This window comes from Cherax quadricarinatus, chromosome 53, assembly GCF_038502225.1.
Source record: "Cherax quadricarinatus isolate ZL_2023a chromosome 53, ASM3850222v1, whole genome shotgun sequence".
NCBI classification, from domain to species: Eukaryota; Metazoa; Arthropoda; class Malacostraca; order Decapoda; family Parastacidae; genus Cherax; species Cherax quadricarinatus.
Genome location: NC_091344.1, coordinates 2,100,541 through 2,172,629, shown reverse-complemented (window position 1 = coordinate 2,172,629; position 72,089 = coordinate 2,100,541). Strand labels below are relative to the sequence as shown.

The following is a 72,089-nucleotide window of genomic DNA, read 5'->3' as shown; positions in this document are numbered from 1 at the left end:
CTTCCTTGTTTACGAAAGTTCCTGTTGATGATTTATTAAGTTTCTTATCTGAAGAACTCGTTAACTATGATTTACCATTGCCAGTTCCTACTATCATTAAACTTATTAAACTTTGCATTGTTGATGCAAAATTTGTATTTAATGATAAGTTTTACACTCAGAAGTTTGGTATGGCAATGGGAAATCCTCTTTCACCTGTTCTTAGTAACCTATACATGGAATTTTTTGAAACAAGGTTGCTTAACACAATCCTCCCTAATAGAGCTAAATGGTTCAGATATGTTGATGATATTTTGTGTGTTATGCCCAAAAATGTAGATATACACCATTTCCTTGGAAAATTAAATAGCTTAGCCCATTCTATAAACTTTACTGTTGAGTTTGAAGAAAATAACTCATTGCCTTTTCTAGACGTTTTAATTATTAAGGGTAATAATGAATTCAAATTTAAAATTTACAGAAAACCTACAAATAACTGTTCCTATGTCCACTATTATTCCTCGCATCAAGATAGAGTCAAACTGTCTGTTTTCTCATCAATGTTTTTGAGAGCTTTACGAATTTGTAGTCCTGAGTTCATAGATGAGGAAATATCCAAAATTTATGAAATAGGTAATGATTTAAAATACCCAAGAAATGTAATTGATAAATCTTTTAAAGTTGCTAGAAACACTTTTTACAATCCAAAAAGGGACAACCAGCCTTATTCAACTAAAAATATGTTAGTTCTCCCTTACCATGAAAACTTGGTTGATATGCCTTCTCTTCTTAAGACTTTTAATATTAAAGTTGTATTCAAAAATCTTGATACAGTAAAAAAACTTTTGATAAAGAATTCCCCCCCAAAATGCTGATGGATGTGTCTATAAGATTCCTTGTAAAATTTGCGATAAAGTTTATTACGGTCAAACTGGTAAAAATCTCGAACTAAGATTAAAACAACATAAATATAGCATTAGAACTGGACAAGATTCCAATGCTCTATTTATTCATGTAAGAGATTTTAACCATCCAATTGATTTTCAAAAAGTTGAGAAAGTAGTATCAAGCAAGTCCATGGTCGACAGGAATATAATTGAATCTTGTTTCATAAAAAGCAGTTTTGACAATAATACGAATATTTCCTTTGGTTTATATAAATTAGATCCATTTATAATTAATAGAATTTGGGAAGAATTTAATAATACCCTGGACAAATAATAATTTTTAAATTTTCTTGGGTAGAAAAGTTTGTGGGTGAGTTGTGCAAAGGACCTATCCAAGTTGGATCGGCGCGCGTCAGGTCTTTAACCGTTGTGGGATCTGATAGTGAGGTGCTGGTCAGACCCCTTATATAGCTTCCTTGGATGCTTTACTTTCATAGTTCCTTGATAATGTGAGTAGCCACGAAAGCGCTTGGAATTTCTCTATTCTTTCAGAGTGGTTGTTTTGCATATATATATATATATATATATATATATATATATATATATATATATATATATATATATATATATATATATATATATCTTATATATATATATGCAATAAGATCACAGTAAACAGGTGATTTCAAAATATGCAAAACAACCACTCTTTTGTTTCACAGTTTTCTTCTGCACTGATCAAGTCCCACAAGTTAAAAATTCGACTTAATTTTTTAAAAAATTGTTTAAATGAACAAGTTCTGCCCAAGTCTCTTTTACCCAATAGACTCCTTGACATGAGAGATCGTCCTTTTGATGATTTTATGAGAATTATTCTTCAGAAACATATTGAAATAACTAAAATACAGGAGAAGGAAGCATTCAAAATATTGAGAAACAAAAAATACTCTTTTAATCAGGCCATTCCATCAGAATGGAAACACAGTATGTTGGATCATTGCTATAATAAACTCAGAAGAATTTGTAATGAACTCAAGAGCAAACTACAAAGAAAATTAGACATTTTAATTGAAAATAGTGATTGGACAAAGCATGCTAATAACAATTTTGTAATTAACTTATCAGATGAAATTTTAGACAAACATACAACTGCTGCTCTAGGTTTTGGCCTAAGTTTTGCAACTTCAAAAAAACTTAATAATGTTGAAATTGCAAAAGCCTTTTGTAACTTTGAAAAATTTTCTGATTTATCCTCTGATGAAATTAATATTAGTAAAGGAATGGTATATAGCTCTATGTTAAAACCAAACATTCCCAATTGCCCTCAAAGATTCTTTAAGTCTTATGATACACTTAATAACAATAAAAATTTGCGCCTTACTAAAGCAGACAAAATAAATGCAATAGTAATTATGAAAGAAAATGATTACCAAGAAAAAATGAATAATCTCTTAGATGATACTGAAACCTATTCTAAACTTAGGAAAAATCCCCTAGAAACCGTTAACAGCAATTTCAATAAAACAATAAAACTTCTACTGAAAGGCAAAGATGAATTAGTCAAACAATTTACTTCCACTAATCCATCTTTACCTTACATGTATGGACTAATAAAAACACACAAACCAGGGAATCCAGTCAGACCAATTATTAGCTCCATAGGGTCAGTTTCATATAAATTATCCAAATGGCTTGTTGATATTTTGAGCCCTATTGTTGGCAAAATTTCTAACTTTAATGTTAAAAACAACATAGACTTGGTTGATAAATTAAGCTCCTTGACTGACTTAAATGATTTTAACATGGTTAGTTTTGATGTTACTTCCTTGTTTACGAAAGTTCCTGTTGATGATTTATTAAGTTTCTTATCTGAAGAACTCGTTAACTATGATTTACCATTGCCAGTTCCTACTATCATTAAACTTATTAAACTTTGCATTGTTGATGCAAAATTTGTATTTAATGATAAGTTTTACACTCAGAAGTTTGGTATGGCAATGGGAAATCCTCTTTCACCTGTTCTTAGTAACCTATACATGGAATTTTTTGAAACAAGGTTGCTTAACACAATCCTCCCTAATAGAGCTAAATGGTTCAGATATGTTGATGATATTTTGTGTCTTATGCCCAAAAATGTAGATATACACCATTTCCTTGGAAAATTAAATAGCTTAGCCCATTCTATAAACTTTACTGTTGAGTTTGAAGAAAATAACTCATTGCCTTTTCTAGATGTTTTAATTATTAAGGGTAATAATGAATTCAAATTTAAAATTTACAGAAAACCTACAAATAACTGTTCCTATGTCCACTATTATTCCTCGCATCAAGATAGAGTCAAACTGTCTGTTTTCTCATCAATGTTTTTGAGAGCTTTACGAATTTGTAGTCCTGAGTTCATAGATGAGGAAATATCCAAAATTTATGAAATAGGTAATGATTTAAAATACCCAAGAAATGTAATTGATAAATCTTTTAAAGTTGCTAGAAACACTTTTTACAATCCAAAAAGGGACAACCAGCCTTATTCAACTAAAAATATGTTGGTTCTCCCTTACCATGAAAACTTGGTTGATATGCCTTCTCTTCTTAAGACTTTTAATATTAAAGTTGTATTCAAAAATCTTGATACAGTAAAAAAACTTTTGATAAAGAATTCCCCCCAAAATGCTGATGGATGTGTCTATAAGATTCCTTGTAAAATTTGCGATAAAGTTTATTACGGTCAAACTGGTAAAAATCTCGAACTAAGATTAAAACAACATAAATAAAGCATTAGAACTGGACAAGATCCCAATGCTCTATTTATTCATGTAAGAGATTTTAACCATCCAAATGATTTTCAAAAAGTTGAGAAAGTATTATCAAGCAAGTCCATGGTCGACAGGAATATAATTGAATCTTGTTTCATAAAAAGCAGTTTTGACAATAATATGAATATTTCCTTTGATTTATATAAATTAGATCCATTTATAATTAATAGAATTTGGGAAGAATTTAAAATTATACTGGACAAATAATAATTTTTAAATTTTCTTGGGTAGAATAGTTTGTGGGTGAGTTGTGCAAAGGACCTATCCAAGTTGGGTCGGCGCGCGTCATGTGTTTAACCGTTGTGGGATCTGATAGTGAGGTCCTGGCCAGACCCCTTATATAGCTTCCTTGGATGCTTTACTTTCATAGTTCCTTGATAATGTGAGTAGTAAGGAAAGCGCTTGGAATTTCTCTATTCTTTCAGAGTGGTTGTTTTGCATATTTTGAAATCACCTGTTTACTGTTATCTTATTGCATATATATATATATATATATATATATATATATATATATATATATATATATATATATATATATATATATATATATATATATATATATATATATATATATATATATATATATATATATATATATATATATATATATATATATATATATATATATGTATATATATACATATATATGTATATATGTATATATATATATATATATATATATATATATATATATATATACATATATATATATATATATATATATATATATATATATATATATATATATATATATATACATATATATATATATATATATATATATATATATATATATATATATATATATATATATATATATATATATATGTACGTATGTATATGAAAAAAATCGTGAACCAGAGATACAAGATGCAAAATAATCACAGGGGTATTGAATATCTCCAGGCCTTTTGTGTTGCAATCAGCACGTCATCAAGAGCTTGCACTATTGCAGAGATGAGTATGAGTGCCCAGCAGATTCGTTCAGAAGGAATGGTCTTGCTGAGAATGTGGTAGCGAGGCAGGAGACGCTTAATGCCCCCAGGCATACCATTGCGAAGTGCCAGAAAGATTTAATATTATAGAAAGAGAAGATAATCAGCCCACAAAGACTGGTAATGGAGTGAGTACCTAGCAATCTTAACATTAGTGATGACAATTATCAAAAATTCGGTTAGACTTCGTTACGATATAACGGGTTAACGGTAGACTCAAAAATAAAGAGACTTCTATAGTTTATCCAAGGGCAGACAACCATAGCCTGGTAGGATCTAAAGGCTGTCAGTGACGGCCTGATTAGTCCTTTCTTGCTGTCAACGATTATAAAGAAACTCTCTCGAGAATTAGCCGAGGTTTATTTCTATTTGGGCAATGAAAAAAAAATACGCCAAATTAACGTGATTCGGTGGTGAAATGGGACGATGGGCGGAGTTTGGAGCGACGTAACTGATACAAACAAAGGTTTATTAAAGACCTCTGAAAATTGCCTGGATTTTGTTCTGCTTGAGTACTGGAAGTACTTCAAAATAGGCATCAAACTGACAAGAAAGTAATATTTTTACCTGCATTCTCTCGGCCGCCTACCCTCCATCAACAGAATTCTAGGCTTGTGTAGGCCTGACAACCCTCACTGGGCACCGATCAAATGTTTACCTCACAAAATCGAAAAAATGTTTAAGGGAGAATTAGAGTAAAAACAACGTTCGATTGCTTACCCAACACTAAATGATGAACAGCGCAACTAATTATTCAAATGTGTATGTTCCTGCATATTTTCTATGCTCATTAGAAATCGAACAAAAAAGTGAAATATCTCATTACTAAAGTTCGCTGACAATGCCTATAAAAGGCCGATAAAATTTTATTTTTTCGAAATATATACGTGGTAGAGAAAACTGTCTCTCTCACCTTCAAGCTGTTAGTAGGAAAGAAGGAGGAGACTGAAAGGGTAGTGGTTAGCAGGGGAGAGGAGAATGAAGAATTAGGGAGAAGAGAAAAATGTTGATGAATAGAGAAAAGAGGCATGGATAGTAGATCTTTGAATTCACGTATAGTATTTTCTTTGAGCATATGTGACGCAGCTACCGTCTGATTACTGACATTGGTCTGAGATACACTCTTGGCATCTGAATGTGAGTGACAATAACCACCTTTCCGCTTGAAAAAATTCACGTAAGCATCACTTAAAACATTAAGGAGATACCCGGGATTGAACCAAGGACCTCTCGATCTGCAGTCGAATGCTGAGCTACATCCCCGTCTGATTCATTTATCCTACTAAGAGACAGTCACACAGCCAAAGTCACTGTATGGAAATTGTCGAGTGTGTTGCTAAATAAAGAAAAATGATGCCCAGACCCGGGATCGAACCGGGGACCTTTAGATCTTCAGTCTAACGCTCTCCCAGCTGAGCTATCTAGGCGATATTAGGTATAGACATAAGCTCTCTTATAAATATCACCTTTTCTGTATTTGCATATATTTTAGCATAATATATTTAGTATTGTTTTGCATGACATATCAGGGTCGGGATAGTTTTAATAAGCCAAGAGAGAATTATTCACGTGGTCACTTGCCAAATTATAGTACAATAATCATTGACTGATAACAAAGACAACACAGCAAATTAGAAAAGTTTAAGAAAACTACGTTTCACATGGCGATCAAACTTTTTATTAATTCAATCTTAGATATGAAAGAGCTGGGAACCTTAGAGAAACGTTGTCTCAAAAAATGTTTTCTGTTCTGCCATTCTTTCTTCTTTTTTTTTTTAACTTAAAGGTTTTGTGGAAAATACTGTATATATTTTCCGTTAATACGGTAATTTATAGGTAAATAGATGGCCTATTTTGTATTTAATGAAAATTATATTATGGAAAATGGGAAACTGAGCCTGCGCCTGCGCAGAAGAGTAGTCGCCATTTTGGTTTTTGAATCGGGTACAACGTTAGTGTAATGGGAAGGAATTTTCGTTCTCTAGAGGTTAAAATTGGGCTGACACCTCTCAAATAGGAGGCGAAATTGTAGGATGTGCATTCCTGCAAAGCTTGAGATATCAGGCGACAGGACAGGACAACTCCAGGAACCTCAGATAAGCTGTCTAATTTATGTTTAATTTCTGGCCAGTAAAATTTTCATAAATGTAGGCAAAAGGGGGTCTCCTGTACATGACACATTAATCTCCAGTCAAATTGGTGAGTGTTATGATTAAGATATATTCTCCTTCTGTTATATAAATGTGTGTATATATAATCCTTTTTTAATTTTAATATACAGTCCACAAATTTATATATTTACCAGCATCCCTGGTGATGTATCTTTTATTTATAATTAATAGGTCCAGAGCAACTTGTGGATATGACAGTGGTAGGTATCGAAGGGGGACATTTTTTGCGACCTAGGTGTCCCAAATTCCTACTTGTCTAACTGATAAATAATAATTATCTTTTTTCATTTACTGTTATGTACATAATGATACATTCAGATAAATGCAATTTTCCACATTTAATTTGCTCGTTGGCCCTTCTTGAACCGGAGGTAATTAGTGAAGTCATTAATTAGTTAATTACTTAATAATTATATGTGAAATCACAGAAGGAGGTGGATGTTAAGTTCACAAATTTACTTAATATGTAGTGGATTATAATTATTACAATATTAATTTGGATAAGTCAAGTGTGGCTAAAGATTATATTAATGTGTATAAGTGTATGTGTAATTCATAAGCCAAGAGTAGCTAATTAATGTGTATATTAATTTTGCAAAGCCAAAGTGGCTAGGATTTATATTAATGTATTTGTATAATATTAATTTGATAAGATAATTCTGGCCAAGATTTATATCAGTGTATGTGTAATTGATAAGCCAAGTGTAACTAATATTAATGTGTATAATATTAATTTGTTATGCCAAATTCTGGGAAGGGTTTATTAATTTGTATAATATTAAATTTGATGAGCCAAGTTTGTATTAATGTACATTTAAAATTTATATTATACATGTAATTGCTAAGCTCAAGTAGCTAGGATTTATTCAAAGGTAAGTTGTACAAGTGTTGTAAGTTGTAATCAGTGTTATTGATTGGGTTGAATTTAATACATTGCATCATGGCTGAAATTGAGGAAATTGATGTAGAAGACAAACATATGGAATACAGAGTAAAGAAAGCATCACTACAGGTTAGAAAACTTCATGTAACCAAGGCATATAATAAGTGCTTGGAATTAATGAATCAAGAAACTGTGAATACTGATGATTTAAAATTGTATTTAGATGCTTTACGGAATAGATATGATTCATACAAATTATTACAACAAATATGAAGGAGATTTATTAGTAAACTGTGTAGATGAGATTGAAATAGATCTCATGATTAATCAGTATTATGAATTAGAGGAAAAGATTCTTTCTTGTAAAAGTCAGGCCTTGAATAAACTAAAATGTGTAAACCAGGCAGTTAATCAGTCTGCTCCAACAAATAATATGTCTTTGCCAAAACTCCCAGAACTATGTTTACCTGTATGTAATCCTGGTGAAAATTGGGAGGAATTTTGGTCAATTTTTAAAGCAGCTGTGCATGACAGGAGTGACCTAGCCTGTGTAACTAAATTAGTTTACCTGAAAGGACAGGTAAGAGGAGATGCTCACATACTGATACAAGCCTTTCCCAATGTAGATGACTCTTACAAGGAAGCAGTTGACTTGTTGAAAGTCACTTATGGTAATATAGAACAAAGTAGGTTGGATCTAGTGAATATCATTGTTAATTTAAAATCTCCAGATCACACTTACAAAGGTTTACAGCAGTTTAGAGTTAAACTGGAGAGCACTCTCAAAACTTTAAGTAATAAATATAATCTGAAGGAATCAGACTGGTTATTGAGTGTCATAGTACAGAATAAATTAAGCTGTAAAACACTTGAATGAATCTCGAACAAATATCACAAGGGTAATTTTGGTCTGGAGGAAATAAGACTAGGTCTACAAGAATTAATTGTTCAGTTGCAGACCAGCCAACCAACTCATTTTAAAGATGCAACACATAATAACTCTGAGGTATCTGTCAAGTTTCACAAAGGGAAAAATTATCCCAATGTTAATAATCAAAATTCATTTCCTAAAAAGAGTTGCATAGGTGCATATCAAGTAGCAGGAATCAGAAATAATGATTCTCCACAAGGTAAGAAGAATAAGTACCCTCTTAAGAGTAGCCCAGTTAATAAGAAACCAGTCAGAGAAAAGAAAGATTGTCTTTTCTGCAATTCATGGAATGATAAAGTTGAAAGATTGGAGGAACTTGACCGATGTATCAGGTGTTTAGGTAATCACATTGTAAAGGATTGTCATGCCAAATTAAACAACTGTTATCAATGTCACAAAGGAAGACACCATATAGTCATGTGTAAGGGTCTATATGACAATATTGATAATAATGATAATGTTGACAATCCTGACACAACAGTAGCTAATGTAAAAATTGCTGCTAATGTTAATAATGATGGTTTTGCTGAAGTAGCCTTACCTGTGTTACAGGTAAAAATTGATGATCAAATGCACAAATCAAAAAATGTAAATGCATTATTGGACCAGGGCATTCGCCGCTTGACCTGAGCAGAGTGCGGACGTGTGACTACTGCCCTCTGCTGGCCATTGGAGGAGACTTATATTTTCACAACATGGCGCAGTCTGTGAGAAGGCGTTTGCACACGGTGTGCATTGAATTGTTGCGTGGTGCAATAACGCCTCAGTCTGCACAAGTGCTTTTACCGCAAATTATCCGTGACACCTATGGTGTTGCGGATCAAGAACTGTATGGTGTGGCACTAAATGGTGCCTATCGTATTTTCGTCAAGCTGAGATCAGCTGGAGTGTATGAACGGCTGGTTGACAAGTACCAGGACAGGAGCGTGGATGTTAATTCAGCGATACGTGTTCGCCTAATCGACGTGTCTAAGCATTACACATGGGTGAAAGTCCGAAATGTGCCATTTGAGGCGGACGAGACTGATCTGCGGTATGTATTTGAACAGTATGGACCTGTACACCTGGCTATGGCTGGTAAATGGACGGATGGGGCGTATGCCGGCTTGCCGGATGGTACGTTCACGATCAAGATGGAGTTGAGGCATGCCATCCCGTCTTACGTCATACTGGACGCATTTAGGACACAGGTAATGGTGTACTACGCTGGGCAGCAGAAGACGTGTAGGTTATGTGGTGCATATGACCATATGGCGGCCCAGTGTGGGAGATGGCAGCGGAGAAAGGACCTAGGTAGTGAGATGGTGAAAGAGCCAGAACCAGAGGTGGGTCATGCTGATGAGTCACCTGTACATAGAAGTGGCACTTCCTGGAGTGAGGAAGTGGAGCGTGAGCTGCCACTGGTGGGTACCAGCCCATCACTGTCACAGTTAGTGGGAAGTGAGGCATCTGCCTTGGAGAACGGGAAGACTGTGCAGATTGGTGACGTGCGGGTAGAGGGAGGCCTACTGGTGAACGTGCAGGAAAAATCCTTTGAGAAGCAGGTTTCTGAGGATAACTTGAGTATGGTGAGGAGTACTGTTCAGATTGAAGATGAGCAACTTGGAAGATTGGCGAACATGGCAGATGACTCGCCAGGAGTGGTGGAAGTGATTGAGGTGACTGCTGAGATTCACAGGGAGGCATCCAGTGAGTTAGAAATGGATGCAGAGTGTGTCAACCGTAAGAGGGCGGCGACATATTCCGACTCGGATGATGTTTTGACCCCGGCACAGAGACCGGGGAAAAAGCCGTGGGTTGATGTGGTGCGTGGGAGCACTAAAGGTACGCCTGGTCAGGTGTTGGATCAGGGGAAGCCACCAGTGGGCAGTGGAGAGAAAAGTGGACGAAGCAGACACACTGAAAGCGTGTCAGTGAAAGGTGAAAAGGGGCAGAGGGTGAAATCACATAAGTAGGTTTCCGGTGCATGACAGTGAATATTAATGGATTGTGTGCGAGTGAGAAGCGTCTGTGGGTAAAGGGATTTTTAAGACGTTATGCTATAGACATTGTTTTTGTGCAGGAACATAATTTCAAGCTGGGAAAGGAATTGGAGGTGGATGGGTACAGAGTGTTTGTGATGTATTCGGAGCGAATGAAGGGAGGGGTGGGAATCCTGATCCGAGAGACGAGCCCGTTTGTTGTTCTTAGGAGTGAAGGGGGGAGGGGTCGTGTGTTAAGAATAGATGGGTGGTGGAGAGGTGAGCGGATGGCAGTCGTTTGTGTGTATGTGCCGGCTGAGAATGATGTAAGGGTAAAGAATGAATTTGTGAATAACGTATTGGTATATTATTTGCGGTCATTACCGTCAGTGACAATAGTTGGTGGCGACTGGAACTGTGTGGTGCGCAGGAAGGATGTGGAACCGAGAGGGGCAGGGTGTTTTTTGGCAGGTTTAGGGGATCTATTGAGAGGTGTGGGATTGAGGGATATAGTTGATGGAGGGGATTGCGAGATAGAGCACACATTTCATAGAAAGGGATATGCTGCACGATTAGATAGGTTGTATGTGACAAGGGGAGTGAGGGTGACGCGGGTGCAGACGGTGAATGTCGTTTATTCAGATCATAGGGCGGTTTATGCTGATTTAAATTGGGACGGTTTGCCTAAGAGATATTTGGGGTACTGGAAGCTGAATGTACGACTACTGGGTGAGGGGGTGGAGGGAGGGGATTTTGAAAGTTTGTGGGAGGACTTATGGGGTGGGGGTAAGAGTGCAAGCGATTTATTGGGGTGGTGGGATGGGGTTGCGAAGACGAGGATCAGGCAATATTATGTGCGAAGGGGAAAGAATGAGGCATGGATGACATATGGGCTTCAACAGTATTTAGAGGGGCGGTTGCAGGGTTGTTATCAGAGGGGTGCTGTGACAGGTGTGTATCCAATGGAGGAAATTGAAGCATTAAAGTGGCAGATAAGGGATATGCACAATGAGAGATTTGATGAGGCGAGGGTGCAAGGTGGGTTAGAGGAGGCGATTTGGGGTGACAGGCCGTCAGCCTGTGTGTTACGGGGTCAGCGGAGACGCAGGTTGGCAATGGAAATTGATAAGCTGGTAGTACACGAGAACTTAGGTGGGTATACGAAGGGTCAGGAGTTGAGAACTACTGAGGGTATGAGTGGTTTTATGGATAGTTGGTTTGGAAAATATTTGCGGAGTGTAGGAGTGAACGGTGAGGATTTAGAGAGATTGGGAGAGAATGTATCTTGTGTGCTGAGTGGAAGTGATCGTATGGCATTGGGAGGGGATATTGAAGAGGGGGAGGTATGGAGAGCTTTGGAGAATATGGCGAGAGGTAAAGCGCCAGGTATAGATGGGTTACCTTGTGAATTCTATGTGAAGCATTGGAGTGTGTTGAAGGATTTTTTAGTGAACCTGATGAATGTGATGAAAAGTGAGGGGAGGATGGGTGAGTTGCAGCGTACTGCAGTAGTAGTATTGATTCCAAAAGGGGAAGGCCCTACTACAGTGCAGAACTACAGGGCGTTGTCGTTGTTATGTGCTGATTATAAGATATTCGCAAAAATCTTGGGGAACAGGCTGAAGTGCGTGATAGATAGAGTTGTTGCGAGAGGTCAGTATGGGGTGCCTGGAAGGACGATGTATGAGGGACATGGAATAATAAAAGATTTTGTGGAAAGTATGGAGGGGGAGAATGAAAGGGGGGGAGGTGTCTTAGCATTGGATTGGCAGGCTGCGTATGATTGCGTAGAACGAAAGGCACTGTGGCATATCTTACGGAGGCAGGGTTTTGGGGAAGAGATGGTACGTTGGATTGAGACTTTGTATAATAGGGTAGGTGTACGTGTGCAGGTGAATGGGAAATTGGGTGAGTGGGTTTCAATGGGTAGAGGCATAAGGCAGGGTTGTCCTCTGTCTCAACTGTTGTTTGCTTGTATACAGGACCCTTTTTATAGGGCAGTGGGGCGATGTTTAGGGGTGGTACGTGGTGTGGAGAATGGTGGGATGGGAATAATAGGGTATGTGGATGATACAACAATTCTAATGAGCAGGGAGGAAAGTTTACATGAGGTGGAGGATGTAATTGGTGGTTTTGAAGGTGTTACAGGTTTAAAAGTGAATGTGGAGAAATCGAAATTATTGGTCTTAGGGAATTGGGTAGGGAGGGCGCGATGGGAAACAGCTGTGCGTTGGTGTGTGGTGGATAGACTAAAGGTGTGTGGGATAATTTATATGGGGAATGCCGGGGAGGCACGGATGCTTAATTCTGGGAGGGCAGTGGATAGGTTGGTGGGTAGGTTAAATGTTTTGAGACCCTTGCATTTGACGATACATCAACGTGTAATAGTGGTGAATGTGATGTTATATAGTATGGTCTGGCATGTGGCAGCAGTATATCCGTTGGCAGGACCGGACATAACTAGAATGCTAAAAAAGGTTTTTCGATATATATGGGGTTCTGGGTGTGATTGGTTGGGTAGAAGTGTTGTTATGCTACCGGTCGACAAAGGTGGATTGGGTTTAATAGATATAAGATTAAGGGTTAAGTGTATATATTTGAAGAGGGGGTTTCTCCGAGTGGAAGGTCGTGTGGGGAAGGGTGTGCAAGCATTATATGAGGAGGCACGAAGGTGGTGGGTAGGATCAGAGATGAGAGAGTGTGAGGATGTGCTGCGAGCTTTATTGTATGTTAGAGATCCGTCTAGGATACGGGTAGGTGTTCTGGAGCGTGCTGTAGGGGTGAGGGTGATTGCAAATGTTGAGGGCATATACCCAATGTATGCATGGGGAGACATTTGGGTAAGGTTGCGGTTGGTGCGCATCAGACCAAGAGTGAGAGAGGTAATGTTTCGTTTCCTTCATGGAATATTGCCGTCTGGTGTGGTGCTTCGGGAGAGAGGGTTGATGGTGGAGGACGTATGTAGGGTGTGTGGGGATAGGGAGACAGCTTTTCATGTAGTATATTTTTGTAAAAATTTGGAGTGTATACGGGAGTGGATGGGTGGGATTTTGAGGAGGGTGGGTGGGGGAGGGATATCGGTATTAAGGGCATTGAGTTTAGATGTGGGAGGTGTGGAAGAGTCTGTGCAGCGTGCTTTGGTGTACATCATAACTGATTTTGTTTTCGTATCATGGGCCATGAGGGGTAATGGGGATTGGATGGTGCGAAAGAAGGTATTGGCTGCAACAATGTACAAAACACTTAGTCGTAATAGGGGGATATATGGAAGTAGATGGGAAAGGGTTTTTCCTGAAGGATATCGAAGTATGAATGTCAGAGGTTTGTTGGCGGAGTGAGGAAAAAAAAAAAAAAAAAAGGGGGGAGGGGATGTGTTTGGATTTTCAGGGGTTGCACCGGGCTCGTCTCAGAATTTGGGAATGTATGAGGAGTTCCATGATATGGTGTGAAATGGCAGCGTAGTTGTGGAGTGTGTTTTAAGTAAGTTTGTGGTGGTTTGTAAGGGAAAAGTTGTTAAGATTTTTATGGACATGGAAATGAGCAATATTTGTGTGCATGTGAAAAGTATACGGTCATACTCAGAATGGTATACTGATGTATGTTATGGATAAGTTAAATTTGGAATATGTTGTAATGTATTATCAGGATTGGTGGTTGTATTAAAGCAAAGGACATGCGGGCGTGATAAATATGTCTGTGTACCAAATGTACTGCTAATAATGAGATAATGTAATGTGTGTGATTTTTATCATACATCAAGTGTATATAGCAGTATGTAAGAGAGAATTTTACTCAGTATGGGTTGTATATTGGTATTCGGTGAAGTTCAATGAATATTATTGACGAGTGATGGGTATATAAGGACGTGTTCATGTACAATGTGTTAAGTAGGGTTAGGATGGTGAGGCAAGAACTGCTGCGGTCTGTAGAATAAGAATATAGTCTTGTTTAAGTTAATGTTTAATAGTAATGACTATGTATATTTCATTATATGGTAGAAGTTTGTTACTTAAAACTGGAAATTTTATTTGAAAAATATTACTAAATATACGTGATTGTGTAAGTTCGCTTGTGGTTCGTACATACAGTTTTATGTAAAATGTCAATACCTGTGACATTCTTTGGGTTATATTGCATATTGTGTTTATGGTTGCAATTTTGGATGTAATAAACCCACCTGTATATGAAGCTGTGGGCTGTCTTTAGTTTAGTTCTTATGTATAAGTTTAGTGCTACGGTAGGGAATGTGGAGTTTTCTTTTGTTATATATAATGGATACGTTTCATTGCTTACATTGTCTACATGTATAACTATGTATTGCGTTTTTCAATAAAATATAAAAAAAAAAAATAAATATTTTGATAGGTAGTGACTATTATGCCTCCTTTGTATAGGGTATAGTAAAGAAATGTGGTGTCACCCTTTTGAAGACTGCAGGAGGCCATATAATGTATGGTAGGACTCCTCGTAATAATAATTCATGACTAGAGGAAACTACAAATACCATAACTGTGTGTCTTACTCATGAAATCGTGCCCCAGTATAATTCTTCCATAGAGGATGGTGTTGAGCCAGTGCATAAATTGTGGGAATTAGACAGCATTGGAATAAATGTAAATGAAGAAAGTCCAGACGATTCTTTTACTCAGGAGCAATACCTGAGAGATGTAAAATTTGAATCTGGACAATACTGGGTACGACTTCCGTGGAGACTGAACCATCCAGAATTGCCCACTAATTACAGAATGGCATATGGACAATTAAAGGCTCAGCTCCGCGAACTGAGTAAGACACCAGAATTGTTAACTGCCTATAATGATATAATTGCTGAACAATTAATTAATAAATTTATAGAAGATGTACCTCCTGAGCAAGCCAAAATTTATGATCACTATTACCACATCACGGAGTGAAGAAGGATTCTAAGACCACTCCTTTGAGGATTGTGTTTAATTGTAGCGCCAGGAGTAACAAAAATGTACCTAGTTTAAATGACTGTTTGATGACAGGTCCGTCGTTGACGGAAAAATTAGGATATATCTTATTAAATTTCAGGCTGAAGAATTATGCCTTTACGGGTGACATAAGTAAAGCTTTCCTAAGAGCGGGTTTACAAGAGGCTGACCGGGATTGTACCCGCTTCTTATGGCCTGAGAATCCTATTGACCCACTTAGACCTCTGAAAACCTTTCGCTTTAGGAGCGTATTATTTGGTGCTACATCCAGTCCGTTCCTACTTCAAGCGACGATAAATGCACACCTTAAATGTATGGAAAGTCCATTGAGTAAAGTAATGAGCAAACAATTTTATGTGGACAACTTCCTGGGTGTGACGTCAACTGAAGAGGAACTGTTAATGACTTATGGAGAGGCTAATAAAATAATGCAAAGTAAAAATGTGCCTCTGAGGGAATGGAGTAGTAATTCTTCCAAATTAAAGGACAGAATAAGTAAAGATTACCCTGGAGACGAAGTGCCAAAATGTAGTAATGTATTGGGTTTAACTTGGGATACTGAGAGAGATTTGTTAATGTTAAACCTAATAATTACAGTATGCCCAATAAATTAACTAAGAGAGTTTTGCTTGCTGAAGTTTCCAAATGTTTTGATCCACTAGGTTTAGTGTCACCCCTTACTATAAGAGGGAAATTATTAATTCAGGAAGCATGGAAACTTAAATGTGCTTGGGATGAAATTCTGCCTTAGGAATTCATTAACAGGTGGGATGAATTAATTGGTGATTATGAGAAAATTCCAATGTTGGAGTTCCCACGCCAGGTGGCCAATGCAAATGGGAAAAATGTACTCCATATTTTTTGTGATGCTTCAAAATTGGCATATGGAGCAGTTGCTTACCTTCAATGTAATAGTGTTATTTCTCTTGTTATGTCTAAGGCTAAAGTGTCTCCAATTAAATCATGTACCTTGCCTCAGTTGGAATTAACAGCCATTTATGTAGGTGTCAAATTAGCTAATTATATATGAAATAAGTTGCAGGAGATAAATAGCGACACTGTAATTTGGTCTGATAATGAGGTATCCTTACAATGGATTCGTAATGGAAACAGTAAAATTGTGTACGTACAAAACAGAGTCGCTGAAATTAATCAGATGCAAGAGAAGTATAATAGTTTGGGTCAGCATATGTTAACATTTAATCATATACCTGGTGAGGAGAATCCAGCTGATTTCTTGTCTCGAGGTTTACCTTATGCTAAATTTGTAAATGCTGTATCATGGTTTAAAGGACCGAGCTGGTTGGTAAATAAAGCTAATTGGCCTGTACAAAAGGCGTATATTGCTCCTGTTGAAATTACTGTGACCACCGCTCCAATAGTTTGTCCTCCTTTAGCCATTGATATAAATAGGTATTCTTCTTTACCCAAACTAATCAATGTAACTAAGTTGGTGTTTAAATTTCTAAACAAGATGAATATTTCATATAAGTTTTCACATACTCTTGAATATTGGATAAAGAGGGTACAGGAGGAAATCTATGGAAATGAGATTAAATTGATGATGGAAAGAAAAATTGTGAAAGGTTCTATAATAGAGAAATTGGGGCTGTATTTAGAGAACAATGTAATTAGGTGCAGAGGTAGGTTACAAAATGCTGAATTGGATGATTATGCTAAACACCCTATCTTACTGCCCAAAACTCATCATCTAACAAATGTAATTGTTCTAAATGCCCATAAAAATGTAATGCATGGTGGGGTACAAGATACCTTAAATTGTATTAGGGAAACTTTCTGGATTCCACAAGGACGGCAAAGTGTAAAAAGAGTGATTAAATCTTATGTAATATGTCGCCGTGTGGATGCCAGATCCTATATGTACCCAGGTCCTCCACCGTTGCCAAATCAGCAATTTGAGTCGTTTAGCAATGACCTCCGCCTGGCCGCAGTGTGGAAAATACTGTATATATTTTCTGTAAATACGGTAATTTATAGGTAAATAGATGGCCTATATTGTATTAAATAAAAATAATATTATGGAAAATGGGAAACTGAGCCTGCGCCTGTGCAGAAGAGTAGTCACCATTTTGGTTTTTGAATTGGATACAACGTTAGTGTAATGGGAAGGAATTTTCGTGATCTAGAGGTTAAAATTGGGCTGACACCTCTCAAATAGGAGGCGAAATTGTTGGATGTGCATTCCTGCATAACTTGAGATATCAGGCGACAGGACAGGACAACTCCAGGAACCTCAGATAAGCTGTCTAATTTATGTTTAATTTCTGGCCAGTAAAATTTTCATAAATGTAGGCAAAAGGGGGTCTCCTGTACATGACACATTAATCTCCAGTCAAATTGGTGAGTGTTATGATTAAGATATATTCTCCTTCTGTTATATAAATGTGTGTATATATAATCCTTTTTTAATTTTAATATACAGTCCACAAATTTATATATTTACCAGCATTCTTTGTGATGTATCTTTTATTTATAATTAATAGGTCCAGAGCAACTTGTGGATATGACAGTGGTAGGTATCGAAGGGGGACATTTTTTGCGACCTAGGTGTCCCAAATTCCTACTTGTCTAACTGATAAATAATAATTATCTTTGTTCATTTACTGTTATGTACATAATGATACATTCAGATACATTCAGAGTGAGGGTCAACGGTCCTTCTCGTAGGACATACAATCTCCCTAACACATTATGCAGAGAACCTACGGTTGTAAGGTATTCCAAGGTGTCTTGCAACTCTACAACACGTTTATAACCTAAAGGTACTTAATTTACTCAGTGTTAAAGCTTTAATGTGTTCCACAGGTACAGGCATTGAAAATTTGTCTATAAGCTTAGAAAATCATGGATACATTGGTTGTGGATAACATTATCACTGGGCTCTAGAATTCTTGAGTTCTAGCCCCTCAGTATCCTGGAGAGGCCCCTAATTGTTACGTGTTTATAATTTTGCCATTGCAATGGATTCCATAAACCTGAATCACAACGACAGACCTGTACAGTATGCAGGTCGTAATATGAGTATTTCCACAGTAATGTTTTACCATCAATGTTTAGCTACCTGAAGACGTCCTCAAAACATATTTAAGGCGAAAACATTAAATTTAATCACTTACCTAAAATCGGGATATGCATATGAATTCATTAAGACTTAAATAGTACTTGTTAGTAAGCAAAGATCTGTGTTCTGTCTTGCATTTCAAATACTTGGACAATATTGTATATTTATATTTTACAAGGAGTTCCTTGACAATGTGAGTAGTCACGAAAGCGCTTGGAATTTCACTACTCTTTCACAGTGGTTGTTTTGCATAATTTGAAATCACCTGTTTACTGTGATCTTATTGCACAAGGAGTAAATATTTTATACACTGTGTACACGGTGGAGGAATATATATATGGTATATATGTATTATATAAGATCACGGGATCTAAATATACTATCCAAAATAGATAAAACCTTGTGAAACATGAGATAAGAGAGATTAAACCCACAAGAACACATCTCTCGCCACCAGAGATGTGTAAGGATACACATCTCCGGCTGCGATATTATGACCCATTTCTTTAGAGAATGGAAATTAATATGACTTTTTATTTAACGAAATTGTCAAACATTACTTTCTGGAAAAGGCACTTTAGATGATAATTTGAAGTATTTGAATATTTCGCGGATTCTAACGATTCCTCGCACTATGAAATAATTTCTCTTATACCAATTCCTTTTACTGGATAAGTCGTGTGGAATTCTTTCAAAGGCCTTATTGATAAAATTATATCATCAAAGGCAGTTATATATTGCATCAGTGATTATAAATTATTGAAGCCTTAAAGAAGACATACAAAAATAAATATAACCTATTGATTTCTATTATTTATACTAATTGATCTGAAGAGCTCTATTAGAGTTATTGGAAACAATTTTTCCATTTATTCAGTAAAATACTCGTTTGCAATAGTCTGTTGAAGAAACTAGTTAATGGTTTACCAACATCTTTCTTGCATTCATTTTCACTCCTGTATCAGTGTATGTAACTGTCTGAGGGCCATATTACTAGTGACCTGATTTGTACATAATACCACACTCCAGGGAAACACTCTCTGTCTTGCCATATCTCTAAGTAAACTGCATGTATCCCGAAATAATAATAATAATAATAATAATAATAATAATAATAATAATAATGTTATTATTATTATTATTATTATTGTTAATAATAATAATAATAATAATAATAATAATAATAATAATAATAATAATAATAATAATAATAATAATAATAATAATAATAATAATAATAATAATAATAATAATAATAATAATAATAATAATAATAATGATAATAATAAGGGTCTTTTTTTTTATCCCTGTCACAGGATTGCTTTTAACGTTATGGCAAGTTTGTGAATCTCCAATAAGATCGTCCGTTTTCTAACAAATCGAGTAGTCAACACCTGCACACTCGTACTGAAGAATATCAAATTGATTACTCTTCTCCAACCCTGCCTCAGTCTTTTTCAATATCATCCTTCTCTCAATAATAGAAAACATTCTTACTCCATATTTTCCATCGTTACTGTTAACCATTTCACATTCTATATTACACTTACAGTACATCCTTCTTTTGTAAGTCAGATTTTAATATATCACTAGCTACCATAAGAACATAAGCAAGAAGGAACACTGCAGAAAGCCTACTGGCCCGTGCGAGTCAGTTCCCCGCTTAAACCAGTGACCCGTCTAGTCAGGTCTGGTCAGGTCACATCAACTTAAGGAAGGAGCATGGCATCAGACCTATTAGCACAAGCTAGTCAGGTCCAACTCACATCCACCCACATCAACCCATGTATATTTAAAACTACACATCTTAGCTTCTATGACGGTACTCGGGAGTTTGTTCCATTCATCCACACAATGGTATACTTTTACATGTTATTTTTGCTATTTCATTTAATATTATATTCAGGAGTAATTCCATTAGTAGCTAAAATGGATTTACTCGACTTTATAATATTATCTGGTCGTATTACTTAGCTTTGTATTTAGGTAGGTCGTTTAATTAGTGTCAACTGCTGGTGACCTGGCCAAGCACCAGTAGGTGTTTCGAGCTGCTCAACCCCTGTTCCGACCGAGACAAAGTGGGCTGGTAAAGCCTCACAGAGTTCAGTTCATACCTTCCTTTGGACCAGGAAGGGTCGAGGGAAGTATCCACCTCTAAACCACCATTTTCCTCCCTAGAAAATACCAGGAATTTTCGGGAGCTTACTGCTAAGACTTATCTCGGTTGGAGAAGGCGGTTGAGAAGCTTTTAGAGAAAGTGAAGCCAAGTGAGCAAGCCTCTGTAGTGTATGAGGACTTATTGTAAAGTGAACCCTATCATAAGAAATCTATTAATGTGTTAGAGTTTTTAGGCAACGCCTGTGCATGTGCATATACTAATATTTCGTGACTCACTCAGAGCCATTTGTAAATACTAAACCCAGTACTGTTGTTTTAATGAGGAATGGTAAAAGTATTCTACTCATAGTGCAAAATATGAGAAGGTGAATTTAAGTGATTATTATGATTATTAATAAATTAACTCTGTTACCAAACCAGTGCTTTCCTATATCCTTCCTGAATCTGAATTTTTCTGGCTTAAACCATTGCTGCGAGTCCTGTCTTGGCTAGGTATTTTCAGCACGCTATTTACATTCCCTTTATTTATTCATGTTTTTCATTTATACACCTCAATCACATCCCCCCTAATTCTACGCCTTTCTAGAGAGTGCAGATTCAGGGCCCTAGTCTATCCTCATAGGGAAGATTTCTGATACATGGGATTAACTTTGTCATCCTCCTTTGTACGTTTTCCAGAGCATTTATATCCATTCTGTAATACGGTGACCAGAACTGAGCAGCATAATCTAAATGAGGCCTAACCAAACATATATAGAGTTGAAGAACAACCTGAGGACTGTTATTTATGCTTCTTGATATGAAGCCAAGGATTCTGTTAGCTTTATTGCGAACACTTATGCACTATTTTCTTGGTTTTAGATTACTGCTAACCAGAACTTCCAAATCCTTTCCGCAATCAGTAATATTAAGAGCTACATTATTTAGTTTATATGTGGCATGGTTATTTTCTTGTCCAATGTTTAGAACTTTGCATTTGTCTATATTAAACTGCATCTGTCACTTCTCCGACCATTGCATCAGTCTATTCAAATCTTCCTGGAGTGCTCTAATGTCCTCGTCAGAATGAATTATTTCAAACCTAAGAACCTGTCACCTGCCTTGTAAATAGGTATTACATTTGTCATTTTCCACTTGTCTGGCACCACTTGTCTAGCCAAAGGATTGTTAAGCTCCTCTACATTCCTTTAAAACCTTTGCAAACAGTTCATCACGGCCTAGGGATTTGTTCGGTTTTAATTTTTCTATTTGTCTGAGGACCATGTCACTAGTTACCTTAATCGTGCATAGTTTATTATCGTCCTGTTATATATAATTTATTATTTCTGGAATTTCGCTAGCATCTTTTTGCATAAAAACTTAGAGGAAATAAGAGTTAAAAATTTCACACATTTCCTTATCACTGTCAGTGATCTGACATGAGGTACTTTCGAGTGCGCCAGTATTGTCCCTAATCTTACTTCTATATACCTTAAAGAATCCTTTTGGATTAGTCTTCGAATCCCTTGCCACTTTACCCTCACAATCTCTTTTAGCTTTCCTTAATACCCTTTTGTATTTCTCTTTAACTGAATATATTGATTTCTTAACTGCCCATCTCCTCTTTTGATATGCCTAAATATGCCTGTCTTTTGATCATTGAGATTTTTTTAATCTATTGCTTATCCATTTGGGATCATTTTTAGTTAATCTAATTTCCTACTTGGAACATAAGTTTTCTGGGCAGCTAGAACTATGCTCTGAAAAATGTCATATTGGCAACCAACACCATCTACCTGACCCATAGTCAGGTCGTTCCAATTTAGTCCACCCAGGTAATTTCTCAGTCCCATGAAATCGGCCAAGCGGAAATCTGGGACAGAGACTTGATTGCAGTTATTTGGGTAATTTCATGATATATTGAAACTAAGCAATTTGTGATCGCTTTCCTCAAGCTCATCATTAACCTCAAGATTATTAATTAGTGATTCTTTGTTGGCAAGAACCAAGTCAAGCAGACTGCTTTCTCTAGTTGGTTCTGTCACTGTTTTAAAAAGCAATTCTGAATCGTATCAAGAAAGTCACTAGACTCAAGATTTCCTGTCATACTGTTCTAATCAGTATGTCTAAAGTTAAAATCTCCCATTAACACGACATTTACATATCTAGATGCCTTATGAATTTCGTCCCATAGCAGCTTACTGTACTCCCTACCAAGATTTGGGGCCTATAAATAACGTCAAAAATTAATTTGTCACGTCCCCCATGAAACTGTAGCCAAACAAATTTTGTGTCCAATGTTTCTAATCTTATATCATGTCTAAGACAACAATTTAAATTATCTCTGACATACATCGCCACTACACCACCCTTCCTGTTGACCCTATCAGCATGGAATAGTTTATAACCCTGTATGTTGCATTCAGAAGGCACTTCTCTATCTTTCAGGCTGAAACAGGTATCTGTTATAGCAATAATATCTAGATTACCTGATCATACAAGTAATCTTAGCTCATTTATCTTATTTCTTATACTCCTACTGTTAGTATAGGAAACCTTAAGGGAGCTAGTCACTCTCTGCCTTCTAGTGTCTCTCTTTGTTTGTTGATCAGATGCTTTGCCTTTACTAGCAACTATAATCTATCAGTTTAAAGTCCTAGACAAGTCAGCAATGGCCCCCTCAATTGAGTTGGCTAATGCAACCACTCCGACCCCAGAGAGATGTACCCCATCCCTTGCATACATTTCACATTTGCCATAAAATTTATACCAGTTATCAATGAATGGGATTGCAAATTCCTTGCAGTACCTGTCTAGCCAGCAATTTTCACCAGTTACCCTAGACATCAATTCATTGGCCACTACCCTTCTAGGCAAGATGCTACATATGATTGAGACCCCTCCCTTAGTCCTAATTACATCTATCACTGACTTGTACTTATCCAGCAGCTCTTGTCTCCTGTCCCTCTCGATATCATTTCCAACAGCACCAAGACAGATGATTGGATTATTCCCATTAACTGACATATATATTACATGTGAGTCGCCCACAACCAGAATGTTCTTACCATGATCAGCAGGGGAGTTAGTGGTACCTTTAACCTCGCTAACCACTGAAGTACACCCATCCTGGAGAACAGAGAATCTATTTCCTACCTTCAGATATTTTCTATTAAGCTTCCTTGTTACTTCTATCTTTTGTAGAGACCACATTCCACTTGAAGCAATTGCCACTCGTCCACTCACTGCTGGTAACCTTTTCCTCTACACCGACTCCACCCTCAGCACACTCACTCCCAAATCCATCTAGGAGAATTTTCAGCCTCCTATTTCCTCTTGGAGAAGTAGAACCTTCTCCTTCGACACTTTAACATGAGATTCCAAAACACTATTACAAGCCACTATACCCATCCACACTAATTTCCCAGAGAGCTAGGACAGAATGGTCTTTCATGACCACTGAACTATAACTTTATTCTTGAAGAGTTACCTGTATTTTCTTGATAATAAAGCAGCCTTTTCAAATAATTTGAAATAAAAGAACATATTACCTGATCATAGTTGCCAGATTCAGTAGGAGAAATTCTTTTTTGTCAGTTTTTATCATTTTCCTTTATTGAACTTCGCTATTCTATTAATACCAATGAATAAAAATATATTATTTTAATCTTTTTCTCATATGACTCTTATGCTTGAATTTAAACTTACTGAAACCACAGTTGTGAGTCCTCAGGACTGTACCAAAGATCTCTGGTTACCTCTTGCAGTAGCAAAAGGCAGTCTCCTTTACAAAGTCCATATATATATATGGGAATCTTCATGTGTATCGGCTATTTAGTAAAATGTCTGCCCAGACCCGGGATTGAACCGGGGACCTTTAGATCTTCAGTCTAACGCTCTCCCAACTGAGCTATCTAGGCGTTGTCTGATTAGGCCACAAACTCGCTTATATATCTCCTTATCTCTGTTTGGATTTATTTAGTATAGTATGCCCGTGTTTGAACATTTTGTATTATTTGGAATGGTTTTCCTTAGCCAAGAAAATTTTTCACGTGGTTACCTGTCAAATTACAGTACAGCATCACTAGCTGAAAGAAAACTTTGTTAATAGCACTCCTATATATCTCTGTCTTCAACAACTGAACAACCTCCCTCAACTACAGTGGCTACTGCTATCACCCATGACCCAGAAAGATGTAGCCCTTCCCTTATAAACAAAGCACGTTTGACTCACGAAATCGTAATGACTCGATTGTAAAGAAACCATACCATATACTATGTGGGAACCATGTTTTCCATAGGAATTACTGTCCCAGTTAGACCAAGCATTTTCAAGTCAGTCTTAGGCTTGTGAAATGCGTGATCTCCCCCCGAAATGTTGTTTCAATGAATTTTTTCCATTTTGCCAGTGTCTTGTTATCAGCCTGTCGGAGTTCCACCCTCCTCTACGTTATCACAAATATTTAACATTAGATGAAGCAACTTGAATATTATTCAAAGCAGAAACAGGTCTCTTTCTCTCTCACTACTTATGTTTGTACATATTTCTCAATTCTATATAATTTTATTTTATTTCTTTTATTTTCTTCCTTTTCCTCCTTTACTGCATAGCTCTTCCTTCCTCACTTCTTTCTCCTTTCTCGCATTTCTCTTCCTTCTTTGCTAGACTTCACTTATTCACCTAGATAATTAACAATATTTCTTAATTTAGATAACAGTAAACTACTTCGTATCAGATAGTCTCGGTTTGAATTTCTAATAATCTTTCACTTGTAGCATTATTGAAAAAAAAGATACAAGCAATTATTACATGTCTAATTATTTACATACAAAAAAAGACAACTACTGCATTAGTGACTAGTAAATCAACCAGCCTCTACTAAGTCACCCAAAACAATAATATCACCTGTAAACAAACAATTGATCTCCACTAAAATTTCCTGGTGACAAATGGGAAAGCAATGATTACATTCAGGAAGCGTCTCTCTCTCGCGCTAAGCAGACGGAGGACCAAGCCTCTTGGTCTTGCTTTGAATAATCCACATTGGTTTAGCGCATAATTACACACACACACACACACACACACACACACACACACACACACACACACACACACACACACACACACACACACACTATATATATATATATAAGAGAAGTTGCAGAGATTGGTGGATGAATTTGGTAGGGTATGCAAAAGAAGAAAATTAAAAGTGAATACAAGAAAGAGTAAGGTTATGAGGATAACAAAAAGATTAGGTGATGAAAGATTGGATATCAGATTGGAGGGAGAGAGTATGGAGGAAGTGAATGTATTCAAATATTTGGGAGTGGGCGTGTCAGCAGATGGGTCTATGAAAGATGAGGTGAATCATAGAATTGATGAGGGGAAAAGGGTGAGTGGTGCACTTAGGAGTCTGTGGAGACAAAGAACTTTGTCCTTGGAGGCAAAGAGGGGAATGTATGAGAGTATAGTTTTACCAACGCTCTTATATGGGTGTGAAGCATGGGTGATGAATGTTGCAGCGAGGAGAAGGCTGGAGGCAGTGGAGATGTCATGTCTGAGGGCAATGTGTGGTGTGAATATAATGCAGAGAATTCGTAGTTTGGAAGTTAGGAGGAGGTGCTGGATTACCAAAACTGTTGTCCAGAGGGCTGAGGAAGGGTTGTTGAGGTGGTTCGGACATGTAGAGAGAATGGAGCGAAACAGAATGACTTCAAGAGTGTATCATTCTGTAGTGGAAGGAAGGCGGGGTAGGGGTCGGCCTAGGAAAGGTTGGAGGGAGGGGGTAAAGGAGGTTTTGTGTTCGAGGGGCTTGGACTTCCTGCAGGCATGCGTGAGCGTGTTTGATAGGAGTGAATGGAGACAAATGGTTTTTAATACTTGACGTGCTGTTGGAGTGTGAGCAAAGTAACATTTATTAAGGGGTTCAGGGAAACCGGCAGGCCGGACTTGAGTCCTGGAGATGGGAAGTACAGTGCCTGCACTCTGAAGGAGGGGTGTTAATGTTGCAGTTTAAAAATTGTAGTGTAAAGCACCCTTCTGGCAAGACAGTGATGGAGTGAATAATGGTGAAAGTTTTTCTTTTTCGGGCCACCCTGCCTTGGTGGGAATCGGCCAGTGTGATAATAATAAAAAATAATATATATTTAACAAGTCGGCCGTCTCTCACCGAGGCAGGGTGACCCAAAAAGAAAGAAAATCCCCCCAAAAGAAAATACTTTCATCATTCAACACTTTTACCTCACTCACACATAATCACTGTTTTTTCAGAGGTGCTCAGAATGCAACAGTTTAGAAACATATACGTATAAAGATACACAACATATCCCTCCAAACTGCCAATATCCCAAGCCCCTCCTTTAAAGTGCAGGCATTGTACTTCCCATTTCCAGGACTCAAGTCCGGCTATATAAAAATAACTAGTTTCCCTGAATCCCTTAACTAAATATTACCCTGTCACACTCCAACAGCTCGTCAGGTCCCAAATACAATTAGTCTCCAGTCACTCCTATCTAACACGCTCATGCACGCTTGCTGGAAGTCCAAGCCTCTTGCCCACAAAACCTATTTACCCCCTCCCTCCAACCTTTTCAAGGTCGACCCCTACCCCGCCTTACTTCCCCTTCGGATTTATATGCTCTCCATTTCATTCTAATTTGATCCACTCTCTCTAAATGACCAAACCACCTCAACAACCCCTCTTCAGCTCTTTGACTAACACTTTTATTAACTCCACACCTTCTCCTAATCTCCACACTCCGAATTTTCTGCATAATATTTACACCACACATTGCCCTTAGACAGGACAACTCCACTGCCTCCAACCGTCTCCTCGCTGCAGCATTTACAACCCAAGCTTCACACCCATATAAGAGTGTTGGTACTACTATACTTTCATACATTCCCTTTTCCTCCATAGATAACGTTTTTTGTCTCCACATATACCTCAACGCACCACTCACCTCTTTTCCGACTGTGTTAATATCTCCCATACTGTTGTTATGGTGGTGGCTGCCACAACCTGGCCTGTACGACTGTGTTAATGTCTCCCAAACTGTTGTTATGGTGGTGGCTGCCACAATCTGGCCAGTACGACTGTGTGTTAATGTCTCCCATACTGTTGAGTCAAAATAAATCAATTCAGCCAGATATTATCATCAGTTTAACTTAACACCTTAAAAACTGAGATTAAATTAAGGATAACTTAGTGTTTCATAATATTCATTGTGTAAAATATACCATGATTCGTATATTACACTACTTGGCAATGTAAAGGAATATCGGAGAGATTATCAAAGAGGCAAGCTAACCACCTTGCTGGAACACCTATCATAGTTCGCTTTTGGCCAAGAGATGGCATCTCTCGTGATGGTACATTTTATATTCGTCACAAGCAAGTTTTATATCGTGTGTGTGGCAGGAAATGTTTTCCCTGCCAATATAGAGGAGGTGAAAGAAGTGATGTGATAAGTGAGTAGGACAAACATCTCAACTTCGGGACTAGTCTTGTCTTCCATTTTCTTGACATATTTGGCCAGGTGTGGGTTCCATATTGTCATTGTATACTCCAATATATGTGTGAGGTACAAGTACAGTATCGTGAATGACCAGTACAGTTCAGAAAAGTAACAAAGAAGACCAGTATGTTAATGAACAATATGAACAATACCGCTATTCGTTTGTTTATTAATGTTAGCTGAAGTGGGCATATTGTCAGGGAGGCTGGAGTGGAAATAACACCACCGTGACTAATGTCAGGGAAGCTGGTTGACGCTTTTCAACAATAATAATTGTAATAGTAATAATATTATCACAATTAATAATAATGATTTATAATTATAATTAATTATAAAACAATATAATAATATAATAAGGAGATTTGCGACCACTGTCAGCCTCAGAGTTATCTCTGAGTTACCAGACCTTGCCACGTGGAGGCCAGTGGTTCGTCTTTAAGGTCCCCACCCTCTCGCCTTCCCTAGGTTCATGTGTCCAGGAATCAATCCGTGGGCCCCCGGATGTCTCCCCTTCTTCACTTCCTCGTCTCTGTGTTCTCATCTCTGCTTTCCAGCCTCAGCCTTCCCCAGGTTCATGTATCCAGGAATCCATCCGTCCGCCTCCGGATGTTTTCCCTTCTTCACTTCCCTAAGGTCAGCCTCACCCACCTGTATTCTTGCTTTCCCCAGGTTCATGTGTCCAGGAATCTATCCGTCCGCCGCCGGATGTCTCCCCTTCCCCACTTACCCAAGGTCAGCCTCAACTCCTAGTATTCATGCCTTCCTCAGCTTTATGTATCCAGGAATCCATCCGTCTACCGCCGGATGTCTTCCCTTCCCCACTTACCCAAGGTCAGCCTCAACTGCTATTATTCATGCTTTCCCCAGGTACGTGTATCCAGGAATCCATCCGTTCGCTCCCGGATGTCTTCCCTTCCGCACGTCCCGAAAGTCAGCCTCAACATCAACCTTCCCCAAGTTCATGTATCCAGGAATCCATCCGTTCGCTCCCGGATGTCTTCCCTTCCACACTTACCTAAGGTCGGCGGTGCCTTCCCCGGATCAGTGTCTCCAGGAGTCCACTTGTCACCTGAGTGGACTCCATTCCCCACTTCCCCAGACTCAGGGGTTGCCACCTTCAGTGACCTTGCTGCATGGAAACTTGGTCTTGTAGATGGATGGTTCAGAGAACCGACATGTTGATAAATTAGACACATGTGCAATTCTTGGGTATCTTTATTGAGGAAACTTTTCGCCACACAGTGGCTTCATCAGTCCATACGTAGGAGAAACTTGAAGAACAGGAGGAGAATGAGGTAATCAGTCCCTCAACCTTGAGTCGATGTGTTCAGTCCATCAATCTTGAGTAGAATACGGCATATGAGCGGAGAAGCAGCTTATAAACCGTATGGCAGGAGAGGTGTAGCAGTCATAGGTGGTGTTACATTTGTTCAATGTGGAAGTAGGTCGTGCCCAAGAATTAGGCAAGCGAAGAATTCCTAAGTATTAAGATCCCAAGAAGTTGCAGTGTCTGACAGGTTTGTAGATGGATGGTTCAGAGAACCGACATGTTGATAAATTAGACACATGTGCAACTCTTGGGTATCTTTATTGAGGAAACGTTTCGCCACACAGTGGCTTCATCAGTCCATACGTAGGAGAAACTTGAAGAACAGGAGGAGAATGAGGTAATCAGTCCCTCAACCTTGAGTCGATGTGTTCAGTCCATCAATCTTGAGTAGAATACGGCATATGAGCGGAGAAGCAGCTTATAATCCGTATGGCAGGAGAGGTGTAGCAGTCATAGGTGGCACGACCTACTTCCACATTGAACAAATGTAACACCACCTATGACTGCTACACCTCTCCTGCCATACGGTTTATAAGCTGCTTCTCCGCTCATATGCCGTATTCTACTCAAGATTGATGGACTGAACACATCGACTCAAGGTTGAGGGACTGATTACCTCATTCTCCTCCTGTTCTTCAAGTTTCTCCTACGTATGGACTGATGAAGCCACTGTGTGGCGAAACGTTTCCTCAATAAAGATACCCAAGAATTGCACATGTCTAATTTATCAAACTTGGTCTTGTCTAGCTGGTCTACGGTAGAGACTGTCCAGGTGGGTGGAATTACTGGAGGTGACACACAGTAAACTGCATCCAGTAATTACACCTACCATGACAGGCTGGACCGTAGGTCAGCTAGACGCCACCAAGCTGCCTCACAGTTCGGTCACATCGGAGAGGCTAACTAAAGAAAATTTTGGACTTCTATTTATGTTGCATTATGTTTCTATAATAAATACATTATTCTCAATTTTGTAGCTGAATAAGTGTATTTGTTTTTTAGGAAGTAGATGAATGTTCATGTGTTTATCTATCTGTCTACCTCCGTAAAAACATCTGTACATGTTAATCAGTTTTCTTTTTTTTTTTTAATTGTTCGTATTTTCATTTTATGCAAAGATCCACAGGAGTAAACACCCATATGTTTTCAACCTCATTTACGCATCTCCACATTTACAACCTACACATACACCAACACATTCATTTCTCTGTACCACATATATGTGCATATAAATGTATATCAATGGTAAAATGTACTAACATGTATGTGAATAAGACAGTAAATGAAGTCTGCCATTTACTGACGAAATATTTGGTCCACCAGGACTTAATCAATCTATCAGGGATTTATAAAAGCTACCAGGACTTTATCTACCCGTCAGGTATTGTTTACTATGAATTTATCTATCCATCAGGGATTAATAAAGTCTCGGGTAGACGATACGTTGTCTCAATAAACTCCATAAACTGCAAATTGTATCTTATTAAAATTCATTCATATATCAATGTCCACAACTTTCATTTTTTTTCAACATGTATGTTAACATGAAGATTGTACATACGAACACATGACAAAAGCTCAAACACATTCTCAAAATCATACCTGTACTCTTACGTACGATGTAAAATTCAGAAAAATAAACATTTCAGTATATATATAAAATTTTGAATAAAGGCGATAGTTTAGAGTATTTTCAAGACATTTGTTGTGAAAAATATGAATATATGAAAAACGAAAATATTTAAAGACTTGTAGATAAAAGCAATGAAGACACTCTTGTGAATCTTGATAGGAAACATAAGGCTTAAATTTTTGTAAGAAGACTACACTTGCTTAATCAGGATTCCATCCACATCCCATGTATAACAGAATGATAACATACGAACATTACATCACAAAATAGTGTACTATAACATTCACACATCACAGTATAAAATAGTATTGGAAACATTAACACAGATGTGTACTTACCAGTTTACAGGAACCATCGCAATTTCTATTGTCAGAGTTTTTATTTTCATCCACAAGAGTTTTTGTTTTGCTTTTATGGTGGCGAATATATATTTTTGGTTATTATAGGAGAGAGGAAAGAAGTGTGATATCTGAGAGAGAATTATTCAATTGCTTAATATTTCTAGTTAAACTTCATCTATCACAAGATGATTCATAAAACATCTTTGCAGCTTTGAGGTTCCTAAACCTGTATTCCCTGGAACGCAGGAGGGAGAGATACATGATTATATACACCTGGAAAATCCTAGAGGGACTAGTACCGAACTTGCACACGAAAATCACTCACTACGAAAGCAAAAGACTTGGCAGACGATGCACCATCCCCCCAATGAAAAGCAGGGGTGTCACTAGCACGTTAAGAGATCATACAATAAGTGTCAGGGGCCCGAGACTGTTCATCTGCCTCCCAGCATACATAAGGGGGATTACCAACAGACCCCTGGCAGTCTTCAAGCTGGCACTGGACAAGCACCTAAAGTCAGTTCCTGATCAGCCGGGCTGTGGCTCGTACGTTGGTTTGCGTGCAGCCAGCAGCAACAGCCTGGTTGATCAGGCTCTGATCCACCAGGAGGCCTGGTCACAGACCGGGCAGCGGGGGCGTTGACCCCCGAAACTCTCTCCAGGTAAACTCCAGGTATCCTCAAACGTCTCAATTTGTCACTGCTTCACATCTTGTCATCTTTCTCAAATAATATCTTCAATATTCTCTTAACGTGCATTCATTATTCCAATTATTCGGAGACTTTATGAATATATTCTCAGGAATATGCTTAATTCCCATACTTTAACTATACTCTAACAACGTTCTGGAAGACTGCATATATGCTCATGAGAAGCTACACATTTGTATGAATATTTGTTTGTCTTTTCTATGAGGTTTGGCGTGAAATGTGCGTCCATGTGTGTTTATGATCGTGTCAGAATGAGAGAAGTGAATTATGTGCTGCTGCTGCTGCTGCTGCTGCTGCTGCTGCTGCTGCTGCTGCTGCTGCTGCTGCTGCTGCTGCTGCTGGTGCTGCTGGTACTGTTGACCTATTGACTCATTAACCTTTATTAGTTATGGTGGAAAATTAAACAAACACACTGAAACTCTTTTACACAAGCAAAAGTTATGTAGACAATACATTCTGGGAAGAACATTGCTGAATGTTTGGCATAAAATGTTCAAAATGTTAATATAAATTGTTTAACATTCGAAGGAAAAAAAAGAATATGAACAGGGAAAAAATAAAACATTGTTCCGTGAGGAGTTGAACGTGAGTCTTCTGCTTTAGTGGCGGCTGTGTTAACAACTGTACCACAGAGCAGTGTTGACCACTGTACCACAGAGCAGTGTTGACCACTGTACCACAGAGCAGTGTTGACCACTGTACCACAGAGCAGTGTTGACCACTGTACCACAGAGCAGTGTTGACCACTGTACCACAGAGCAGTGTTGACCACTGTACCACAGAGCAGTGTTGACCACTGTACCACAGAGCAGTGCTGACCACTGTACCACAGAGCAGTGTTGACCACTGTACCACAGAGCAGTGCTGACCACTGTACCACAGAGCAGTGCTGACCACTGTACCACAGAGCAGTGCTGACCACTGTACCACAGAGCAGTGTTGACCACTGTACCACAGAGCAGTGCTGACCACTGTACCACAGATCAGTGCTGACCACTGTACCAAAGAGCAGTGCTGACCACTGTACCACAGAGCAGTGCTGACCACTGTACCACAGAGCAGTGCTGACCACTGTACCAAAGAGCAGTGCTGACCACTGTACCACAGAGCAGTGCTGACCACTGTACCACAGAGCAGTGTTGACCACTGTACCACAGAGCAGTGTTGACCACTGTACCACAGAGCAGTGTTGACCACTGTACCACAGAGCAGTGTTGACCACTGTACCACAGAGCAGTGTTGACCACTGTACCACAGAGCAGTGTTGACCACTGTACCACAGAGCAGTGTTGACCACTGTACCACAGAGCAGTGTTGACCACTGTACCACAGAGCAGTGTTGACCACTGTACCACAGAGCAGTGTTGACCACTGTACCACAGAGCAGTGTTGACCACTGTACCACAGAGCAGTGTTGACCACTGTACCACAGAGCAGTGTTGACCACTGTACCACAGAGCAGTGCTGACCACTGTACCACAGAGCAGTGCTGACCACTGTACCACAGAGCAGTGCTGACCACTGCATCACAGAGCAGTGTTAATCACTGCATCACAGAGCAGTATTAACCACTGCAAAGCACAACAGAGATTCTCAGCTATTGAGTTTCAGTGTATATGTCAGTGGTAATGCTAGCACCCAGGAGAACTCTTCTAGTGACCACTGACGTGAATAATACAAGTAAATCGTACAGACACATACAAGAACAGTTCAGCATCATGAAAGAAGAGATCAACAGACAAGAACATTTCAGCTAAGCCAGTTGTAAGAACAGAGGCAAATGCTGGAACTAAGTCATGTGATAGAACTAAGTCGAGTAAGTGCTGGAACTAAGTCAGGTAGGTGCGGGAACTAAGTCAGGTGCTGAAACTAAGCCAGGTACTGGAACTAAATCAAGTGTAGGCTTTTGTTTCACTGATATAGCATGTTGCGTCTCTCGGTGATAATTGTTGTCTACTAGCTTGCAATACACTGCTGCTTCCCCCTACGGGTTTAGCTCTTCCCTCTTGATTATAATAATAATAATAATCGACTTCAAATTTTCATCCAAAGTGCCTTTTCCAGAAAGTAATGTTTGACAATTTCGTTAAATAAAGTCATATTAATTTCCATTCTCTAAAGAAATGCGTCATAATATCGCAGCCGGAGATGTGTATCCTTACACATCCCTGGTGGCGAGAGATGTGTTCTTGTGGGTTTAATCTCTCTTATCTCATGTTTCACAAGGTTTTATCTATTTTGGATAGTATATTTAGATCCCGTGATCTTATATAATACATATATAAAAAATATATATTCCTCCAAGGTGTACACAGTGTATAAAATATTTACTCCTTGTAAAATATAAATATACAATGTTGTCCAAGTATTTGAAATGCAAGAGAGAACACAGATCTTTGCTTACTAACAAGTACTATTTAAGTCTTAATGAATTCATATGCATATCCTTATTTTAGTTAAGTAAAGTAATTAAATATGTTTTCGCCTCCTTAAATATATTTGGTGGTAAAACATTATTGTGGAAATACTCTTATTACGACCTGTATACTGTACTGTACAGGTCTGTCGTTGTGATTTATATTTGTGGAATCCATTGCAATGGCAAAATTATAAACACGTAACAGTTATGGGCCTCTCCAGGTTAGGTTTGTCAGGAAACAAGACAAGTGTTTCCTGACACGGGTCTTAGTCAGATGATGACCCGCCTTTGGAGCTTTGGTCATCTGACCGAGGCCTTCCGCTGGCTTACCGATCCACTCCTTTAAAAATTATGGTTAGTTATAACCATTTTATTTATCTATCTGTCCTCTCTAGGATACTGAGGGGCTAGAACTCAAGAATTCTAGAGCCTAGTAATAATAATATACTCAACCAATGTAAGATAAGATAAGATTTCGTTCGAATTTTTAACCCCGGAGGGTTAGCCACCCAGGATAACCCAAGAAAGTCAGTGCGTCATCGAGGACTGTCTAACTTATTTCCATTGGGGTCCTTAATCTTGTCCCCCAGGATGCGACCCACACCAGTCGACTAACACCCAGGTATCTATTTGCTGCTAGGTGAACAGGACAATAGGTGTAAGGAAACGTGTCGGAATTTCCACCCGCCGGGAATCGAACCCGGGCCCTCCGTGTGTGAAGCGGGAGCTTTAGCCACCAGACCACCGGGCCATGATTTTCTCAATTAATAGACAAATTTTCAATGCCTGTACCTGTGGAACACATTAAAGCTTTAACACTGAGTAAATTAAGTATCTATAGGTTATAAACGTGTTGTAGAGTTGCAAGACACCTTGGAGTACCTTACAACCGTAGGTTCTCTGAATAATGTGTTAGCTTAAGGTAAAAATTAGAGACTGTATGTCCTAAGAGGACCGTTGACCCTCACTCTGACTAGCTCAGAAAGCTTAGGAGAATCGTTGCTAGAGGATCCAACTGAAAAGGGAGCCATATCTTGTCCACCTCTACTACAGCTCGCATATAGTGAGTTTGTTTCGCGTTCCGTAGACGAAGGATCGAGCCTCCACAACGCCTTGCGTTGAATAACCCACATGGAACAAGCGCTTAACATAATTTCTCAGACATGCTGAGACAATTTCTTTAGTTACATGCTAGTAGTCGTAGAGACATGCGGTCTTATAGAAGATGGTCAGGAGTGTACCTTGCCTGCTCGTACTCAGCCCAGATCCTTGTCAGTGACCAGATATTGCAAGTCGTCCTCAGGAACCTACCGTTTTACAATTCCTGTCATACTTCCTATTCCTGACTTTCCGTCTGGTCCTCGCTTCGAGGAAAAGTATGCCAGCATGTAGAGGCTATTGATGCTTCAGTTGTAGTGTACAAATACCCAACGAATGTTGAATAGCGAGGAGGGGGAAGGTGAAGAAGTAAGGTATCAAAGATCTATGACTAACACTCAACATCATTCTACAACTCGAGGGTTTAGCTTGTAAAAATATCCCTAAAGTTCCACTTTTTTGGAATATAGTCCATGCTTGAAAAATCAAACACATGCCTTAAAGTGACACTTGAGATAATGATAAGTGAGAATGGCGGGAGGGCAGGAGAGAAACAGAAGCAAGAAGTGAAATACATTACAGAAAATTATAGACTTTCATGAAATACATAGTGTGTAAACAACGAGAGATGTATGTACCTGAATTGTCGCAGTTATATTAAATGTTAATGATACTGGAGAAGAAGTTGTAAAACATTTAAGTTAAAAAGAAAGAATGGCAGAACAGAAAACATTTTTTGAGACAACGTTTCTCTAAGGTTCCCAGTTCTTTCATATCTAAGATTGAATTAATAAAAAGTTTGATCGCCATGTGAAACGTAGTTTTCATAAACTTTTCTAATTCGCTGTGTTGTCTTTGTTATTAGTCAATGACACTGTGCTATAATTTGGCAAGTGACAACGTGAATAATTCTCACTTGGCTTATTAAAACTATCCCGACCCTAATATGTCATGCAAAACAATATTAAATATAATATGCAAATATATGCAAATATAATATGCAAATACAGAAAAGGTGATATTTATAAGAGAGCTTATGTATACAACTACTAACGCCTAGATAGCTCAGCTGGGAGAGCGTTAGACTGAAGATCTAAAGGTCCCCGGTTCGATCCCGGGTCTGGGCATGATTTTTCTTTATTTAGCAACACACTCGACAATTTCCATACAGTGACTTTGGCTGTGTGACTGTCTCTTAGTAGGATAAATGAATCAGACGGGGGTGTAGCTCAGTGGTAGAGCATTCGACTGCAGATCGAGAGGTCCTTGGTTCAATCCCGGGCATCCCCTTAATGTTTTAAGTGATGCTTACGTGAATTTTTTCTAGCGGAAAGGTGGTTATTGTCACTCACATTCAGATGTCAAGAGTTTATCTCAGACCAATGTCAGTAATCAGACGGTATCTGCGTCACATATGCTCAAAGAAAATACTACACGTGAATTCAAAGATCCACTATCCATGCCTCTTTCCTCTACTAGTCAACATTTTCCTCTTCTCCCTAATTCTTCATTCTCCTCTCCCCTGCTAACCCCTACCCTTTCCCTCTCCTCCTTCTTTCCTACAAACAGCTTGAAGGTGAGAGAGACAGTTTTCTCTACCACGTATATATTTCGAAATAATAAAATTTTATCGGCCTTTTATAGGCATTGTCACCAAACTTTAGTAATGAGATATTTCACTTTTTTGTTCGATTTCTAATGAGCATAGAAAATATGCAGGAACATACACATTTGAATAATTAGTTGCGATGTTCATCATTTAGTGTTGGGTAAGCAATCGAACGTTGTTTTTACTCTAATTCTCCCTTAAACATTTTTTCGATTTTGGGAGTTAAATATTTGATCGGTGCCGTGTGACGGTTGTCAGGCCTACACAAGCCTAGAATTCAGTTGATGGAGGGTAGGCGGCCGAGAGAATGCAGCTAAAAATATTACTTTCTTGCCAGTTTGATGCCTATTTTGAAGTACTTCCAGTACTCAAGCAGAACAAAATCCAGGCAATTTTCAGAGGTCTTTAATAAACCTTTGTTTGTATCAGTTACGTCGCTCCAAACTCCGCCCATCGTCCCATTTCACCACCGAATCACGTTAATTTGGCGTAATTTTTCATTGCTCAAATAGAACTAAACCTCGGCTATTTCTCGAGAGAGTTTTTATTATAATCGTTGACAGCAAGAAAGGACTAATCAGGCCGTCACTGACAGCCTTTAGATCCTACCAGGCTATGGTTGTCTGCCCGTGGATAAACTATAGAAGTCTCCCTCTTTATTTTTGAGTCTACCGTTAACCCGTTGTCTTAATTTTAAGGAAATTTCCTAAGACAAATGCCAGATACATCTGTCTTCAGAATGTAAAGTCTTTTATATCGTCCCGAAGTCTGACCGAATTTTTGATAATTGTCGTCACTAATGTTAAGATTGCTAGGTACTCACTCCATTACCAGTGTTTGTGGGCTGATTATCTTCTCTTCCTATAATATTAAATCTTTCTGGCACTTTGCAATGGTATGCCTGGAGGCATTAAGTATCTCCTGCCTCGCTACCACATTCTCAGCAAGGCCATTCCTTCTGAACGAATTTGCTTGGAACTCCTACTCATCTTTGCAATAGTGCAAGCTCCTGATGACGTGCTGATTGCAACACAAAAGGCCTGGAGATATTCAATACCCCTGTGATTATTTTGCATCTTGTATCTTTTGTTCACGATTTTTTTCATATACATACATACATACATATATATATATATATATATATATATATATATATATATATATATATATATATATATATATATATATATATATATATATATATATATATATATATATATATAATTTAGCACATCGGCCATTTCCTACCGAGGCAGGGTGACCCAAATAAAAAGTAAAACCCCAAAAGAAAGAAAAAACTTTCATCGTCATTCAACACTTTCACCATCATTCAAACATAATCAACGTCTTTGCAGAGGCGCTTAGATACGACAGTTTAGATGTCACTCCAAACAGCCAATATCCCAAACCCCTCCTTTAAAGTGCAGACATTATACTTCCCGCCTCCAGTACTCAAGTCCGGCTAACTGGTTTCCTTGAATCCCATTGAGAAATATTACCCTGCTCACACTCCAATAGCCCGTCAGGTCCCAAAAACCATTCGTCTCCAATCATTCCTTTCTAACACGCCCACGCACGCTTGCTGGAAGCCCAAGCCCCTCGCACACAAAACCTCCTTTACTCCCCTCCCTCCAACCTTTCCTAAGACGACCCTTACCCCGCCTTCCTTCCCCTACAGATTTATATGCTCTCCAAGTCATTCTACTTTGTTCCAGCCTCTCTAAATGACCAAACCACCTCAACAGCCCCATTTCAGCCCTCTAACTGATTTTTTTAGTAACTTCACACCTCCTAATTTCCACACTACATATTTACAGCACAGTTGCCCATAGACACGACATCTTCACTGCCTCCAGCCTCTTCTTTGCTGCAGCATTTACAGCCCATGCTTCACACCAATACAAGAGTGTTAGTACCACTATACTCTCGTACATTTCCTTCTTTGCCTTCTTGGATCATGTTTTTTGTGTCCACAGATACCTCAAAACACCACTCACTTTTTTTTCCTTCATCAGTTCTATGGTTAATTTCATCCTTCATAAACCCTTTCGCTGAGAAGTCAACTCCCTAATATCTAAACATATTCACTTCTTCCATACTTCCTCTCTCCAATGTAATATCCAATTTTTCTTTATCTAAATCGTTTGATACCCTCATCACCTTGCTCTTATCTATGTTCGCATTCAACTTTCTACCTTTACACACTCGCCCAAGCTCGTCCACTAACCTTTGCAACTTGTCTATAGAATCTCCCAAAAGCACAGTATCATCAGCAAACTTTTCTATTCTGCTATGTTGTCTTTGTTATCAGTCAGTGATATTGTTCTATAATTTGACAAGTGACCACGTGAATAATTCTCTCTTGGATTATTAAAACTATCCCGACCCTGATATGTCATGCAAAACTATTCAAAATATAATATGCTAAAATATATGTAAATACAGAAAAGGTGATATTTATAAGAGAGCTTATGTCTATATCTACTAACGCCTAGATAGCTCAGCTGGGAGAGCGTTAGACTGAAGATCTAAAGGTCCCCGGTTCGATCCCGGGTCTGGGCATGATTTTTCTTTATTTAGCAACACTCGACAATTTCCATACAGTGACTTTGGCTGTGTGACTGTCTCTTAGTAGGATAAATGAATCAGACGGGGGTGTAGCTCAGTGGTAGAGCATTCGACTGCAGATCGAGAGGTCCTTGGTTCAATCCCGGGCATCCCCTTAATGTTTAAAGTGATACTTACGTGATTTTTTTCTAGCGGAAAGGTGGTTATTGTCACTCACATTCAGATGTCAAGAGTGTATCTCAGACCAATGTCAGTAATCAGACGGTAGCTGTGTCACATATGCTCAAAGAAAATACTACACGTGAATTCAAAGATCCACTATCCATGCCTCTTTCCTCTACTAGTCAACATTTTCCTCTTCTCCCTAATTCTTCATTCTCCTTTCCCCTGCTAACCCCTACCCTTCCCCTCTCCTCCTTCTTTCCTACAAACAGCTTGAAGGTGAGAGAGAGAGTTTTCTCTACCACGTATATATTTCGAAATAATAAAATTTTATCGGCCTTTTATAGGCATTGTCACCAAACTTTAGTAATGAGATATTTCACTTTTTTGTTCGATTTCTAATGAGCATAGAAAATATGCAGGAACATACACATTTGAATAATTAGTTGCGATGTTCATCATTTAGTGTTGGGTAAGCAATCGAACGTTGTTTTTACTCTAATTCTCCCTTAAACATTTTTTCGATTTTGTGAGGTAAACATTTGATCGGTGCCCTGTGAGGGTTGTCAGGCCTACACAAGCCTAGAATTCTGTTGATGGAGGGTAGGCGGCCGAGAGAATGCAGCTAAAAATATTACTTTCTTGCCAGTTTGATGCCTATTTTGAAGTACTTCCAGTACTCAAGCAGAACAAAATCCAGGCAATTTTCAGAGATCTTTAATAAACCTTTGTTTGTATCAGTTACGTCGCTCCAAACTCCGCCCATCGTCCCATTTCACCACCGAATCACGTTAATTTGGCGTTTTTTTTTTCATTGCTCAAATAGAACTAAACCTCGGCTATTTCTCGAGAGAGTTTTTTGTGATAATCGTTGATAGCAAGAAAGGACTAATCAGGCCGTCACTGACAGCCTTTAGATCCTACCAGGCTATGGTTGTCTGCCCGTGGATAAACTATAGAAGTCTCCCTCTTTATTTTTGAGTCTACCGTTAACCCGTTGTCATAATTTTAAGGAAATTTCCTAAGACAAATGTCAGATACATCTGTCTTCAGAATGTAAAGTCTTTTATATCGTCCCGAAGTCTGACCGAATTTTTGATAATTGTCGTCACTAATGTTAAGATTGCTAGGTACTCACTCCATTACCAGTGTTTGTGGGCTGATTATCTTCTCTTCCTATAATATTAAATCTTTCTGGCACTTTGCAATGGTATGCCTGGAGGCATTAAGCGTCTCCTGCCTCGCTACCACATTCTCAGCAAGACCATTCCTTCTGAACGAATTTGCTGGGAACTCCTACTCATCTTTGCAATAGTGCAAGCTCCTGATGACGTGCTGATTGCAACACAAATGTTCTGGAGATATTCAATACCCCTGTGATTATTTTGCATCTTGTATCTTTTGTTCACGATTTTTTTCACACACACACACACACACATATATATATATATATATATATATATATATATATATATATATATATATATATATATATATATATATATATATATATATATATATATATATACATATATATATATATAATTTAGCACGTCGGCCATTTCCTACCGAGGCAGGGTGACCCAAATAAAAAGAAAAACCCCAAAAGAAAGAAAAAACTTTCATCGTCATTCAACACCTTCACCATCATTCAAACATAATGAATGTCTTTGCAGAGGCGCTTAGATACGACAGTTTAGACGTCACTCCAAACAGCCAATATCCCAAACCCCTCCTTTAAAGTGCAGGCATTATACTTCCCACCTCCAGGACTCAAGTCCGGCTAACTGGTTTCCTTGAATCCCATTATGAAATATTACCCTGCTCACACTCCAATAGCCCGTCAGGTCCCAAAAACCATTCGTCTCCAATCATTCCTTTCTAACACGCCCACGCACGCTTGCTGGAAGCCCAAGCCCCTCGCACACAAAATCTTTACTCCCCTCCCTCCAACCTTTCCTAAGACGACCCTTACCCCGCCTTCCTTCCCCTACAGATTTATATGCTCTCCAAGTCATTCTACTTTGTTCCATCCTCTCTAAATGACCAAACCACCTCAACAGCCCTATTTCAGCCCTCTAACTGATTTTTTTAGTAACTTCACACTCCTAATTTCCACACTACATATTTACAGCACAGTTGCCCATAGACACGACATCTTCACTGCCTCCAGCCTCTTCTTTGCTGCAGCATTTACAACCCATGCTTCACACCAATACAAGAGTGTTAGTACCACTATACTCTCGTACATTTCCTTCTTTGCCTTCTTGGATCATGTTTTTTGTGTCCACAGATACCTCAAAACACTATTCACTTTTTTTTCCTTCATCAGTTCTATGGTTAATTTCATCCTTTATAAACCCTTTCGCTGAGAAGTCAACTCCCTAATATCTAAACATATTCACTTCTTCCATACTTCCTCTCTCCAATGTAATATCCAATTTTTCTTTATCTAAATCGTTTGATACCCTCATCACCTTGCTCTTATCTATGTTCGCATTCAACTTTCTACCTTTACACACTCGCCCAAGCTCGTCCACTAACCTTTGCAACTTGTCTATAGAATCTCCCAAAAGCACAGTATCATCAGCAAACTTTTCTATTTTGCTATGTTGTCTTTGTTATCAGTCAGTGATATTGTTCTATAATTTGACAAGTGACCACGTGAATAATTCTCTCTTGGATTATTAAAACTATCCCGACCCTGATATGTCATACAAAACTATTCAAAATATAACATGCTAAAATATATGTAAATACAGAAAAGGCGATATTTATAAGAGAGCTTATGTCTATACCTACTATCGCCTAGATAGCTCAGCTGGGAGAGCGTTAGACTGAAGATCTAAAGGTCCCCGGTTCGATCCCGGGTCTGGGCATGATTTTTCTTTATTTAGCAACACACTCGACAATTTCCATACAGTGACTTTGGCTGTGTGACTGTCTCTTAGTAGGATAAATGAATCAGACGGGGGTGTAGCTCAGTGGTAGAGCATTCGACTGCAGATCGAGAGGTCCTTGGTTCAATCCCGGCATCCCCTTAATGTTGTAAGTGATGCTTACGTGAATTTTTTCTGGCGGAAAGGTAGTTATTGTCACTCACATTCAGATGTCAAGAGTTTATCTCAGACCAATGTCAGTAATCAGACGGTAGCTGTGTCACATATGCTCAAAGAAAATACTACACGTGAATTCAAAGATCCACTATCCATGCCTCTTTCCTCTACTAGTCAACATTTTCCTCTTCTCCCTAATTCTTCATTCTCCTCTCCCCTGCTAACCACTACCCTTTCCCTCTCCTCCCTCTTTCCTACAAACAGCTTGAAGGTGAGAGAGAGAGTTTTCTCTACCACGTATATATTTCGAAATAATAAAATTTTATCGGCCTTTTATAGGCATTGTCACCAAACTTTAGTAATGAGATATTTCACTTTTTTGTTCGATTTCTAATGAGCATAGAAAATATGCAGGAACATACACATTTGAATAATTAGTTGCGATGTTCATCATTTAGTGTTGGGTAAGCAATCGAACGTTGTTTTTACTCTAATTCTCCCTTAAACATTTTTTCGATTTTGTGAGGTAAACATTTGATCGGTGCCCTGTGAGGGTTGTCAGGCCTACACAAGCCTAGAATTCTGTTGATGGAGGGTAGGCGGCCGAGAGAATGCAGCTAAAAATATTACTTTCTTGCCAGTTTGATACCTATTTTGAAGTACTTCCAGTACTCAAGCAGAACAAAATCCAGGCAATTTTCAGAGGTCTTTAATAAACCTTTGTTTGTATCAGTTACGTCGCTCCAAACTCCGCCCATCGTCCCATTTCACCACCGAATCACGTTAATTTGGCGTAATTTTTTTCATTGCCCAAATAGAACTAAACCTCGGCTATTTCTCGAGAGAGTTTTTTGTGATAATCGTTGATAGCAAGAAAGGACTAATCAGGCCGTCACTGATAGCCTTTAGATCCTACCAGGCTATAGTTGTCTGCCCGTGGATAAACTATAGAAGTCTCTCTTTTTATTTTTGAGTCTACCGTTAACCCGTTGTCTTAATTTTAAGGAAATTTCCAAAGACTAATGCCAGATACATCTGTCTTCAGAATGTAAAATCTTTTATATCGTCCCGAAGTCTGACCGAATTTTTGATAATTGTCATCACTAATGTTTAAGATTGCTAGGTACAAACTCCATTACCAGTGTTTGTGGGCGCTGATTATCTTCTCTTCCTCTAATATTAAATCTTTCTGGCACTTCGCAATGGTATGCCTGGAGGCATTAAGCGTCTCCTGCCTCGCTACCACATTCTCAGCAAGACCATTCCTTCTGAACGAATTTGCTGGGAACTCCTACTCATCTCTGCAATAGTGCAAGCTCCTGATGACGTGCTGATTGCAACACAAAAGGCCTGGAGATATTCAATACCCCTGTGATTATTTTGCATCTTGTATCTCTGGTTCACGATTTTTTCATACACACACACACACACACACACACACACACACACACACACACACACATACACACACACATACACACACAATCGAAGACCAGGCAGAACTACAAAGGGATCTGGACAGGCTGCAGACCTGGTCCAGCAATTGGCTCCTGGAGTTCAATCCCACCAAGTGCAAAGTCATGAAGATTGGGGAAGGGCAAAGAAGACCGCAGACGGAGTACAGTCTAGGGGTTCCAGAGACTACAAACCTCACTCAAGGAAAAAGATGTTGGGGTGAGTATAACACCAGGCACATCTCCTGAAGCGCACATCAATCAAATAATTGCTGCAGCATATGGGCGCCTAGCAAACCTCAGAACAGCATTCCGGCATCTTAATAAGGAATCGTTCAGGACCCTGTACACCGTGTACGTTAGGCCCATATTGGAGTATGCGGCACCAGTTTGGAACCCACACCTAGCCAAGGACGTAAAAAAACTAGAGAAAGTGCAAAGGTTTGTAACAAGACTAGCCCCAGAGCTAAGAGGTATGTCCTACGAGGAGAGGTTAAGAGAAATCAACCTGACGACACTGGAGGACAGGAGAGATAGGGGGGACATGATAACGACATACAAAATACTGAGAGGAATTGACAAGGTGGACAAAGACAGGATGTTCCAGAGATTGGACACAGTAACAAGGGGACACAGTTGGAAGTTGAATACGCAGATGAATCACAGGGATGTTAGGAAGTATTTCTTCCGCCACAGAGTAGTGGGAAGCGATGTAGTGGAGGCAGGATCCATACATAGTTTTAAGCAGAGATATGATAAAGCTCACGGTTCAGGGAGAGTGACCTAGTAGCGATCAGTGAAGAGGCGGGACCAGGAGCTCGGACTCGACCCCCGCAACCTCAACTAGGTGAGTACAACTAGGTGAGTACACACATACACACACACACACACATACACACACACACACATATATATATATATATATATATATATATATATATATATATATATATATATATATATATATATATATATATATATATATTTTTTTTTTTTTTATTCACCGGTATTCTTCCGGCCCGGGTCTTTTTAGTGGTGGCCCGGCCTTGGCTCCCTATCTTTGGGTCCAATTGTCCCCAGGCCTAGCCACATTCCCCGCCCTCACGGGGCTCGTAGGGAGAAGCTAGGCCTCTGGTCTGCTATCTACCCCGCCTCAAAGGGGCTCGTGGGGATGGCAGTCTTATGAGCTGCAGATGGTAGCAAGCTCAGGCCTTTATATTTATATATATATATATATATGTATATATATATATATATATATATATATATATATATATATATATATATATATATATATATATATATATATATATATATATATATATATATATATATATATATATATATATATATATATATATATATATATATACTTTACATTCTGAAGACAGATGTATCTGGCATTTGTCATTTCCTTAAAATTAAGACAACGGGTTAACGGTAGACTCAAAAATAAAAAGAGAGACTTCTATAGTTTATCCACGGGCAGACAACTATAGCCTGGTAGGATCTAAAGGCTGTCAGTGACGGCCTGATTAGTCCTTTCTTGCTGTCAACGATTATAATAAAAACTCTCTCGAGAAATAGCCGAGGTTTAGTTCTATTTGGGCAATGAAAAAAATACGCCAAATTAACGTGTTTGAAGCGACGTAAGTGATACAAACAAAGGTTTATTAAAGACCTCTGAAAATTGCCTGGATTTTGTTCTGCTTGAGTACTGGAAGTACTTCAAAATAGGCATCAAACTGACAAGAAAGTAATATTTTTAGCTGCATTCTCTCGGCCGCCTACCCTCCTTCAACAGAATTCTAGGCTTGTGTAGGCCTGACAACCCTCACTGGGCACCGATCAAATGTTTACCTCACAAAATCGAAAAAATGTTTAAGGGAGAATTAGAGTAAAAACAACGTTCGATTGCTTACCCAACACTAAATGATGAACATCGCAACTAATTATTCAAATGTGTATGTTCCTGCATATTTTCTATGCTCATTAGAAATCGAACAAAAAGGTGAAATATCTCATTACTAAAGTTTGCTGACAATGCCTATAAAAGGCCGATAAAATTTTATTATTTCGAAATTCATACGTGGTAGAGAAAACTGTCTCTCTCACCTTCAAGCTGTTTGTAGGAAAGAGGGAGGAGAGGGAAAGGGTAGGGGTTAGCAGGGGAGAGGAGGATGAAGAATTATTAAGAAGAGGAAAATGTTGACTAGTAGAGGAAAGAGGCATGGATAGTGGATCTTTGAATTCACGTGTAGTATTTTCTTTGAGCATATGTGACACAGCTACCGTCTGATTACTGACATTGGTCTGAGATAAACTCTTGACATCTGAATGTGAGTGACAATAACCACCTTTCCGCTAGAAAAAAATCACGTAAGCATCACTTAAAACATATGCAGAACAACCACTGTGAAAGAGTAGTGAAATTCCAAGCGCTTTCGTGACTACTCACATTGTCAAGGAACTAGTTCCTTGACAATGTGAGTAGTCTTCCTAACATCCCTTTGATTCATCTGAGTCTTCAACTTCCAATTGTGACCTCGTGTTTCTGTGTCCCGTCTCTGGAACATCCTGTCTTTGTCCACCTTGTCTATTCCGTGCAGTATTTTATATGTCGTTATCATGTCTCCCCTGATCCTCCTGTCCTCCAATGTCGTCAGGCCGATATCCCTTTCTTCATAGGACATTCTCCTTAGCTCTGGAACTAACCTTGTCGCAAACCTTTGCACTTTCTCTAATTTCTTGACGTGCTTGATCAAGTGCGGGTTCCAAACAGGTGCTGCATACTCCAGTATGGGCCTGACGTACACGGTGTACAGTGTCTTGAACGATTCCTTATTAAGGTATCGGAACGCTGTTCTCAGGTTTACCAGGCGCACATATGCTGCAGCAGTTATCTGGTTGATGTGTGCTTCCGGAGACATGCTCGGTGTTATACTCACGCCAAGATCTTTCTCCATGAGCGAGGTTTGCAGTCCTTGGCCACCTATCCTATATTCCGTCTGCGGTCTTCTGTGCCATTCCCCTATCTTCATGACTTTGCATTTGGCGGGGTTAAATTCGAGAAACCAGTTACTGGACCAGGTGTCCAGTCTGTCCAGGTCTCTTTGAAGTCCTGCCTGATCCTCATCTGATTTAATTCTCCTCATTAACTTCATATCGTCTGCGAACAGGGACACTTCTGAGTCTAACCCTTCCATCATGTCGTTCACATGTACCAAAAATAGCACTGGTCCTAGGATGGGCCCCTGTGGGACCCCGCTCGTCACAGGTTACCCCACTGTGATACATCATTGCGTACCATGACTCGTTTTTGCCTCCCTGTCAGGTATTCTCTGATCCATTGCAGTGCCCTTCCTGTTATATGCGCCTGATCCTCTAGCTTCTGCACTAATCTCTTGTGAGGAACTGTGTCAAAGTCCTTCTTGCAGTCCAAGAAGTTGCAATCAGCCTACCCCTCTCTCTCGTGCCTTACTTCTGTTACTTTATCATAAAACTCTAGAAGGTTTGTGACACAGGATTTGCCTTCCATGAATCCGTGCTGGTTGGCGTTTATACTCTTGTTCCGTTCCAGGTGCTCCACCACTCTCTTCCTGATAATCTTCTCCATAACTTTGCATACTATGCAAGTCAGTGACACGGGTCTATAGTTTACTGCCTCTTTTCTGTCTCTTTCTTTAAAAATGGGAACTACATTTGCCTTCTTCCATACCTCAGGTAGTTGCCCAGTTTCCAGGGATGTGTTGAAGATTGTGGCAAGTGGCACACACAGCATATCCGCTCCCTCTCTAAGGACCCATGGGGAGATGTTTTCCGGTCCCATTGACTTTGAGGTATCGATGTCCCTTAGCAGCTTCTTCACCTCCTTCTCATTTGTATTTATGTCATTCAACATTTGTTGGTATATTCCTTGCTGGTGTCCCCATCTGGTCTGTCGCCCCAGAGGCCTTCCTGTCTCCACTGTAAATACTTCCTTAAATCTCATGTTGAGCTCCTCACATACCTCTTGATCGTTTTTTGTGAGTTCTCCACCTTCTTTCCTCAGCCTTATCACCTGGTCTTTGACTGTTGTCTTCCTCCTAATGTGGCTATACAACAGTTTCGGGTCAGACTTGACTTTCGATGCTATGTCGTTTTCGTACTGTCGCTGGGCCTCCCTCCTTATCTGTGCATACTCGTTTCTGGCTCTTCTACTAATCTCCTTATTTTCCTGGGTCCTTTGGGTCCTGGGTCTGTGTGTGTGTGTGTGTGTGTGTGTGTGACATATTCCTCATTCAAACCACATGCTTCTGTCTCGTGTTTATATTCGCATCTCTCAAATATTTACAGTTTTTTCTGTCTCGTGTTCTTGATTCTTTTCCATTTTCTCATTGACCTGCTTTGCTCTTTATTCCCTGCTTCTTTCTTTCTTTTGTATCACACACTGCTTCCCTGTATTGCCTACCTCGGCAAAATGGCTCGTATGTGGCCAGCGATAATGTCAGAAGACACATTAGAAAACTAACACTTTCAAAACAAGAGATGCGAAGCCAATGATGATACATATCTTCAGGTCACTCGTTCTCTGTCGGCTGGAATATAGCTGTATTCTAATGGCCCTTTTGATGAAGGTGAAATTGCTGAGATGAGAAAGATACAGCACGAAGATACTGGAGTAATTGGTCCTAAACCCGGCCTCCGACATCACTGCATATGAACAAAAGAGACTTGGCGGACTGTGCAGGATACCTCCAAAGAAAAGCTAGGGAACGATGAATACACTGAAAGAAAAAGCTCAGTTAGCGTTAAGGGACCACGACTCTTCAGTGCCCTCCTTCGTGCATAAGACGGATTGCCAACAAACCCCTATCTATCTTCAAGAGGAAATTCGACAGATTACTTAAAACAGTTCTTGATCAGTCGGAGTGTTGTGCATGCATTGATCGATCAAGTCAGCAACCAGAAAATTTGTTCTGTGACTGGGTCGCGGGGGTGACGACCTCCGGAAGAGACTCCAGGTAATCTTCGCATCACTATCTAGTGCCTACTGTATACGGGTCTTCTTTATATGTCTGTATTAGAGTCATAAAGCCCCTGGTTGGTGAAGCATCTACTAAATAAAGATATCCAGATGGTGTATGTTTTATTCCTCAACACGTCGGTATTAAGTCTTTGATCTGGTTACTGTGTTGTGTATCTCGCGCTTTTTGGCTACAGTGTTAGGTTTAGCCTACACTGTTTTCCGACATTATCCTTTGTATCCCACGACTGCACAGCTATTGGGCCTCTATTGCGTTTGTTATTCCTGTCTTCTCTTGTTTTTGTCCTAGTCGTCTCTTGTGAGGTATTGTGTTCATAGCCTTGTTACAGTCCATAACACACAGTCTATCCACATTCTCTCTCTCTCTCTCTCTCTCTCTCTCTCTCTCTCTCTCTCTCTCTCCTGTTACCTTGTCCTAGAACTCTAGTAGGTTTTTGAGACAGAATTTACTATCTGTAAAGCCATGATGTTTGTCTTTTATGAACCCACTCCCTTCTAGGTGCTCCACCACTCCTCATAATCTTCTCCATATCCTTGCCTATCAGTGACACTGGCCTGTAGTTTAATGGTACCCTTCTGTCCCCTTTCATTAATGTTGGGACTTCCTTTGCTCTCTCTTCCACACCTCTCGCAGTTGCCCTGCGTTGATTGACTTGTTCAAGATTGTGGCTAGTGGTCCACATAGTACTTCCGCTCTCTCTATCACGACCCATGGAGAGATATAATCTGGTTCCATTGGCTTTATTACAGTGCTCACAGGATGAGTGGCTTTGACCAATGCATTTATCCACATTTGCATAAATCTTTACAGTAATAAGGACAGAAGTCCACATCAGTGCTTTCAGCTAGTGAGTGCTCTTTGCAACACACGCACACATCAGTGTCCCATCCCCAGCACTGCTAGTCATCCATCCCCTGCACTGCTAGTGTACTACCTACACCCATTATCACCCACTCATTACCTGTAATCATTATCACCCACCCATTACCCTAACATATCACCTACCTTCCACCTGCACCCACCCTCTGCATCCATCACCCACCCACTACCTGCACCCACCACGAAACCACCATCTACATCCATTACCCACCCACCACCAGGGCCGGTTAAGGTATGAGCTTAAAGGGCTGCATCCCAGGGGCCTCCGCCAGCTGGAGGGCCTCCCTTTAGTCTTATACAAAAACTTTACAAATTCTTTTCTGGTTCAACTCAACATTGGTCAGTGCCTTAAAGATGAAAATTAAAGTGAGTCTACATTGGCAGTTAAAAGAGCATCAGATACTAAATGGTCTGCAAAGGCCGATGACACAAAAGTCTTGTCTAAAAGGTACAGCTATTTTCAAGAAGCTTAGAAGTTAATCTTAGATGTGAATGAGAAGGCTGATACACGTTAAGAAGCAAATACTATATTTAAGCAGCTATCAGAAATGGTAACAGTTGTCTTGACAGACTTCTGGGCTATCATACTGGAGATTTCAATCAAGTCAGCAAATCACTGCAACATGAAACACTGGAGCTTCAATCAGCTATTAAACTTCTTAAATGTCTACTGAATTTTTTGATGTCGCAGCGGATCAGTTTGAAGTATTTGAAAGTAAAGTAAAAAACAAAGTAGAAAATACGGAATAGTGTGACGTAGAAAAACGAGAGCATTAGAAAAGAAAACCAATCAATGATGTTAATGCTGAAGATGTTGCTTTGCGAGAAAGACAGAAGCTGAAGTGGAAAGATATCAGCTCTTTCTCGTCACACTGAAGCAAATATAAATGCTCATTCAGTGCTTTGTTTTCTGGTCGAATTTCCAACAATGAATGATGAAGACATTTCAACAGCAGCAGCCAAGTTTCAGAAGATTTACTCAGACGACATGGAGAATGTATTTGTGCCAGAGAGTCTTCACTTTAAAAACTTTGTTGGGCAGATAGATTAACTCAGGAACAAACATTTAACACGGCAAGTTTCTGATATCTACACCCTTGTAGTAAACAATAGATTAACTTCGTCATTCGCTAATGCTGAAATTGCACTACGTATTTATTTGTGATTAATAATAACTAATGTGACTGAAACATCTAAAGAATGTACACAGATCGACAATGACGCAAGAACGACTAAGCAGACCAGTGCTTATGGTAAGTGAAAACGATGTTCTTAACAACTTACAATTTACTGATGTTTTCGGGAAATTTGTTTCCAAGAAATTACGCAAAGCAAATGTTTAAATTTTAATTGTGGTTAGTCTCAAAACTCCATCATTAGACATTTCCCTAGCTCCTAAAGACTTTGAAAAAGCCATTGACAACATGCCCACGCACTCAGCCCCAGGCCCAGGCTCGTGGAACTATGTATGCATTAAGAACTACAAGAAGCCCTTTTCGCGTGCCCTAAGTATAACATGGAGAAGGAGCTTAGATATGGGTGAAATTCCACAATCACTGAAAACAACGGAGCCACACTCCATAAAGGTGACAGAAAAGCAATAGCTAAGAACTATTGACGCCCCACATCATAAATATCTTTGAAAGAGTTCTAAGAAGCACGATTGCAAACCACCTGAATTTCCAAAAACTGCACATTTCAGGGCAACATCGGCTCAGAGCAGGTCGCTCCTGCCTCTTGCAACTACTGGATCATTATGATCTAGTCTTGGATGCACTGAAAGGAAATCAGAATGCAGATGTAATATACACATACTTCGCAAAAGCCTTTAACAAGTGCGATCATGGCGTAATAGCGCACAAAATACGTGCTAAAGGAATAACTGGCAAAGAGGGGAGATGGATCTTCAACTTTCTAACCAATCGAACACAAAGAGTAGTGGTCAACAGAGTTAAATCAGAAGCTGCCATAGTGAAAAGCTCTGTTCCACAAGGCACAGTACTCGCCCACATCCTGTTCCTCATCCTCATATCAGACATAGAGATGTAATCCACAGCACTGTATCATCCTTTGCAGACGATACTAGGATAACAAAAAAACACAATACAGTGACTGGAACAATACACAAATAACCCGCACATAGAAGAGAGGAGCTTACGACGACATTTCGGTCCGACTTGGACCATTTACAAATTCACACTAACGAAAAGGACAGGAGGGAGTATATATAGGGAAGCAGACAGGGAAAGGACAAGAGAGATAGTAGTGGAAGTGGTAGTAGTAGTAGTAGTAGTAGTGGAGGTAGTAGGTAGTAGTAGTGGAGGTAGAAGGTAGTAGTAGTGGAGGTAGTATTAGTAGTGGTGGAGTCAGTCAAATACTAAGAAAGAAGAGCACTGCTAGGGATCTAGGGGCTCATAGAGGGTAAGAGCAAGCACACAGAGGGGGAAAAAATGAAGGAATAAATACCCAAGGCAGAAGAAAGAAAACCCAAAGGAGAAAGAGGAAAGAGGAAATGGGAAGAGGGAAAAGAAGAAAAAAGGAATCAGGTTAAGTCACAGGTGTTCTGAAGTGGGAAAGGAAGGTATCTACAGGACAAAGCCAGGACTAAGATTCATACAAGGAAAGTTGTGTATAAGGGAGATTTCAACCAGACGGCGACTATGAAAGTTGGAAGTAGGGAAGACAGTTTTAGCAGAAGACCAGCCAATAGGATGACTGCGATCTCTGACGTGACAGAAAAGAGCATTGTTGGTGTCGGCAAGCCGAACACTAGGCTCTGCGTGAGACTGTCATCTATTGAGGACTCAGGGGATGTAAACCAAGTTTTCCAATGGGCAACGGAAAACAATATGTTCAATGAAGACAAATTCCACCTACTCGTTATGGAAAACTGAAGGAGATAATAGTTAGAACTGAATATATTACAAACTCTGATCATACAATAGAGCAAAATAATGTGAGGGATCTGGGAATGGTAATGTCTGAGGATCTCCCTTTCAAGGATCACAACAGTGCCACGATCACAACTGCAAAGAAAATGATAAGATGGATAATGAGAACTTTCAAAACAAGATACACCAAGCCAGTGATGATCTTTTTCAAATCATTTGTTCTCTCTAGGCTGGAATATTATTTTACATTAACATCTCCGTTCAGAGCAGGTGAAATTGCAGATCTAGAAAGTGTGCAGAGAATCTTTACTGCACATACAGGTTCTATGAAACACCTCAACTACTGAGAACGTTTGGAATCACTTGACTTGCACTCACTGGAATGCAGGCTAGAGAGATATATCATAATCCACACTTGGAAAATCCTGAAAGGAATGGTCCCGAATCTGCACACAAAAATCACTCCCTACAAAAATAAAAGACTGAGCAGGCGGTGCAAAATACCCCCAATGAAAATTAGGGGAGCCATTGGTACACTAAGAGGAAACACCATAAGTTTCCGGGGCCTAAGACTCTTCAACAGCCTCCCACCATACATTGGCCGCCTTCATGAGGGAGCTAGACAGATACTTAATTAAAGTCGGCGCCGGATCAGCCGGGCAGTGGTTCATACACCGGACTACGTGCGGCCAGCAGTAACAGCCTGGTTGATCAGGCCCTGATCAACCGGGAGGCCTGGTCGTGGACCGGGCCGTGGGGGTGTTGATCCCCGGAATACCCTCTAGGTAGACTCCAGGTAGATTCCAGGTAGACTCCAGGTAGGTAGCCTTTTAAAAACAAATTTAATATCTCTTAAAATTTTTTCTTTTGAAAATATCATTGGGGCCCTCACAGTACCCGCAGCCCAAGGCCCTCTGTGGCATGCAAAGAGTACGTAACCTTTATTCGGCGCATGTACACACCCTCATTTACAGGCTTTCTCCCCCAACCAGCGAACCAGATTGCTAAGAGTTGATGATGGGGCCCCGTCGTTCAACTAGTGACCAGGTTCTAGCCAATAAGAAGATGGTTTTGGCAATTGCAGAGGTTATGTGGGTACCACTCTCCTGTCTGCCCTTGTCATTCCCATTCTAGAGCTGGTTGAAGCACGGTCTGCTATCTTGTGGCTTCTATTCTGCCTTGCTTACCGTGGAGTGCACTATACTTATCACTGTACATAGTGTACATATTGCTGTTCTAAATTGGTGAAGGATAATATAAGTCTAAACTTTTTCTGCTGTGTTTATTTTGCTCCCATTACACCCGGGATAACAGGCCATTTGGATTCCTGGGTAGTAATACCCTTACAGTACTCGCAGCCAGGGGCCTCACAGTACCTGCAGCCCAGGGGCCTCACAGTACCCGCAGCCCAAGGCCCTCACAGTACTCGCAGCCAGGGGTCTCACAGTACCTGCAGCCCAGGGGCCTCACAGTACCCGCAGCCCAGGGCCCTCACAGTACTCGCAGCCCAGGGCCCTCACAGTACTCGCAGCCCTGGGCCCTCACAGTACACGCAGCCCAGGGGCCTCACAGTACCAGCAGCCCAGAGCCCTCTCAGTACTCACAGCCAGGGGCCTCACAGTACCCGCAGCCAGGGGCCTCACAGTACCCGCAGCCCAGGGACCTCACAGTACCCGCAGCCCAGGGACCTCACAGTACCTGCAGCCCAGGGGCCTCACAGCACCTGCAGCTCAGAGGCCTCACATTACCCGCAGTCCAGGGACCTCACAGTACCCGCAGCCCAGGGCCTCACAGTACCCGCAGCCCAGGGACCTCACAGTACCTGCAGCCCAGGAGCCTCACAGTACCCGCCGCCCAGGGACCTCACAGTACCCACAGCCCAGGGACCTCACAGTACCCACAGCCCAGGGGCCTCACAGTACCCGCAGCCCAGGAACCTCACAGTACCCGCAGCCCAGGGACCTCACAGTACCCACAGCCCAGGGACCTCACAGTACCCACAGCCCAGGATCCTCACAGTACTCGCAGCCCAGGGACCTCACAGTACCCGCAGCACAGGGCCCTCACGGTACCCGCAGCCCAGGGGTTTACAAAATCTTAATCCGGTTCTGCCCACCACTTACACCCATCATTCACCCACTACCTGCACCCATCATCCACCCACTGCCAACTAATTATTCCCAGCACCCACTGCTAAAACCCACGTTCTTCCACTTCTATCCCCTCCCGAGCCCCTTTCGCTTCTACCCCCCACCATCATTCCCCCCTACCCACATAACCTTGCTCACGTGGGGCACCCATACAAAGACCTACCTTCCCCACTCATTCCCCACCTCCCTTCCCTCTCTTAACCTACCTCCTTTACCCCCACGACTCCCCTACCTCCCTTCCCTTACATCCCCTACCCCAGGCGGCGATGCGGGTGTCAGCGAGTTGGTCACGCTTCCTAGCTTCCGGTACTTCCTCCACCCATGGTTCGCCCCGACCCATGCCTCGCCGCGACCCATGCCTCGCCGCGACCCATGCCTCGCCGCGACCCATGCCTCGCCCCGACCCATGCCTCGCCGCGACCCATGCCTCGCCCCGAGCCATGCCTCGCCGCGACCCATACCTCGCCCCGAGCCATGCCTCGCCCAGACCCATGCCTCGCCGCAACCCATGCCTCGCCGCGACCCATGCCTCTCCCTGACCCATGCCTCGCCGCGACCCATGCCTCATCCCGAGCCATGCTTCACCCCTAGCCATGCCTCACCCAGGGACATGCCTCACCCCGGCCCAAGCATCACCCCGGCTCATGCATCACCCCGGTCCATACCTCACTCGACTAATGCCTCACCCCAATCCATGCATCACCTCGGTCCATGCCTCACCCAAACCCATGCCTCATCCCGATCCATGCCTCACCCCGGCCCATGCATCACCCCGGTCCATGCATCACTCGACTAATGCCTCACCCCAATCCATGCATCACCTCGGTCCATGCCTCACCCAAACCCATGCCTCATCCCGATCCATGCCTCACCCCGGCCCATGCATCACCCCAGTCCATGCATCACTCGACTAATGCCTCACCCCAATCCATGCATCACCTCGGTCCATGCCTCACCCAAACCCATGCCTCATCCCGATCCATGCCTCACCCCGGCCCATGCATCACCCCGGTCCATGTCTCGCCTCAACCCATGCCTTACCCCGATCCATGCCTCACCTTGACCCATGCCTCTCCCCGGCCTCTGCTAAGCCCAGACCCATGCCTCGCCTCGCCCTGACCGTTCCTGTTCCCGACCCACGCCTCACGCTGACCCATACCTCGCCCCAACCCATGCCTCACCCCTATTCATTCACGCCCACACCCATGCCTCACCGCGACCGATGCCTCACTCCGAATCATGCCTCATTCTGACCCTACCTCACTAAGACCTATGCCTCACCCCGAACCATGCCTATCTTAGACCCGTGCCTGTTCCCTACCCATGCATCATTCCGACCTATGTCTCACACCAACCCAATGCCTCGCTTTGACCCATACCACCGACCAATGCAATAAATGCACCACACCCTACACTACACCCTAAACCACACTCAACACCACTCCTTGCACCACACTCTGAACTACACCTAGTGCCACACCTTGCACCACACACAACACTACTCTCTAAATCATACCCTACACCACACCTCTCACCTTACCTGTCTCTATGCTACACCCTGCACTACGCCTATTCCACACACCACACCATGCAACATAATCTGCGCCACACCTTTCAGTTTACCCTACACCCCACCCCGTAACCACATCCTGCACCAAACGTAGCACACCCTGAGCTGAACACCACATCCCACACCACACACTGCACTAAAGACAATCCCACACTGCACACCACACCCTGCGCCACACCCCACATCACACGCTGAGCCACCATCAACAGGTCCCAGCCACTCCCAGCCACACCCCTCACCACCACCAACAGCTCCCTGGATCCGTTTCTCCACGCTCACTAATCGCCATTTTACGCATCTGAGTGAAGGTCTCCCAAGATGGACTTTTTCAAGGCGATATAATAACACAAAAAGATCGTAATTATGATAGGTGATAAATAACCCAAATAAAGGCACTTAGGACAGCTGCGGGAAGATATTCATCACGTCTGAGAGTCCACTGCATGAGCCACCACACCGTCGCCACGTCTGAGAGTCCACTGCATGAGCCACCACACCGTCGCCACGTCTGAGAGTCCACTGCATGAGCCACCACACCGTCGCCACGTCTGAGAGTCCACTGCATGAGCCACCACACCGTCGCCACGTCTGAGAGTCCACTGCATGAGCCACCACACCGTCGCCACGTCTGAGAGTCCACTGCATGAGCCACCACACCGTCGCCACGTCTGAGAGTCCACTGCATGAGCCACCACACCGACACCACGTCTGAGAGTCCACTGCATGAGCCACCACACCGTCGCCACGTCTGAGAGTCCACTGCATGAGCCAACACACCGACACCACGTCTGAGAGTCCACTGCATGAGCCAACACACCGGCACCACGTCTGAGAGTCCACTGCATGAGCCACCACAACGACACCACGTCTGAGAGTCCACTGCATGAGCCACCACACCGACACCACGTCTGAGAGTCCACTGCATGAGCCACCACACCGACACCACGTCTGAGAGTCCACTGCATGAGCCACCACACCGACACCACGTCTGAGAGTCCACTGCATGAGCCACCACACCGACACCACGTCTGAGAGTCCACTGCATGAGCCACCACACCGACACCACGTCGGAGAGTCCACTGCATGAGCCACCACACCGACACCACGTCTGAGAGTCCACTGCATGAACCACCACACCGACACCACGTCTGAGAGTCCACTGCATGAGCCACCACACCGTCGCCACGCCTGAGAGTCTACTGCATGAGCCAACACACCGACACCACGTCTGAGAGTCCACTGCATGAGCCACCACACCGACACCACGCCTGAGAGTCCATTGCATGAGCCACCACACCGACACCATGTCTGAGAGTCCACTGCATGAGCCACCACACCGACACCACGTCTGAGAGTCCATTGCATGAGCCACCACACCAACACCATGTCTGAGAGTCCACTGCATGAGCCACCACACCGACACCACGTCTGAGAGTCCATTGCATGAGCCACCACACCGACACCACGTCTGAGAGTCCATTGCATGAGCCACCACACCGACACCATGTCTGAGAGTCCACTGCATGAGCCACCACACCGACACCACGCCTGAGAGTCTACTGCATGAGCCAACACACCGACACCACGTCTGAGAGTCCACTTCATGAGCCACCACACCGACACCACGTCTGAGAGTCCACTGCATGAGCCACCACACCGACACCACGTCTGAGAGTCCACTGCATGAGCCACCACACTGACACCATGTCTGAGAGTCCACTGCATGAGCCACCACACCGACACCACGCCTGAGAGTCTACTGCATGAGCCACCACACCGACACTACGTCTGAGAGTCCACTGCATGAGCCACCACACCGACACCACGTCTGAAAGTCCACTACATGAGCCACCACACCGACACCACGTCTGAGAGTCCACTGTATGAGCCACCACACCGACACCACGTCTGAGAGTCCACTGCATGAGCCACTACACCGACACCACGTCTGAGAGTCCACTGCATGAGCCACCACACCGACACCACGTCTGAGAGTCCACTCTATGAGCCACCACACCGACACCACGTCTGAGAGTCCACTGCATGAGCCACTACACCGACACCACGTCTGAGAGTCCACTGCATGAGCCATCACACCGACACCACGTCTGAGAGTCCTCTGCATGAGCCACCACACCGACACCACGTCTGAGAGTCCAGTGCATGAGCCAGCACACCGACACTACGTCTGAGAGTCCACTACATGAGCCACCAGGCCGACACCACGTCTGAGAGTCCACTGCATGAGCCACCACACCGACACCACGTCTGAGAGTCCATTGCACGAGCCACCACACCGACACCACGTCTGAGAGTCCACTACATGAACAACCACGCCGACACCACGTCTGAGAGTCCACTGCACGAGCCACCACACCGACACGACGTCTGAGAGTCCACTACATGAACCACCACGCCGACACCACGTCTGAGAGTCCACTGCATGAGCCACCACACCGACACAACATCTGAGAGTCCACTGCATGAGCCACCACACCGACACAACATCTGAGAGTCCACTGCATGAGCCACAACACCGACACCACGTCTGAGAGTCTACTGCATGAGCCACCACACCGACACCACGTCTGAGAGTCCACTGCATGAGCCACCACGTCTGAGAGTCCACTGCATGAGCCACCACACCGACACCACGTCTGAGAGTCCACTGCATGAGCCACCACACCGACACCACGTCTGAGAGTCCACTGCATGAGCCACCACACCGACACCACGTCTGAGAGTCCACTGCATGAACCACCACACCGCCACCACGTCTGTGAGTCCACTGCATGAGCCACCACACCGTCGCCACGCCTGAGAGTCTACTGCATGAGCCAACACACCGACACCACGTCTGAGAGTCCACTGCATGAGCCACCACACCGACACAACATCTGAGAGTCCACTGCATGAGCCACCACACCGACACAACATCTGAGAGTCCACTGCATGAGCCACAACACCGACACCACGTCTGAGAGTCTACTGCATGAGCCACCACACCGACACCACGTCTGAAAGTCCACTATATGAACCACCACGCCGACACCACGTCTGAGAGTCCACTGCATGAGCCACCACACCGACACAACATCTGAGAGTCCACTGCATGAGCCACCACACCGACACTACGTCTGAGAGTCCACTGCATGAGCCATCACACCGACACCACGTCTGAGAGTCCACTACATGAACCACCACACTGACACCACGTCTGAGAGTCCACTACATGAACCACCACACCGACACCACGTCTGAGAGTCCACTACATGAACCACCACACCGACACCACGTCTGAGAGTCTACTGCATGAGCCACCACACCGACACCACGTCTGAAAGTCCACTGCATGAGCCACCACTCCGACACAACATCTGAGAGTCCACTGCATGAGCCACCACACCGACACTACGTCTGAGAGTCCACTGCATGAGCCATCACACCGACACCACGTCTGAGAGTCCACTACATGAACCACCACACCGACACCACGTCTGAGAGTCCACTACATGAACCACCACACCGACACCACGTCTGAGAGTCTACTGCATGAGCCACCACACCGACACCACGTCTGAAAGTCCACTGCATGAGCCACCACACCGACACCACGTCTGAGAGTCCACTGCATGAGCCACCACACTGACACTACGTCTGAGAGTCCACTACATGAACCACCACGCCGACACCACGTCTGAGAGTCCACTGCATGAGCCACCACACCGACACAACATCTGAGAGTCTACTGCATGAGCCACCACACCGACACCACGTCTGAAAGTCCACTGCATGAGCCACCACACCGACACCACGTCTGAGAGTCCACTGCATGAGCCACCACACTGACACTACGTCTGAGAGTCCACTACATGAACCACCACGCCGACACCACGTCTGAGAGTCCACTGCATGAGCCACCACACCGACACAACATCTGAGAGTCTACTGCATGAGCCACAACACCGACACCACGTCTGAGAGTCCACTGCATGAGCCACCACACCGACACTATGTCTGAGAGTCCACTGCATGAGCCACCACACCGACACTATGTCTGAGAGTCCACTACATGAGCCACCACACTGACACCACGTCTGAGAGTCCTTTGCATGAGCCACCACACCGGCACCACGTCTGAGAGTCCACTGCATGAGCCACCACACCGACAAAACATCTGAGAGTCCACTACATGAACCAGCACACCGACACCACGTCTGAGAGTCCACTACATGAACCAGCACACCGACACCACGTCTGAGAGTCCACTGCATGAGCCAGCACACCGACACCACGTCTGAGAGTCCACTGCATAAGCCAGCACACCGACACAACATCTGAGAGTCCACTGCATGAGCCACCACACCGACACCACGTCTGAGAGTCCACTGCATGAGCCACCACACTGACACTACGTCTGAGAGTCCACTACATGAACCACCACGCCGACACCACGTCTGAGAGTCCACTGCATGAGCCACCACACCGACACAACATCTGAGAGTCTACTGCATGAGCCACAACACCGACACCACGTCTGAAAGTTCACTGCATGAGCCACCACACCGACACCACGTCTGAGAGTCCACTGCATGAGCCACCACATCGACACCATGTCTGAGAGTCCACTACATGAGCCACCACACTGACACCACGTCTGAGACTCCTTTGCATGAGCCACCACACCGGCACCACGTCTGAGAGTCCACTACATGAACCAGCACACCGACACCACGTCTGAGAGTCCACTGCATGAGCCAGCACACCGACACCACGTCTGAGAGTCCACTGCATGAGCCACCACACCGACAAAACATCTGAGAGTCCACTACATGAACCAGCACACCGACACCACGTCTGAGAGTCCACTGCATGAGCCAGCACACCGACACAACATCTGAGAGTTCAATGCATGAGCCACTACACCGACAGTAAGACCAGCTACGCGTGGGACTCCCTCAAGAATCATCATAGCTGTAATACTTCTCCATCGGTGTAATATCTCACCACAAGCCGACACTATCGAGCACATCAAGTTCATGTACTTGGTAAAACCTGTTTGTGTTGCAACATTGTACCGACAAAGATAAATGAGACATTTGTGCAACATTTAGGTATCTTTACTCTGGAAGAATCTTCAGTCCAATACTGAGAAGAATGGAGGAAGGTGACGAGTTTGAGGTAATCAGTCGCTCAGCCTGGAATCGATGTGTTTAGTTCATAAATCATGATAAAAGTACAGCGTATTCGCAGAGATGGAGTTTATATACTGATGACAGATGAGGTGGAGCAGTGGTAGGCGGAGCCACCAGTGGACAAAACCACTAGTGGAAGTAGGTCCACTAGAGACTCCACCTACCACTGCTCTACCTCATCTGTCATCAGTATATAAGCTCAGTCTCCGTGAATATGCCACACTTTTACCTCAAACTCGTCACCTTCCTCCATTCTTCTCAGTATTGGACTGAAGAAGCTTCCAGAGTAAAGATACCTAAATGTTGCACAAATGTCTCATTTATCTTTGTCGGTACAATGTTGCAACACAAACAGGTTTTACCAAGTACGTGTTTTACTAAACACTTTGACTCCAGACTGAGGGACTGATTACCTCAAACACCTTAACTTCTACCTTTCTCTGCACTGGACTGAAGAAGCAACTGGCTAGCGAAACATTTCCAAAATAAAGTTTCCCAAATGTCGCACAAGTGTTTTATTTATCAACTCTCGATTTTCTAAACCATTTATTCACAACAAATATAAACAAAGATTCCTCGCCCACCAGGAGCTGTCACCATAGTGACGCCGCCTCGCCATCATTCTTCTGTAAATAAGAAACAAGAGTTACATTTTACTCTAGGAACTTTTATGCTTATTTCCATTGATTTCTGAATATTTCATGTAAATTTATTTGTACTACTGTTTTATTTATTGATGTGAGGATAGCTTAAATTAGTTTACGTTAGGTTAGAGTAGTGTTGGTAAGGTTAGGTTAGGTTAGGGTAGTGGTGGTTAGGTTAGGTTAGGTTAGGTTAGGGTAGTGTTGGTTAGGTTAGGTTAGGTTAGGTTAGGTTAGGTTAGGGTAGTGTTGGTTAGGTTAGGTTAGGTTAGGGTAGTGTTGGTTAGGTTAGGTTAGGTTAGGTTAGGTTAGGGTAGTGTTGGTTAGGTTAGGTTAGGTTAGGTTAGGGTAGTGTTGGTTAAGTTAGGTTAGGTTAGGGTAGTGTTGGTTAGGTTAGGTTAAGTTAGGTAAGGGTAGCGATGTATTTAACGACAGTTAAGGAAATTAAGTAAAACAGCAACACGTCTGGCAGTGCAGTGGTTTAGGAGCACCAGGTAACGTTGAAATCTGCACGTGTATCACCCGGGCTGTAATGGTCTGTAAAAGGACTATCTCGATATTTTTTACCTCACCAGGTTTAATAATCCCAAGAAAGTGAGTTATATTTTATTGGAGACTTTTCTTGTATTTTCCTCCCGGGATGCGAGTTACAACAGTCGAGAATATATATAGGTCCTAATGGTTATAATAACAATAATTTTTAAAAAGGTGGAGGGTAAGCCAGGGGAAGACCTTGGTCAGAAGACCAAAAGCTAAAGCTGTAGGTCTAAGTGTCTAGACTCGCCCAGGGACCGAACCCTGGTAATTTTGGTTGTAAGTTGAGAGCAGAAGCAGTGAGATAGGGACACACGTCAAGCTTCAGCGCCCCGGCCGTCACAAGCGCCTCGTTATCAGCATAAAAATAGCTTACGATAAATAAGATCGAAAGGTGAAACTATATCCTGTTTAAGAGAGGTTATTATCGATTCCAACGGCTATTAAGGGAAAACGGATATATTTACGATGACGTAAATCAATGGAAGGTAAGTGCGTTGTTGGGTGACTGGATAGGTGAGTGCGTTGGTGGGTGGGTGACTGGATGGGTGAGTACATTGGTGGGTGGGTGACTGGATAGGTGAGTGCGTGGGTTGGTGACTTGATGAGTGAGTGCATTGGTGAGTGGGTGACTGGATGGGTGAGTGCGTTGGTGGGTGACTGGATGAGTGAGTGCATGGGTGAGTAACTGGATGAGTGCGTGGGTGGGTGGGTGACTGGATGGGTGGGTGCGTGGGTTGGTGACTGGATGAGTGAGTGCATGGGTGAGTGGGTGACTGGATGGGTGAGTGGGTGGGTGGCTGGATGGGTGTGTGCGTAGGTGGGTGGGTGATTAGATGGGCGAGTGCTTGGATGGGTGAATTCGTGGGTGGGTGGGGGGTTAGGTGGATTCATCAGTGGGTGGATGCTTGAGGGGTATGTGACATTGTAGATGGTTGGGTAAGTGCATTGATGGGTCGTTGAGAGGGTGTGTGGCCGTGTGGGTATGTGGCCGTGTGGGTGTGTGGGTGTGTGGCCGTGTGGGTGTGGACAGATGAGTGGTGAGGCATTCGTTCTTCAAGCGGATATAGGCCAAATCTTCCAGTGGGTCACACAAAACAATATGATGCTCAATGAGGACAAATTTCAGTTACCCCGTTATGGAAAAATCGAATATAAACTAAAACATAGTATAGAAATAATTTACAACTCCACAGAACGATAAAATTACCTAAAATACTTAGGAGTGATGATGTCTGAGGATCTCACTCTCGAAGATCACAACAGTGTTACTGTCAGCCATAAGAAAAATGAATAACGAGAACCTTCAAAATAAGGGATGTCAATAAGTCTTTTTTTTTTTTGAGTTGGAATACTGCTATACACCAGTATCCCTTTTTAAGAAGGGCAAAATTTCAGACCTAGAGATTGTACAAAGAATCTTCCCTGCACGTATAAATTCAGCCAAGCACCAAGATTACTGGGAACTTTTGAAGTCTTTGACTTATACTCCTTAGGAAACAGGTGAGAAAGATGCATTATAGTTCACATCTGGAAAATTCTAGAGGGGCTGGTCCAGAATCTGCACTCACTGATCACTCCCTACGAAAGCAAGAGGTTCGGCAGATGATGCAAAATACCTCAGTGAAATGCAGGGATAACGTAATAAAGTGCAAGATTCGGAAGACTTTTCAACAGCCTTCCTTCATGGATACGGAAGACTACAAACAGACCCATGGCTGTTTTCAAAAGGGACAGTGATAAGTACCCCAATTAATATCCTGATTAGCTGGGCTGTACTACATATATTAGACTTTGTGAAGCCAGTAGTAACAGCATGGTTGATCAGGCCTTGATCCTCCATGAGTAAGTTGGATGTAAGTAAGAATAGTAAGTTACAATACCGTGACTGGAACAATTTACCCACAACCTGCACCTAGGAGAGCAACCTTAAGATGAAGTTCCAGTTGGTCCTGAACCATTGTTCCATCACAACTGAGGATGTTTGTTGAAATAGCGATGGTGATGGCAGTGTTGATTGTTGTGATAGTGTTAATGGCGCATTATACAGTGATTAGCAACATAAGTGGTGGTGATAGCAGTGTTGCTTGGGGATGTTGGTGTTCGTGATAGTAATGTTGGTTGTAGAGTACTGATAGCGATGTTCGTATTGGTGAAAGCAGCATTGATGGTGCAGAACGCAGTGATAGCGATGATCATTGGTGGTGGTAGTGGTTACAGTGCTCAAGGCGTCTAATTACCTTAAACAGACGTATATAATAAAAAGCCCAAATTAGTGTTATATAAATTCGGCTCAGAAATAAATTAATTACTAAGCGCTAATAATACAACTGACTAATCCTGAACACTGAACGAGCAGCTCTGACAAACACAAGAGTCAACTGGCAAAGTGACTGGAGATGTGTTTCTTTCCCAACACTGATACAGACTGATCATCAAAGTTAAAGTCTCTGGAGCTCAGCGAGACTAGAGCGGTGTGTGTGCAAGTCACTCCATACCATCTGGCAACTAGGCACATGTCGTCTAAACGCTACAATTTATGTAATATGACATGTATAGTGTATTTACATTATTTAATAAAATTGCAGTGATTAAAATAAGGCATATTTTAAGTAAACTGATATGACAATTACTCTTCATGCTTACTTTCGACAATACAAGCTTGACCAGCAAAAAATATTTCTTCAGAAATGGTGAGTCTTATATCATTACCTCGGATAAGCTACCAAACACGTACTGGCAAGCATAGCAGTGGGGGCGATGGTGTTGGTAGCTGTGTTGGTGCTGGTGGTGGTAGCAATGTTGTTGTTGGTGGTGGTAGCAGTGTTGGTGCTGGTGGTAGTAGCAATGTTGTTGTTGGTGGTGGTAGCATTGGTGGTGGTGGTGGTAGTGATGGTGGTGATGGTGAAAGCAGTGTTGGTGAAGGCAGCTGTGTTGGTGGCAGATAACGCAGGATAGTGACAGTATAAATTATTCTTTCTTCTAAATAATGATTAGCAATAACGAACTTATAAAAAATTATTTTCTAAAATAATGAGACTCACAGATTAAATGAAGTTGTTTTGTTTCGAAACTTTCGCCTACTATCGCGAATTCCTTGCATTGTTCAAATCTCTAGTAAGGCTGATGCATGCAGGGGATGAGATGGAAAGCTGTAAGTCTTCTCCCTGAAAGCTGGCTGCCTTGGATCAACGTGTAGCGCAAGCTGGACTCCAAGGTATTGGTCCAGTGTGGATAGATTGGTAAAGCACTGCGTACCTCGTTCCAAGGTTCGTAGGTTCGAGTCTCCTTCAGCCAGAGATCAGTGTTTATATATATATATATATATATATATATATATGTATATATATATATATATATATATATATATATATGTGTCGTGCCGAATATGTAAAACTGGTCAATTAGCAAGAACTCATTTAAAATTAAGCCCTTTCTAAAAAATTCTCTTATACGTTTAAAGATATATTTTTTCATTAATGTTAATGTAAAATTTTTTAATTTTGCTCCTAAAGAATCTTAGAAAACTTACCTAACCTTATTATAACAAGAACAATTTATTTTAGCCTAACCCAACTAAATATATTTTAGATTTGTTTACAATAATTTAGTACTAAACAAACACAGTGAAATATATTTTTTCGTTAGTTCTGCCTATTCGGCACGACATATATATATATATATATATATATATATATATATATATATATATATATATATATATATATATATATATATATATATATTATTATTATTATACACACACAATTGATTATAAATTGCAGCAGAAGGTTAGATAATACACAGCTCCCAAGAAAGTTTAATGTGTTCTCATCCTATTAGAAAAACACACTACTGCATAATTACTAAAGCTGTAAGTAAGTAAAGATTATACTTTCCAGAAAAATCCTACATTGAATATGGTATATGCGAAGGCTGGAAAACTGACGTGAAAGCAGTTATAATTTGATGAGTGATAAGGGGGATTATTTGTCCTAATTTAAAATGTGCCAACAAATTACAGAATTAAATGTATTTTGTATCAGTATTACAAATTTTCATGCATCTGGGTTGCACGCATTAGTTGCTATTTTGGGTTTCCTTAAATTCACATGATCATATGGAGCCACCACTGTCATGCAGCGAAGTGTATAGTGAAAGTAAGGAAGCACTGTGAAGGCAGAGATGCAAAGTGATATCAGAGAGGCATAACATAGACACGGAGGCACAGTGAAGGTAACAATGTAAGTTTTGATGTGCATATAATGCGTGTTAAACTACAGTTACAATGATGATTACAACAAAACTTCTGCTTCAAAGTATAGATAAACAGGAGAATGTCGTGCGTTCAGTGAGAGGAATCCTAATATTTTTTTAAGCAACGGTATGTGCCTGGTATTAAATGAAAGCAAGTCTACTATTAAGGAGAACATTGATAAAAGGTACTGAGGATCATATCACATGTATTACTCATTGTTTCAAGGAAAGTGCGAACATTTGTGATCACTTTACTCAGTACCTGAATCTCAACAGCAAGACGTTTGTAAAAGGTGTAGTGGTGACAATGTATGTGCAGTGCGGGATAGCTATCATATAGCTAAATATATATTGCTAATAGCAGCAGACGATTTATTGATGAGGAATTTGTGAAAAAGTGCATGTGGAAATTAATGAAGGAAATGTGCACTGACAAGGTCGGTTTTATCAAGGATGTTAGTTTAGTTACACGTACTATCACTAGGCGCATTGAACAACTGTATAACACACTGATTAACAATGCATCGTGTTTTGAACATTTCTCTTTGACACTAGATGAGACCAACGCCATTATAGTCACTGCTAAAGTAGTAATTTTTATAAGGACATAGATTCTCATTTCGAAATTACTGAGTAGTCTTGTGCACTGCAGAATATTAGTTCTGCTACTGTAGAAAATGTATTCATGATGATGAGTAAATCTGTGAGTAAGTTTAACCTTAGTTGATACACACTGAGAAGCGTGACAACCGATGGTGTAAGGAACTTGGCTGGATTTAAAAATGGTGTACGTAGTTGCAAGAATTAGTGAATATACATTGTAACTGCATACTGAACTTTCAGTACAGTTTCATTGTATTATTTACCAGCTTTCTTTATGCAGTAAGATTCTCCAGTTCGGATAAGTGGTGATGAATTAAGCGTAAATTTTATTAGGCAGTTTTATTAAGCCAGTTTCACGGCTTCTTCTCTGAGAGCGATACAGACAGTTGGTTGTGGCATGCTATGAGTACGTTACATTTTATTCGGCGTATGTCACACGTTAATATAAGCATTAGGAACTGGGTCCCCTCGTTATGCTAGCACCTTGGTTCAACCTGCCTATGACAAGGAAACCAGCCAAAGTTGTGAACCGGTGTGGGACACTCGTGAAACAACATTGCCAGACTTACCTCCAAGTCTGGTCAAAGACTGTTCTTACCATATATCTTGCTTGCAATTCCTTTCTGTACATATTCTTTGTAAATATTGCACATATAATTGTGTGCTTTTTGGTGAAGGAAACATAAGTATTCACTCATCACTGTCTTTTGCTCGTTCTTCATTTCTGCCTTGGTTATCGTGCTACAACCAGGTGTGTAGGTCACAAGATTACACCAGTATTCGTAATAGTGGTTAAACCGTGGCAAGGTCCTCACACGATTTAATGTCCTGAATCATGGAACTGACGTATTTCTTACTTGAGAAAGAAGTGTCAAGAAGCATTCCTGATCATGAATGGATTTAGGATTTGGCTTTCTAGAGTGATTTAGCAAAACACTAATAATTTGATTCTAAGGCTGCAAGTTAATAGAAAATTTGGTATCATGTTTGTTGAAATTAAAGCTTTTAAGGGAAAGATAAATATGTTTGTGAAGTAGGTCGCTGAGGGGAATTTTTCACACTTTTTCTGTTGTAAAGAACTTTCATTCATTATGGAATACAATTCACAGATTCCAGTGAAAAAATACTGTGAAATATTAAACCTCTTGCGAAGTGACTTCCATAGAGAATTTGGTGATTTCCAAAAGCATGGGCAGGAGATAAGAATATTTCATAATCAAACTAAATTTCACCAGATCACATAGGTAAAATATTTCAGATGGAGCTCATTGATTTGCAAACCAATGACACTGAGATATAAAGCATTCCAATGAAGTTTTATTCAAGGCATTTTAAGTCTTAAGACGTTTGCTGCAGACATGATCACAGTGACAGAATTTTCATTTGTAAACAGACTTGCAAGAATGGAAAAAAAAGTTAGAAACTCTAGTCAAGACTTGTTAATAAACATTTCTGCAAAACTTTAAGACTTCGTGTCATAAACATTGAAGTTGATGTTAATGCTCTCTCTTTTAAACTTCAGCCTCAAATAACATATTAAGACTTAGTAAACAAGCATCTTTAAGTTTGCTGTCTTATTTATTCATACTGATAATTTATATGTGAATGAAAATTAATAAATTGTTATATTCAGTTATTTTTTCTTATCTCTGATCATAACTTATCTTCAAATGTGATTTAAAATTATGATTATTTTGGTAATAAAACAAGGGCATTTAGGGAGAGGCGCACTGATTTAACTGGATCTTTTAGTTTATGAGGATAATGTTTATTATGTTATTAACATGTCGGTAATGTTAGTAACTACGCTTAATTCACCTTCAGTTTCAAGGTGACGCCCTCGTTATATATTGACCATCTAATGTGGTCCATGTATGCAGTAAAGTGTGGAACCGGTGATTTCAGTTCTATATTATCAAGGATATATAAAAAGATTTAATAAGGAAAAAAAAAGAACAGTTCAGTGAGGGAGTAATAAGTAATGAGGGAAAATAATGGATAAAAGAAGATAATTTGCAGGGAACGAAATTGTGAAACAAGAAGCGAGCAAGAGATTAAATAAAATGTAAGTTAATTTTTTTATCAGAAATTTCAGATAAAAATGAATGAGACAAGGGAGGAGTTTTAGGTAGCAGTGTAAACTGTAACCAGCACCGTTGTGCCTTCACGCCTGCCCTTCCCACTGGCCCTCTGCCCTACACGCTTTCCCTCTGCCCTCCACGCTTTCCTTGTGTCCTCCACACATGTCTCTTTCCCTTCTCGAATAGTTTCTGCCCTCCACACTTACACTCTTCCCTCTACGCTTACCTTCCTTCCACGCTTGCCTCCTTTCCTTCACGCATGCTTCTTTCCCCTCCGCAAATACCTTCTGCCTTCCACTTCTGTCCTGCCCTCCATGACTTTCTTCCTGTCTCCCACACCTGCCTTGATGCCCTCCACACCCAAGAGCTGGAGCTCAGTCCCGGCAGACATAATTAGGCGAGAATACATGAGAAAACAAACACTGATAAACAAACATTTCACGATTCTCTCGTCACATTTAACAAAAAATTAATCTCATGCGCATTAGACGCAGTTAACTAGTTTTTCAACAGCAACAGCAAGACCTGTTATTACTTTTCAATAAATTGCACACACAAATATTTGCCTAGAAAAACTGCATGACGCCATCGTTACGAAAAGAACAAAAATACACTGACGTAGCTACAACGATAAAATAACACACTATAGTTACAAAGAACAAACTAATTCCACGTATCTCATTTAACAAGGGGCGAACATGTTGTTGATGAATTAAAATAACACGTGAATAACATACTGTAAAATATCGGGTTAAAACGTCTAGCTAATCGATTTCCAAGCAATGATTACCGTAGGATGCCCACCGGATGATATTGCCCCTTCTCCGTCACCGCGTACTTAACTGTCTCTACGTGATTGTCATGCAGTTAAAGCATTGAAGGTTATTACATAAATTGTCCCGGATGGAAGGATGGTGTAGCTAAAGACATGTAGTGAGCGGACAGTAATGCACGGCTGCAAGGAGCTTGGAAATTACACACTGAAGCTATTAATTGAAGGCAAAGGGTTGCTCGAGTCTCTTCAATTACTGAGACGATGGGAGAGAGGAAGCATGTGTGGGGGTAACCTTGCCCAGTATCATAAGCTGTATGCTGAACCTGGATCCCTTGTCAGTAGTACTAGAGCCCAGTCCCTGGACCCCATGTCAGTACTACTACGACCCAGTCCCTGGACCCCTTGCCAGTACTACTAGGGACCAATCCCGAGATCCCTTCCCAATGCCGCTAGTACCCAGTACCTGGACCCTTGTAATTACTAATAATACCCAGTCCCTGGACCTTTAGCCAGTGTCACTAGTGCCCCTGTCCCTGGACATTCCAGTACCACTAGTACTCTGTCCCTGGATCCCTCGCTGGTACTAATAGAGCCCAACCACTGGACCCAACTTGAAATCCATTTCAATAATACTATTACGCAGTCACTGGACCCCTTACTAGTACTACTAGTACCTTTTCCCTGGACACCTTGCTAGTACAACAAGTACCCTGTTCCTTGTCCCTTTTCCAGTACCACTAATACTCAGTCCCTGGACCCCTTGCAAGTACTGATATGGACCAGTCCATGGACCCCTTGCATGTACTATTGGTACCCAGTCCCTGGACCTCT

At 41.2% G+C, this 72,089-nt stretch overlaps 8 non-coding genes across 8 annotated transcripts; 6 read left to right on the top strand and 2 right to left on the bottom strand.

Annotated features, from left to right (window-relative positions):
- Positions 1-6,028: 6,028 nt before the first annotated feature.
- On the bottom strand, positions 6,029-6,101 carry TRNAF-GAA (transfer RNA phenylalanine (anticodon GAA)). The gene has a single exon. It is a non-coding gene; the product is annotated as a tRNA-Phe (tRNA).
- An 18,500-nt stretch (positions 6,102-24,601) lies between these two features.
- TRNAF-GAA (transfer RNA phenylalanine (anticodon GAA)) lies at positions 24,602-24,674 on the bottom strand. The gene has a single exon. It is a non-coding gene; the product is annotated as a tRNA-Phe (tRNA).
- A 12,186-nt stretch (positions 24,675-36,860) lies between these two features.
- On the top strand, positions 36,861-36,933 carry TRNAF-GAA (transfer RNA phenylalanine (anticodon GAA)). Its single transcript has one exon. It is a non-coding gene; the product is annotated as a tRNA-Phe (tRNA).
- Positions 36,934-37,024: 91 nt separating this feature from the next.
- On the top strand, positions 37,025-37,096 carry TRNAC-GCA (transfer RNA cysteine (anticodon GCA)). The gene has a single exon. It is a non-coding gene; the product is annotated as a tRNA-Cys (tRNA).
- A 2,808-nt stretch (positions 37,097-39,904) lies between these two features.
- On the top strand, positions 39,905-39,977 carry TRNAF-GAA (transfer RNA phenylalanine (anticodon GAA)). The gene has a single exon. It is a non-coding gene; the product is annotated as a tRNA-Phe (tRNA).
- An 89-nt stretch (positions 39,978-40,066) lies between these two features.
- On the top strand, positions 40,067-40,138 carry TRNAC-GCA (transfer RNA cysteine (anticodon GCA)). Its single transcript has one exon. It is a non-coding gene; the product is annotated as a tRNA-Cys (tRNA).
- Positions 40,139-42,951: 2,813 nt separating this feature from the next.
- TRNAF-GAA (transfer RNA phenylalanine (anticodon GAA)) lies at positions 42,952-43,024 on the top strand. The gene has a single exon. It is a non-coding gene; the product is annotated as a tRNA-Phe (tRNA).
- A 91-nt stretch (positions 43,025-43,115) lies between these two features.
- On the top strand, positions 43,116-43,186 carry TRNAC-GCA (transfer RNA cysteine (anticodon GCA)). The gene has a single exon. It is a non-coding gene; the product is annotated as a tRNA-Cys (tRNA).
- The last annotated feature ends 28,903 nt before the right edge of the window (positions 43,187-72,089 follow it).